This window comes from Panicum virgatum, chromosome 8K (genome assembly GCF_016808335.1).
Source record: "Panicum virgatum strain AP13 chromosome 8K, P.virgatum_v5, whole genome shotgun sequence".
NCBI lineage: Eukaryota > Viridiplantae > Streptophyta > Magnoliopsida > Poales > Poaceae > Panicum > Panicum virgatum.
In genome coordinates, this window is record NC_053143.1 from 10223476 (window position 1) to 10284423 (window position 60948).

Below are 60948 nucleotides of genomic sequence, written 5' to 3' on the forward strand. Positions count from 1 at the left end.
ATATAGCTTGAAATCATGATGAGCGGCATAGGCTATCAATATCCTTATTGACTCAAGCCTAGCCACCGGAGCATATGTTTCTCCAAAATCCAAGCCTTCAATTTGAGTGTAACCTTGAGCAACCAATCTAGCCTTGTTTCTTGTGACAACTCCATGTTCATCTTGCTTGTTCCGGAAAACCCATTTAGTTCCAATCACATTTTGCTTGGGTCTTGGCACTAATTCCCAAACTTCATTTCTTGTGAAGTTGTTCAACTCTTCTTGCATTGCCATCACCCAATCCGGATCACCAAGCGCTTCATCTACCTTAAGAGGTTCCAAAGAGAAAACAAATGAGTAATGTTCACAAAAAGTTGCTAAACGAGAACGAGTAGTTACCCCTCTTCGAATACCCCCAAGGATATTGTCAACGGGATGATCCTATTGTATACTTTGATGAACTCTTAGATGAGACACTTGGTGTTGAGGTTGAATAGGTTCACCATTATCATCATTTTGAATTTGAGGTACTTCTTCTTGAGTTTCTTCACCTTGTGCTCCCCCTTGATCCATGTCATGATCATGATTGTCACCATGAGCATGACCTTGATCTTGAGGGACTTGAAAATTTGGTGGCTCAACTCTAGGTGATGATGATGGATCTTCATTTCTTGCTTCAACCGTAGCATGACTTCCTTCTTCTCTTGGCTTCACTTCACCTAAGCCCATTCTCATGATTGATATGCTTGGAGGTTCTTCATCATCTACAAGGTTCATATCAACTTGCTCTACTTGAGAGCCATTGGATTCATCAAACTTCACATCTACCGTGGTCTCAACAACACTAGTGGTTTTGTTGAAAACACGATAGGCGTGCTCATAAGTACCATAACCAAGTAGAAAGCATTCATCAACCTTTGGTGCAAACTTTGAGCTTTTGGTTTTCTTGTTAAGTATGTAACATTTGCAACCAAAAACTCTTTACAACCAAAAACTCTAAAGTAGTGCACCTTGGGCTTGTTACCGGTGATTATCTCGTAGGGTGTCTTTCCCAAATACTTGTGGATGTAGAGACGGTTGATGGCATGACACGCCGTGCTGATTGCTTCGGCCCAAAAACTATCCGGAGTCTTGTACTCATCAAGCATGGTTCTTGCAACTTCAATCAACGTTCTATTCTTTCTCTCCACTATACCATTTTGTTGAGGGGTATAAGGAGCGGAGAATTCATGCTTGATCCCTTCTTCATCAAAAAATTAATTAACATTGGTGTTTCGGAATTCCGAGCCATTGTCACTTCTAATATTCTTGATCTTCAACTCAAATTCATTTTGAGCTCTTCTAATGAATTTCTTGAGAATTCCTTGAACTTCACTCTTGTCATTCAAAAAGAATACCCAAGTGAAATGAGAAAAATCATCAACAATTACAAGACCATATTTGTTACCGCCAATGCTTATGTAAGTGATTGGTCCGAACAAATTCATGTGTAGAAGCTTCAATGGTCTTGATGAAGTCAAAATGTTCTTGGCGGGTTGTGCAGCACCAACTTGTTTCCCCGCTTGACATACACTACACAACCTGTCTTTCTCAAAAACAACATTGGTTAGTCCTAGGATGTGCCCGTCCTTTTGAAGTTTGGACAAGTTCCTCATGCCAATATGGGCAAGTCGGCGATGCCAAAGCCAACCCAAGTCGAATTTTGCCACTAAACAAGTCTTGGGCTCAATCTTCTCCTTAGAGAAATCAACAATATAGACTTTGCCCTTTAAAAGACCCGTAAAAATAATAGAGGAATCCTCCCTTCTAGCAACGGTCACACCCTCATTAGTAAAGAGACAATTGTAGCCCATCAAACAAAGTTGTGATACGGACAACAAATTGTACCCCAATTTTTCAACCCAATAAACATCATTAATTGAATTATTATGAGTGAGAACGATTTTACCCAAACCAATTACTTCTCCTTTGCTATTGTCTCCAAAGACAATAGTTTCTTTGGGTATGTCATCCGTTTCCAATGAAGTGAACAAGTCCTTCTCCCCGGTCATATGATTTGAACATCCACTATCAATCAACCATGTGCTTCCACCGAAGGAGTATGCCTACAAAATAGATTTAGGCTCAAGTTTTAGGTGCCCAAATTTGTTTGGGTCCTTAGAGGTTAGAATAAGCCATCTTGGGCACCCACACACTCCTCAACTTCCTAGTGTGAGCACCAATGTACTTGACCACCATCTTCCTAGTTTGAATCACAATCGTGTAGTCGACGGTGTAGTTGCGTGATATGGGAAATGGCACCTTCTTGTTGCTTGTGTTGACCTTTGTTGTGGCCTCAACCTTTTTCTCACCTTGGTAAACATTTATCTTTGAGTCATTGTGAGCCATGATCATCAAATCCTCAAGATTGGCTCTTTTCTTCCAAAGTGTGATGGCTTGGCCATTCACAATCTTAGTACCATTTACCTTATTTCCTCTTGTAAGGCCAAGTCCATCACCAATGCTTGGAAACCTTCTAGCCGTATCATAAGCCGGGTGTGACTTAAAGTCACTCTTTGACTTAAAATTTCCCTTACGAAGTAGCATGTTCAACTTGTGGATTTGATCATCCTTGCTCTTGATTGCTTCTTCTAACTTTGAAAGGTTAGTAACACAAGCATTTATATCATGATTACAATATTTTGAGCACCCTTTGCTAGTGGAGACATTAGAGTCAAGATTAGCCTTGGAACTAGATTTGGTGCTCTCCCAAAGAGTGCTATAGCTCACTTCAAGATCTTTGTTTATATCTTCAAGGCGTGAATGCCTCTCTTGAAGTTCACTATGAACATTCTTTAGGCTAACTAGTGAGTCCTTTGCTAAGGTATGATCCTTTGACATCCTCACATTTGAATCATTGGCAAGAGACAAGTCCGTTGTCAACTTCTCAACCTTATCTTTTTCCTTAGCTAAAGATTCATCTAGAGAAAGTTTTCTTTCCTTCTCAAAGACAAGCAAGTCTTCTTTCTCTCTAAGAATCTCTTTCTTTTTCTCTAATTTCTTCAAAATCTTTTTAATTTGTTTATAACCTTCTTTGCCAAACTTCTTTATCATGTTTTCTTTGTGTTGGGCCTCCTCTTTATCTAAGTTATCTTCTACTTCACTAGATATGGAGATAGGAGAGGATAGAGGGTTTGAATAGTTTGATACCTTATTCCCCTTAGCCATGAGGCACATGGGGTGATCATCTTCGTCATCGGAGAGGTTGTTGAAGAGCCTTGGTGTTGATGAAGTAGTCAACAAGGCAAGTGATGCCGTGCCCTCATTGTCGGAGTTGTCACTTGACTCCCATCCTTCACCAACATGAGCCTTGTCATTCTTCTTCTTGTACTCCTTGCTCTTCTCCTTGTACCTCTTCTCCTTGTCATAGCTCTTGTCCTTGCCCTTGTCCTTATACTTCTTGTCTTTATCTTCATTGTTGTTGTTTTGAGGACAATCCGCTATGAAGTGATCTTTTTCACCACACTTGTAGCATCTTCTTTGTGAGGTTCCTTTCTTGACGTTTCTCTTCTTCATGAACCTCTTGCAGTTCTTCACCATCAAGGCTAGTTTCTCATCGGTGCTTTCTCCATCACTTGACTCAACTTTCTTCTTTTGCTTTGTTTGCTTCTCATTTGTTTCTACCGTCTTGCTTGGTTTGGTCTTGAGAGAAATAGTCTTGACTTCTTCTTTAGCAATTGACTTGGCAACATCTAGGGCATTCATCTCATGAAATTGCAATGTGTTCAACAAGTTGATTGGTTTCATCTTCTTATATGAATCTTTGCCTCTAATGAAGGTTGCCAACATAGGATTCTTGGATGCATAAGCTCTAAGCATCTTTTTTGTGACCTTGAAATCATCCCAATCCTTACTACCAAGAGCCTTGATATCGGTGACAAGAATGGTGAGCCTATCATGCATTTGTTGAATGGTTTCATCCTTCTTCATGACAAATGCTTCCAACTCTCCTTGGAAAAGATCTATCTTTCCCTCCTTGACTTCCTCATTTCCTTCATGTGACATCTTGAGGGTGTCCCAAATCTCCTTTGCACTAGCAATTCCTCTAACTTTGTTGTACTCCATTGTGCAAAGAGAGCTTCTAATGACTCTCACGGCTTGAGCATTGCGAAACATGTCATGTTTATGTTCCGGAGTAGCCACTTCATCTTCTCCAAGTTGAGGCACACCCACACACACAACCGTCCAAAGATGTGGGTTAAGTCCATATAGATGTACTTGCATATCTTCGCTCCAATGGGCATAGTTGGTTCCATCAAATGGAGGAGGTTTGCCCATTGGAACGGTACAGAAAGAAATGTTGGTAGAGTTAGAGGATTGTGAAGTCTCATATGCATGAGACACCGAGTTATATCCTTGTTGAATCTTCTTTTCTTTCTCCAATCTTATCTTCTCTTCGAAAAGCATTTGAGCCTTCTTCTCAAGTCTTCGTTCATTTTCTTCTTTATCTTTTCTTTTCACTTGACCATCCTCTCTTCTTCTTCTTCCATTTCTCCTTGTACATCACTCACTTCAAAGTCACTATCATTGACTTCGAAGGTAGAGGAGGTGCCACTTGCACTTTCATCCTTACCACTGGCCATAGTGCTTTTCCCTTAGCGGTTAAGCCTTAATCAAGAGATTAGGCTCTGATACTAATTGAAAGGATCGACACTAGGCCTAGAGGGGGGGGGGTGAATAGGCATGTTTAAAAATTTCCTGAAAAAACTTGGCAGGAAAATGTCATGTCCGGATAATCCTACGTAGGGTCGGATGATCCGGCAGGCGAAAGGAATCTTGTACGAGATTTGAAATCTACTTAGCTTTTGACGATTCTCTTTGAATAGAAAGTTGACAAATGAAGTAAATAAGCCTGCAAACAAGTTCTACACAAGAGATATGCTACTAAAAAGTAGATCAGGTCAAAACGAGCTCAAGAACAATATGAAGAACAAAAGTAAAGGAGGCACAAGATTTATCCCAAAGTTCACTCCATGAAGGAGCTACGTCTCCGTTGAGGGGCTCACAAAGAGCAGGATTGCCCTATAACCCTTTTTCCTTGCCCAATCAACAACGTAGGAGGATTGAGTCGCTTACTATTGTTCTCACTAAAAGAGGGGGAAATACAAACTCCCGGAGGCTCAACCACAAAAAAATGGGAGCTCACCGGCACCTCTAACTGTCTAGGAGCAAAGCACCAAGAGTAAAGAACGCGAATCGATGAATCAAGGTTGCTTCAAGTGCTTCTCGAAATGAACAAGTGAAAGCTCACGAAATGCTCACACACCAACTCCCAAATCCACTTCCTCTCAATCCCTAGGTGAATCCTTGCTAGAATCAAGCTTTTGGATGGAGGAGAGTGGAGGAATGAATGCTTTTGGAGCTGGGTTGGTCGGGAGAGAAGAGAGGAGTAAATGAGGGGGGTGAAGGGGTATTTATAGCCCCACCCCCGCAGGTGACCGTTATGTGTGTTTTCTGTGAGTTCTGGATCATCCGGGATACTCTCGGATCATCCGAATCGGTAATAGAATAGGCTCAAACACACTCGAAAACTCCCAGGTCCGGATCATCCGGCATAGAGTCGGATCATCCGGAGTCACTCAAAATTCTTTTATTTTTAGGTAGAAGAAATGTCCAGAAAGTTCCAGGTCCGGATCATCCGGGGTAGGGCCGGATCATCCTGACTTGTACAGAGTGGTTCGGGCTCACAAAATCAGAAGGGGTCGGATCATCCGGCCGAGTCCAGAGAGAAACCGGCTGGGTGGCCGGATCATCCGGCCAAGGGCTGGATCATCCGACCCAATGCTGAGTTTTGTGCACAAGTGATTTGTGAGTGCAAAGAGTGTCTCTCATGCGTGTAATTCATCTCAATAAAGCACTTTAACGACCTAGATCAATCAAACGCATCCCCCTTGATAGTACGGTGGTCCTATACTCAATTTCAAACCAAAAATTAGAATTAAAACTCCGATAGAATCCACCATATATTGAATTTGAATTGGAGGCCTTCCATTCATCTTCTTCTTGATTATTTTTGTTTATTCCTGCACACATCTTATTAAAAACATCATATCCCAAATTGTGATTGTCAAGAATCACCAAAATCAAATTAGGGGCCTAGATGCACTTTCAGTGCCGCATCTGCTGCACAAGAATGAGCCGCATGTGTGTAGCGAAAATGGCCTCTCATGCCATATTTCAATATAATGTTTTGGCGATTGATGACACACACAACACTTGGACTAATATATGTGTTAAGATGATCATTCTCAGGCTTTTAGGTTCAAGTGATGACAAAGAGAAGATAGGCGTAGCTAGGCCCGATGATGAGCAAATTGTACTCATCGGTGCAATGTGCCCAGAAGCTGAGGCTAGGGTTTTGCGTCGGTTGAACCGACGATGCCTGAAGACAAGTGTCGGTGCAGTTGTCCAGAGACTCCGTTTTTGGGGGTTTCTGAGCTTACATACACTGGTTAAACTGACGATGCTTTTGAGAGCGTTGGTCAATTGATCAAGTAGCAGTTGGAACAGTAATGGTCAGTGGCCAACGGTCGGCTGGGAAAATGCACTCACCGGTTAAACCAGCGATGGCAATTTTCCTGAGCGTCGGATTAACCGGTGCTAGGGAAATCTGTCAGCTTTTCTCAACGGCTAGTTTTGGAGGGATGGGCTATATATATCCCACCCCACGCCTCATTTGGAGTGTGCTGGAGTTGCTGAAGATATAGAGAAGTCTACTACACTTGAAGATCACCTCCAACCACCTTAGAGCTTCATTGTACATCATATAGGCTTAAGCACACTTGTGAGAGTGCTTAGTGCTTGATTAGGCTTAGTTCTTGAGAGAACTAGCTTGAGTGAAAGCCTTGTTGCGGCAAGCATCTTGTAAACCGTCGTGTGACCCTCCGACTTGGTGTGGAGAGGCAATGACAATTTGTGCGGGGAAGGAGACCCCTCTTGGTGAGAAGCTCCAATAGTGAAGACAGTGCTGTTGGTGACGCTTCGAGAGAGACGGTGGCGGTGACCTTGTCTTGGTGACTTGGCGTCACTTAGCCTTTGCTTGCCGGAAGCCTTGGTGGCGAACGCAAGATGGTGATCAAGCGAAGAGACTCGGCATCACACTTGTTCTTGTTGGACAAGTGGCCGTGGATATAGGGAGGGACTTGGTGTCCTAACCGAACCACGTTAAATCGTGTGTCTTGGTGTCTTCACGAGAGTTTGCATATTATCTCCCTTAAATCTTTACTTACCATATTATGTTTCCACATTTATTCTATCTTGTGTGCCTTTACTTTCCTAGTTAGTTTGATTAGGATTGGCTATAGGTTGCAAGTCTTTTATGGTAAGTAGAGAGTAGCATAAATAAACCTTAGTCATGACTAGCATGTGTAGGACGTGTTAGATTTATCTTATGCAAGTAGATTGAGCCCTAGGTTAGAAAGCGAATTAGCGACCCTATTCACCCCCTCCCCCTCTAGGGTCGGACACCCCGGTGATCCTTACAACGTGAGGAGGTTCTCGCAACTGCACTGCCGGTTTCCATCTGCACTACACCGACGCGCTACAGAAGTTCCGCACCCGCGCGTCTAGTGGTAATCCCGTGATCTATAACAGCAGTAGTTCCTGGATATGGATAGAAAATTTTATTTTTCGCTGCCTGTTTCCCTACAGTGCTGATGACTAATTGGAAAGACCCAATGTTAGTATCTAGAACTGCAGTGTACGTGCCCCTGTATATATAGGTGTCTTGATAATTTGCCGGCTCAGTCTTTAAATATGTTCATAAAGATAGAGTTTGCACTTGCATGTTTATAGAATATGGGTGGGTGTGCATGCGTTGTGAATATTTGAGTTGTACTATATAATTTAAGAAAATTGCGAATGATAAATACCCTATGGCCAAACCTAGATATGCTATCATTTATTAAGAGGCCTGCAGAGGTATTTAACATATCTTTAATACCGAAGGATATCCATTTTAGCTTCATGGAAGACCAAAAACTTTGTTCAACCATAAATATATTTTGGATACTAGTTTTACAAACTATATTCTATTGATCTCAATTTTTTATGAGCAAATCTCAAAATTTTGATGCATGCAGCAGCTGTGGTTACGTTGATGTGTGTCAGAAAGAAAAATGGCCTATTGGGCTTTGCTTTCTCTTGCTGGGCCATGTTGTAAAGTTTCTGGCTTGCTGCGATGGTGTGATTCGTTTTTGACAGGGAGATAGATGGGTCGATGTGGGCTGGTTTCACTCACGCACGGGCCATTGTGGGTTGTTCGAGCCTGATGCCTGATGCAACACTGGCTCGAAATATTTCATATTAACCTGCCGTTAATATGGAGGGGATGATTATTTTTGCCCAGAAATCAGTGGCTGATCCTCTACATGAGCCATATTTGCCTGGTTATTCAAAATCAATTAGAGCCACACCACAACTAACTAAAATGAGGAGCAATGATTCCATGAAACTAGAAATTGGTATCTTAGATGAAAATAGAGATTTGAAAATATATATGCAAGAATACAACTATTGCCACAATGAATACAAGTTAACCATTTATGCAAACTCATGCTTGAATACACCCATTTTATCTTTGTTCAAATGCTTCACCTTATATCACTGTGATTTTATATCATCTCCATGATAACAAAACTATTCCTACAGCATTGGTTTTCAGCCCATGCACAGCGCATCTTACCTTACTATTAATAATTAGAAACTCTATTTTGTATGTTAAAATTCACAAGACGTGCTAAGGAAAATGTTACAAAAATCCACTGTGATTTTATATCATCTCCATGATAACAAAACTCTATTACCACCCATTTTTTCTTGGAAATTGGCCATTTTGATCTTGCTTTTATGTTCAACAACCTCCCCCCATCTTGTGAGTGGTAATAGAAAGTCGAAATGTACCATGGAACAGAAGGAAAAGGTTCTTTTACATTGTATAGCTTTTACTGAGCGTGGAACTCCCCCTATTGCTGTACACCGAGATAGTGTCTGTTGTGAGACGGTAAGAGCGGTTCCGAATAGGGAAATGCGCTGCATCGTGGAGCTGCTTACAGATGAAGAGAAGAAGAAGAAGTACGACGTGCATAGGATCTTGGCCCTTAAACTGATATGCGGACAACGTTCTCCTCCCGCTCCTAAGCAGAATAAGGTAAAAACCATTGATTTCTGTTCTATTTCCAGTACATAAATAAATATACATATATGTGTATAAGCTAAAAAGATTAATCTGATTTCCTTCCAGATCATCGTGTGAAGAGACGGTTGTCATCTTTAATGGAGCGAGATACATATGCTAGTTAATAAAATCGATCGAAGTGGCAACTTTTTGTGATATGTATCCATCATTTAATTAAAGAATAAAAGGGTTTGGTCAAGGTCTCAAGCACAATTCATCTTTAGTATATGCATCGTTGTTTGAAAGCTGCAACAATAAAATCTATAATAAATTACTCATTTTTATAAAATATAAAAAATATACATTTTAAATTTGAATATATTGATAATTTCTTCATATAATATTATACTATTGCTCTTATAACGTGTGTGATGGACTAGTTTCAATTTGATCAATTTATACACATACTAGGCAGATTGGCGTGCCATGCATGCCTGTAGCAAAGGATGTTAACCCGAAGTAATAGTCAAAACGTGCTGGCTTCTTCTACTATGCTGAAAACAACATGGCATCAATGAATATATTAAAATAAAAAACAAAATGAATATAAATTCAAATAGATCACAATCAATTTTGAACTCCAACAAAATTTTCTTCATCGTATTGATCTTTCATGCATTGTGCAATATTTTTTGCTTTAGGAATTTGCCAAATTAAAAAACAAAATGCAACCTAAAGTCAAATTGGTCACAACTATTCTATTCAAAAATTGTTCTAGATTTTTTTAGAAATTCACTAATTTTTACACAATTTGTGTATTTAGTTAATCGATGTAACTAACAGGTTGATGTGCTATGATACAATGGTTCATGGTTTTGATAAAAATAAATGACAAAATTGGTAGTAGATAATTTGATTATATTTTACAATTTTGTAGTTATTTGATTGAACAAAGTCGAAAAGTAGTAAGGATGACTTTATCTATTGAACAAATCAGATACATTATCCTCCCTCCCGCAACACCACATGGGAACATCTGAACTGTAACATGAGCCCACATGAACAGTGGAGTGGCAGGATCCTTGAGACACCTCCGAGTCTTTAAGTTTTAGTATATGTAGTATATTTTTGGGGTATTGCAAAAGTAATATGTTCACTAGGTGTATTGTGAAGTATTCTTTCCCTATAATTATGATTTATGAGGATCACTTGACATGAATTAACATTTCGATGAAGTTGCAGGTTACTGAGGAGAAAAATACAGAGGACAGGCATCACCCATGTCGGTGGTTGTGAAGAAATGACAATATAAAAAAACGATGTATAATTTCCATGATGGAAGATTGGCGCCACCTCACTACAACCACGTTAGATTTTATAGTATTTTTACAATGCTTCCTGGATTCAGACATTATATTGATACTGTCAAAAACGATTATTTAGACTTATTAGTGTTTGATCCATCAGCCCAAGAAATTTTTTACACCTCTTTCATTTATAGTCACAGACCATACAGTTGCAGTAACTATCAAACCACTTGCCGGTGCAGTAGGCATCAGCGATATGCTTTGTTTGAATACTGAAGGTGGCAGCTCTCGTTACCAGTGGCGGAGCTAGAAATGAACGGTAGGGGGGCTATTTTTCCCTGACTAAGAACCGAGGAGGAAGAAGCCTGCCCTTGGTAGGTGGCGTTAGTGATGGGACGAACCACAAATTTATTGGGATTGGTGGATTGCGACAACCGGAGTCCGATTCATCTCACGGCCGCGCTGCGGAGGCGGGCGAGCAGCAGATGATGGAGACCGCAGACTAGGGGGAGGGGGCGGTAGGGGGCTGATGAGGCGATGAGGCGTAAGCGACGATGCGGTCGTCACTCCGATGTTGCGTGCTATCTGCAACTTCTTGCGTGGCTGCCAGCCTGTATAATTTGATGCACACAAGATGGACCTTCAATGTTTCAATTTTGCATATACCTATGTAATTTCATTTGGACAAGGGGGGGCCATAGCCCTCTTTTGCCGACATGTAGCTCCGCCACTGCTCGTTACAACTCAAGCATTTGCAGTCAGGCATCTTAATGCGGTGATATTCGCAATGCTCTGTAAAAGAACATACAAATTTATCAGGAAATTTAAAAAACTGTTAGAAATTATTTTCTATGATTTCCGATGCAATCTAACCCCACTGACGTGAAAAATGAGAACCTACCACACGAAGATCTTCGGCAGGGAATAAAGTAATCAAATTGGAGTTCACAAATGTTACGAGATTTTGCATTCCTTGCAAAAGAGAAGCAAATGAAAGGCTTGAAGTAGAAGTCAGAAACAAACAAGCACGATTTATATCTAATATGTAGGAGATTCACCCTTTTTCTGTTTTAAAAAGAGAAGAGAGGGAGGGAGACAGAATGTACCTGCATGAGTACAACTTCCAAGAAACAGAGTGTAGGGCTTCTGTCCATCTCTTTTCTTGTGTTCCTGTTAGTTTAGCCTCATGTGTTGATTGAGATCACAGATTTATCATGCAGGACACTGGATGGATGCAGTGTCTCCGTGTCGGTCTGTCTATCTATCTATCTATCTATCTATCTATCTATCTATCTATCTAAAGCTGATTGACTCTTTCTATCTATGTATATATCTATCTATCTAGCTTGAGTTTATTGGCATAAGTAGATATACCTACCTATATCTTTAAACCAAGATTAGATTGTCATGGGATGAGAGATAGTTGAGACTTGAGAAAATTTCTTATGATAATCAAGACATCCTAAAATTGCATACAAAAAAGTTTAGGTTTTATTCGGAATATTTAATATTAATATTTAATCTTGAAAGACATGTGCTTGGGACGTGGGAGCTCGGATGCAATCTGAAGACTTTCTAGCCTCAGGCCATTCCAAGTACTGTTAGTGTTCTCCAGTTTATGGTGTGCAATTTCGCTCACTTATCCACTGCTCTTGCTGCTCCAGTTATGCAAGAGCTCCAAGTCGTCTCAGGGCGTCAACTCCAGAAACGTGTCGTATTTCTTCAAGGCATTGTCCCATCTTGTCTGTTTTTTCTCTCTGCGCGGATAGTACATGAAAGATCACAATGGAAGATTACAAAGGACGAAGATGAAACACAAGGCAGATTACAATTTGTTATTTGTAATAGATTAATTATTTTGTACTGGAACTTGGTTAAAGGAGCTCGCCATCGCAACCTCCTTTCAACTGGCTGTAAACTCTTTGGAAAAATAGACAACTGTAAGTTTAAATTCCGAACTAGATTTATCATGACGAGAATTAAACCTAGCATGCATGACTCTAACATACTAGACAGTACGTATATCATAAACATGATCTCAGAAAACATGATTATGAAACAGATCTGATCACAAAATACGTACTGTGCGGGAGCCGCCGGGAAGACGAAAGTTGCAGACGAGACGAAGACGGTCCTTCGAACGGAGCGCAGCAACCGGCGTTGCAGACGACGGTACGCCGCAGCTCCTGACTTGGACGGAGGACGAGCCGTGGCGAAGAAGATGAGCAGTCACGCTTAGCGCTTCCCAAAAACCTTATTCGCCCTCTCCCGGTGCAGGATCACAAGAGCGAGCGGTTCCGGAGATCTGCTCTCCCGTTCGCCGGTGCACGCCGGCGCTCGGGATGGAGAAGACTACGGTGGCGGCGCAGCAACGAGAGGAGGCAAAACCCTAACTCATATTAGATCTTCTTATGAAGTCCCAAACCTTGGGGACTCCACGTATAACGATCTATGGTGCACTTTTTCCATGAGGGAGGTGGTCCGTATTTAAAGGGAGAAAAACCCCCTACACCCTCGTCCATTAGCAATACGGGACTAATAGATGATGTACCTCCTCTTAGCGCTAATGTGCCTTTGAGATTTATTAGGATTATTTATATGGGCCAAGCCCATAAATCTAACAATCCCCCACCAGATCTCAAATACCCATTTATAGATTTTGCCTGTTTCTTACTATTGTTTGATATACCAGTGTTTTAGTGAGGATAGTTAAGTTGAACTCTCACCTAGAGCTCCAAGCTACACTTATCCACAACTTGAACAATAGACTACGCCTTGAATTGCAAGTTTGGTGCGAACAAATTTCACTCAAAGTCATAACCAGTACATGGCTACCAGTAGCCTTCTCCGCGGGTGGAGCATATACGTCGTACTCCCTGGTCTCTTCATGAGTTTACTAGAGATCACCCAAATCTCACAGACTGCGACGTTAGACAGTCAGACTCATATAGGTGTTTTCTTTCAAGAATGCTCTGTAGGACAGCACCTTTGCTCATTAGAGCCAACAGAAACACATTAAGGCAAATAGCCAACCTGCCTTACAGCAACTGAGAGTATTGCATCTTTTCTTAGAGAGGGTTTAACCATTACTCTCATCAGTTCACCATCAGCTTGTTCTCCCAAGTCCTAATTCACGGGATCTCTGATCACATAGGTTGGGTTACCACTGTGGCAACTCATACGGGTCTCATACCCATCTCCCTTGATGCACTATCTATCATATTCCGTGATAATCCTTTTGTAAATGGATCTGCCAGGTTTTTGTCTGTTTGAATATAAGTCACATTTATCACTCCGGAGTTTCTCAACTTCCTGACAGACTTCAGTCGTCTTTTCACTACAAGAAAAACCCCCTATAGGTACGCTTTATTTCTAGATTAGGTACACTTTGTTTCATGTCTAATGGAGTGTAGACACGCTTTACTAAAACGTGTCTGTAGCGTCTCCACACGGACCGTGTCAAGAACTGTAGATACATTTTTATTAAGCGTATCTAGAAGACATGATATGCTTTTTAGATACGATAAATTGCATGTCTAAGCTTGTAGAAACATTTTGTATTTTGTTGCTTGCAACTTAATTAATAAGTTTCATTTTTTTTAATTTGTTCTTTATTATTTCTAATATAGTTTGACTGCGATGTCAGTACGGACATTATTTTGCTGTTTCTATTTATATGTGCAGCCATTTTTTCACTTCAAGTACCACAGAGTACACAGCAGAGAAACCCCACAGGAACCAATACTCATTTCATATTAGAGCATATACAGTCAACAATCATCTAACAAACTGAAAATGTTACATATCACCCCTATTTTTTATAAAATCAAAATCTATTTAAAAAGCTTCATGCTTGCAGCTAATTTGTATTTCACTCGTCCATGTTTGCTTCAGTTTTCAGATTTTTTTCATGGTCTCCCAGGATCCTGCATATTAAACAAACAAATTATTTGTGTATAAGATATAGGATATGTGTGGTGACCCAAATTTACATGATGAAATTAGAATACTTCAATTAACCTGTAAATGAGGTTATATCAAGCATCATTCAGTAGAAGTCATCATGGCTTCCACTGAAGATTAAACTATAGTCAATTTAATAGAACGGACTCTTTGATTCAAGATCAAATTGTACTAAAAGGTCAAATATAAACAGTATCATTTGAAGGATGCAAGATGTTTATTAAGCAATAGCATTGGAATGATGCAAGATGTCTATTCTCTGAAGACAACAGTACAGTGGTCATATTAGGTGGTAACTAATGCTATCGGGATCATATATTAATACTGACATGAAAGGCTGCACCATGAGACTTACCAAGCTATAATGAGAGCATCCACGCATACCTAACATGACGATTGCAAATACCATTGGTAGTATAAACTATACTTGTAAGGAAAAAGCATATATATGAGTTCTTTTTTTTTATCAAAAAAAAATGTTATCTCACGTATATTATGAAATTGAACACTTGCATGTGGAACAGATTACCTGCCATTAGTTTAGAGCTTGAAATTATCCTTAGGACATATTTTGGAACTTTGACGCCATAAAAGATTAGAGATTTGATTGTCAAAACTCAGTTCTGAAGAAAAACAAAAGTGAATCAGGGTCATGCAGGGAAGTACTTACCTCAACTTCATCTTATGCCAATTATGAAACGAGCAGCATCAAGGGGGTTCAGATTCTGCATCACAACCAGGAAGAACTTAATTTGAAGATACAAAAAAAAACTCAAGAAACAAATGATATAAAAATTTGAACTCACAAAATTGTAATGGGACTAGTGTTATTTAATCATAACCAAGACGTCAGATTAAAGCAATTCAATTAGGAAACTATGAGTAAGAGAGAACCAATACGTACTCGATGAAATGTCCAAGTGACGCAGGGAGAAACTTCTTGTCTTTCATACACATGTAATTCGAAAATTAGATGTCTAGCATCGCAGCACTGCATGTGTTACAGTGGGGAAGTGTTCCTAACCTGTTGGAGTTGGATCACAGCTGCATGAGGTGGCGGCGAGCCATGCGGAGACCGCGGCACAGATGGGCGCAATGAAGGTGTCATCCTCATGAGACGCTCCCAGGTCGAGGGCCTGCAGGTCGAGGATACTTCACCACTTCAGAAGCCTTTCACGGCATCACCATGTGTCGAGTGTGGCGTTGAAGCCGAAGAGGAGCGAGTGGAAGCGCTGGATCCAACATTACTGGCTCCTCCAGCGGGATTGATTTGGGTGCGCCAGGGCACCTAAGATGCGCAGTGCTAGATGCAGATAAGGAGGATCATGAATTGCAGCGAGCAGCAGCACCAGGGAAGATAGCATCACGGAAGCAGATGGGAGTTGCGGCGCAGGGAGCCGGGGAGGAGCGACGGCAAGAGGCGGCGCTGGGGAGCGGCAGCGTGGGACTTTAGATTTGGGGCGACGGCGGTTGGGTTTGGGGTCAGAGTAGTGGAGGGGGGAGATGTGCCTGCGACTGATTTTTTCCCCATTCCCTCCAAGCGCTGAAACACATGACCTTGGCGCTTTTTTTAATCGTAGCAAATTTCGTATCTAGGTGCTATAACGTGCTGAGCTTGACACACTTTTTTTAATCGTAGCAAATTTCGTATCAAGGTGCTATAGCGTGCTTAGCTTGACACGTTAAAGAAAGCGCTAAAACAAAAACGTATGTGTAGGGCTGTTTTCTGTAGTGTTTAACATGTTTTGATGACTTTGTATTATTTTTAGCACTGTTCACTTTGACTATCACCGTTTGATTGTCACAGTTCATAAGGATGGCCGGCACTGGTTTCTCAACCACAGGCAAGTCCATCAAGAGCTCACGCAGCCACTCTGCCTCAACAGTGGCTGTGTCCAAAGCAGTAAGTTCTGCTTCCATGGTTGACCGCGTCAAAATGATCTGTTTGCAAGACCTCCATGATATCGCACCACCTCCAAGGGTAAACACATACCCACTCGTGGCATATAGCTCATCAGCGTCAGATATCCAGTTTGAATCACTATATCCCTCAAGCACAGCAGGGTGCCCAGAATAGTGAATCTCATAACTCATAGTAACTGTTAGATAGCGCATAACCCTTTCAAGTGCATGCCAATGATCAGTACCCGGGTTTGACATGAACCTGCTCAATTTGCTCACAGCAAAAGATATGTCGGGTCTCGTTGCGCTAGCTAAGTACATGAGTGAACCAATAATCTGCGAATATCTCAGTTGATCTTTGGCAATTTTCCTGTTCTTTCTCAACATCACACTAGGGTCATAAGGTGTTGGAGAAGGCTTGCTGTCGATATAGTCAAAACGGCTAAAGACCTTTTCTACATAATGGGATTGTGAAAGAGTAATCCCATTCTCAACCTTAATAGGCTTGATGTTAAGGATAACATCAGCTTCTCCTAGATCCTTCATATCAAAGCTCTTTGAAAGAAAGGACTTGACCTCATTGATCACATAAATGTTTGTGCCAAAGATCAGTATGTCGTCTACATACAAGCATAATATCACTCCTTCACCCTCACCATAGCGATAGTACACACATCTATCAGCCTCATTAATGACAAAGCCCGCAGAAGTTAAAGTTATGTCGAACTTCTCATGCCATTGCTTAGGTGCTTGTTTCAACCCATACAAAGACTTCAAAAGCTTACACACCTTGTTTTCTTGACCTTTCATTACAAATCCATCAGGCTGATCCATGTAGATCTCCTCATCCAACTCTCCATTTAGGAAAGCTGTCTTAACATCCATCTGATGAATGATAAAACCATATGAGGCAGCCAAGAAAATTAATGCTCGAATAGTGGTCAATCTAGCGACAGGTGAATAAGTATTAAAGAAGTCTTCGCCTTCCTTTTGTGTGTACCCTTTAGCAACAAACCGAGCCTTGTACTTGTCAATAGTACCGTCAGACTTAAACTTCTTCTTGAATATCCACTTACATCCTACTGGCTTGCAACCATAGGGTCGTTCAGTGAGCTCCCATGTCCCATTAGAAAGAATTGAGTCCATCTCACTTTGGACTGATTCTTTCCAATCATCTGCATCTGAAGATGCATATGCCTCTGCAATGGACGTGGGAGTATTGTCCACAAGGTACACAGTGAAATCGTTACAATCTTTTGTCTCTTGCTCCTTCTAGGAGCTTCACAGTCATCCTTCTCTAGGACATGCTCATGTTCATCGGATTGTTCAGAAGACTCGATAGGTGCTACAAGTTGAGGAGTTATCTCTATCGAAAATCTAGAATTGCTATGCATATCTTTCATAGGAAAAATATTCTCAAAAAATGTTGCATCACGAGATTCCATAATAGGATCAACATGCACATCTGGTATCTCAGATTTAACCACTAAGAATCTATAAGCAATGTTTCTCTGAGCATATCCCAGAAAGACACAATCCACTGTCTTAGGTCCCAACTTGCGCTTCTTTAGAATAGTCACATTAACTTTCGCTAAGCACCCCCACGTGCGCAAATAAGAAAGTGATGGTTTTCTCCCATTCCACATCTCATATGGAGTTTGATCTTGATTCTTGTTTGGAACATTATTCAAGACATGACACGAAGTCAATACAGCCTCCCCCCACCATGCCTTAGAAAGACCAGCTGTGTCTAACATGGAGTTAACCAAGTCAGTCACCGTGCGGTTTTTCCTCTCGGCAATCCCGTTTGATTCGGGAGAATAGGGAGGCGTCCTCTCATGAATAATTCCATGCTCCTCACAGAATTCATCAAATATTTTGGGAAAATACTCACCACCACGATCTGACCTTAGACGCTTGATCTTTCTCTCTAGTTGATTCTCAACTTCAGCTTTATAGATTTTAAAGTAGTCTAACGCTTCGTCCTTAGTTCGCAACAAATAAACATATCAAAATCTAGTCGCATCGTCAATTAACGTCATGAAGTATCTTTTCCCACCTTTTGTCAACACACCATTCATCTCAAATAAATCAGAATGTATGAGTTATAGAGGTTCCAAGTGTCTCTCCTCAGCAGCCTTGTGAGGCTTCCGAGGTTGCTTTGATTGCACACAACTATGACACTTAGAACCTTTAGCAATGGTGAATTTTGGAATTAAACACATGCTGGAAAGCCGAGACATCAAACCAAAATTAACATGACACAAACGTGAATGCCAAACACTCGCATCATCGCTAACGTTGCCACAAATATGGTTCACCGACTTATTACAAAATTCAGCAAGAGAAAAGCAGAACAAGCCTCCGCAACCATACCTTTTACCAACGAATTGTCCATGTTTTGACACGACAAATTTATTGGACTCTAACACTACCTTAAACCCGTCCTTGCATAGGACTGACCCGCTGACCAGATTTTTGTTGATAGTGGGCACATGCTGCACGTTCCTCAGTTGCACGATCTTCCCCGAAGTAAACTTCAGATCTACCGTGCCAACACCATGAACAGAAGCATGTGAGCCGTTCCCCATCAGCACGGAGAAGTCCCGGACGGTCTGGTAAGAAGAAAACATAGAGATGTCAGCACACACATGAACATTAGCACCCGTATCAAGCCACCAACTCGTGGATTGAAAAACTGAAAGAACTATAGGTAAATTACCGTACCCATCTCTAGTGTTGCTTATGGTCACCATGTTGCGGCCTTATATATAATACATACATACTCATAAATAGAAATTTAATACATACACACACATATATATTTACATAGGTATATTCGTTCTTAATTACATATATACACGTATATTATCATATTTGCTGCAATTGTCAATATTAGATAGTCCATCATAGTAGAATTCGCCTTTTGGATCGAGGACTTGCTCAACAATAAATCCGGGCAATTGTTCTTGAATCACCATAATCTTTTCCTCCGGTATGAGTTTATCGCGCATCTCCTCGACCTATGGAAAAAGGGGATAATTAATTTCGACTAATTAAAATACGAGTTCAAATATTAACAAGTTTTTTACTTACTTCCTCCTCCCAATCTGTCCAGCCCTTTGGAGGACCTACCAGACCATGGATGTTCTCGCATACATAGTATGCGCATAATACAGTGCCTTATTTCTGCCTCATACACTTTAAGAGAGAAGAAATTATCAGGTATTTACATGAATATATAATAAAACTAATGAATCGTGCAATCGTGCCTTTTGGATCAGGGAGTTTTGCGGAGATGCCGGCCTTGGAAAGGCATGCTGAGATGCCGGTCTTGGTGTTTGATCATCCAACTTTAGGACAATGTAGCGCTTATCCCATAGAATGTAGTCATGAATGGCTTCTGCTAGTGTCCTCTCCCCATCGCCTCCAGGAATATCAAGCTCGAGCGTCTCCCAACCCTGGCACACCTGCTCCATGCCAACTCTTGTGTATCCTGGCGGAATTTGGTGTCCGTAGTACACATCGCCTGGTTGGGTTGGCATGGCGGTACCGTACGCAACAGTGAACATTAAGTTCTTAACGGTAGTCTGCAGGTCACAAGGTGTCCGCTGGGTGATCTCATCCACCGGAAATCGCTGCGGGGCCATCGCTTCAACTGCGGCCTGGATCCCCGTTGGCTCGGCGATGGCGACGTCTGTGGAAGCGCAGCTGCTTTTCCGATGAGACAGATGATCGGCTGCGACATTAGGCTCTGGAGGCACCATTTGCGCTTGCTGTTACTGGCTCATTGCTATGGCCACTTGGCGTTGAACCTCTTCCTCCAGTCTTTGATCGTGTGACATGACCGTTCCTCTAGCCTTCGCAAGTGCTCCTGCTCATCATTCTTTCTTCTTTGCCGGCTTCTATATGATTCAATGTAATCCTTGAACCCATACTTCCACGGAACCACACCTTTGCCTCTTGTGCAGCCCGGATGCTCTGGATTCCCAAGGGCGTAAGTCAGCTCATCCCTCTCTCTATCCGGCTGGAATGTTCCCTCGGCCGGCTGCTTGTATGGCCTCCTGTAGTCTCTGGGCTGCTCGCTGGATGTTTGGCCCATAGATGCAGTCACCAGTCAATGAGTCCAAGCTTCCCTCCTGACCATAAAACCAGGTCCTTGACCTTTCAGGCCAGTTCATGGTTGCAGGTTGGATGCCTCTGTCAAGCAGATCCTGCTCCATCTTCTCCCAATTGGGTATTGCAAGCTTGTAGCCTCCTTGGCCTAGAGTGTGATGGTACACTTTCTTCGAGGCGTTGTCTTTGGCCTTCTGCACCTTCTGAAGCCCAAGCTCTGAAGACTTGCATTCCACAAATGCATCCCAGTGACCCCTGAGCTTTTCGAGCTCGCCGGTAAATACGAGTGTGGTCCCGGTCTTGATATATTTCTTCGTCAAAATTTTCTTGAATGATTGCAGCTGTTCGGCCATCTTACTTAGGGTCCAGCGCTTGCATATCTCTTCGGATTCAGTTGGAACCGTGAAGTTTTTCTTAGGCTCCCGCCAGCACCATTCTTTTTCTCTTTCGGGTACCGCATCTCGTTCCTCGTTTGGATTGGAAGCTTTCCAGAGCCTGAAGCTGATCGGGATGTGGTCCCTGACAATACATCTGGATTGTCTTATGAATTTTTTGGCAGCAGCTTCTGGAGTGATCGGTTCGCCATCTGGACCAACTTCCGTTATAAGGAACCGCCCTTCCAGTTTTTTTGTCGTGCCTCGCTTCGTCTTTTTCTGCTGCGACGATGATGCAGACGGCTATAAAAAACATTCATAGTATTCATATAGATTCAGATGAAAATATGATTTTTACTACAAATAAGTATAGTTGTGATATGTACATTAGCACTTTGTTCACCAGCAGCGTCATCCTGAATAGATGGTGGCTCAATTCCACCACCGGACATATTCAAATATATGTCGGTATTGCTGCCATCATTAGCTTGTTCAGGGACATCTCCTTGACCTTCGCCAATCATATTCAACAGGAACTGTTCGTCTTCCGCGTCTGTGTGTCGCGGGTCCATCGTAACTAAAATATGAATACAAATAAAACCCTTAAAAAAATTCTCTAAAAAATGTACATATTTGCGAGGATTGGATCAAAATTCGTTTACATGGACGAGGTCGAGAAGGGGACTACGTTTGGATCGGACTATGTTTACATGGACGTTTAGATGGCAAATACTCTAACCATTTCCAAGCGGTAACGAGAAGGGGACTACGTTCGGTAACGGTTTGAATATTGAACGAGTGAGCGACCGAGTGAGTGAGTGTGTGCGTATGTGAGTGAGTGAGTGAGCGAGCGTCGGTGAGAAGGAGAGAGCATCGGTGAATATAAAGAAGTAATATAAATGACACCTTTGAATTAAGAATAAAGAATACATGTAATTAAAGTCTTTGAATGACATAATTAAATAATAAATACATGATAAATAAAAGTCTATGAATGACATATGTAAATAATGAATACAAGATAATTAAAGTCTTTGAATGACATAATTAAATAATAAATATATTATACACTCTCTAATTCTCTAATACATTATACAGTCTCTATTTAAATAATTAAAAGCATTTCCTTCTCTATTTCTCTCTAAATTCTCCATAATTCTCACTATATCTAATAACTAAATTCTAGATAATATCAAATAATGGAAACCTTATACCTTAATTAAATTCAATAAAAATATCTCTATAATTAAATTGTAGTTAATATTTACTAATAGAAACAAATAATATATATAATTCTATAGTAAAAGAAAAAAAAAGAAATGGCCGGCGGCCGGCCCATACCACGTCGGGGACAAGGACGACGGCGTGGCGTCGGCGTCGAGGCGTGCCGGCGGGTGGAGTCGAGGCGTCGGCGTCGGCGTGGAGGCGTAGCCGGCGGCGCACAGGGGCGGGGGAGGCGGCGTCGAGGCACACGACAGCCGGCGCGACGGAGGCAGCGCCGAAGCGGGCCAGGGGAGGCACGCACAGGGTGGAGGACACGGCGGCAAACCTCACCGGCGACTCCAAAGGGGCAGAACAGCGGTGTGGAGGCGGCCCGATGGCACTCGGGCGGCGGATCGAGCTCGGGCGCGCGGCGCTCGTGGGGGACGATGGGGGACGTCGACGGCGCTCGGGGACGGCGGAGCTCGGCACCGACGGCGCGATGGGGCGGCGGAGCTCGGGCGGTGGAGGTCGGCGGCGGCGGCGAGCAGGAGGCGCGGTGGGAGCAGGGGACGGCGGCGGCACGACGCAGATCAAGAAAACCACCAAGTGTTGGGGAAGGGGGAGGAAGAAGGGAGATATAGGGGTGGTGCCAAGTTTCTTCAATCCATTTTGACAATCTGGGTACAACAACTTACGGTGGTCCTCTAACAACTTCTGGAGCTTCAACCTCTTCGTTTCACTCTCACAGTCTGCCTGCACATTGTGCAATGCCTGCCCCAGATCGTCGTTGGGATCATTTTCTGCTACATCTACTTCGGGCTCTTCCATGGGAATATCGTCCTCGAATGCACCGATTCCAGCATTCCCGGGAAAGTGGTCGTCAAAATCTTCTTCATTGTCTTCCATGGTAACCCCCTGTTCTCCGTGCTTCGTCCAACAAAAATACTTCTCCATGAAACCATTTCCGAAAATGTGGCTGTGTAGGATTCTTGAAGATGAGTAATCCTTGTTATTGTTGCAATGAACACACGGGCAGCACATAAAACCATTCTGCTTGTTTGCCTCAGCCACAGACGAAAAATAATGCAGGCCATCAATGAATTCTTTCGAACGTCGGTCAGCATTGTACATCTATTGCCGGTCCATCTGCATTTTAAATAAATCGATTTGAATTCTTTACACGTATTGAATAAATAAAATATATCAAACCTAAATTAAACTAAATGTAACATAACATGAATAATTAAAAGATATGCAATATTCATCATACATCTTGATTAATTAAAAGGAGTACTTAATCCATTACAGAACTTAACAAAGGAGTACTATACATGAAACTTAAAAATTCGGTCAACAACACATAGGTTTTCAACCGTCCTTGCATTGGAACGCAGAATGCTCTAACAGATTTCTTGCTGGTGCAGAAGAAGATGGCGGAGCTGAAACCTCCGAGTTTGGTGGTGACGAACCGTAACGCCGTAATAAATCCTAAGATCAAACGGAAGTTCCTCGCCCCTTGCCATGCATTCTCTATATTCTTTTTCCAAATAATGGAGCGCTGCCCAATGAAAAGCACTAGGTTTTTTGGACCGACGACCTACTCGAGTTGTGCCCTTCTCTCCAGAAGGACAACGATCACCCCCACCGGCGCCACTCCCTCCAGCTGCTGAAGCCATATTTTACTGAAAAATACCTTTATTTTCCACAAAATTATAAATTCTTACCATTACAATGCAAAAATTATTTACTATTACAATTACAATGATCAGATTAATAACTCTTACAAATAACAATGAAATCATATAAAAAGACGAAATGTATCATTAATCCTCAAGAAATATCTATAACTTCTAATTACTTTGACACCCTTCACTCTTTTCAATATCCAGAAACCCTCTAGAAGAAAAATAAACCTTTATTTCTGAAAATGTATATGTCAGTAACCTCAACCCTGCGGTGATGACACTGCTTTTCGGGGGGACACGGTGCGGTACAAGGATGTCACCAATCGGCCAGTCGCAGCACGAACATTTACGATTAATAGGCACAGCACTTGGCACAGGCAGCGTGCTCGTTGATATGCTCTCAGTACAACAACAGCCATGCTGATTGCGTCAAATGCTGTCTTCTTATCAATCGGAAGTGCTGGTGATACGACCAACCGATTCGCGACGTCCTTATAGCGCATCGTGTATCCCCGAAAAGTAGTGCCATCACCGTTGGATGGAGATTAACGACATATACTTGTTTCGAAAAAAAGATTTTTTTAGCTTCTAGATGGTTTCAATGTGAGCCTGAATAAATACATCACTAGAGTGTCAAAATAATCCATTCAAAATACAAAAAAAATCTAATATACTCATTTCATTAATTCATTCATGAATACAAAAATCAATTATCCACAATATGGTCATATATACAAGTATATCATATGAAGTGTCTACACTGAATCTAAAAATTTCTACTATCCATATACTCATCTAAATCTAAAAGAAAATCACACCTACATATGCAATCTAACTAAATGTTCAAGAAATGAGCTAGCTATACATTTTCTCTATTTCTAAAGCATGAAATGAGCTATACAAGCCAAGGAAGAAGAGAAAAACAAGCCCCAAACCTTTAGCACCGATGGATGGACGGGGAATCAAAGATCTTCACAAATGTGGTGAAAAAATGAGCAAGAACTCCTCTCTCCCGAGCCAAGAACAGCAAGAAACAAGTGAGCTGAATGGCTCGGGCGGGGGGAGAGGAAAGGGGATAAGGGGGCCAAGGCCTTTTGTCCCGGTTGGTGGCTCCAACTGGGACAAAAGGCTGCGCGGGCTTTTTGTCCCGGTTGGAGCCACCAACCGGGGTAAAAGGCCACCCTTTTGTCCCGGTTGGTGCCTCCAACTGGGACAAAAGGCCCCTGTCCCCCCGCTGGCCCGGCTAGCTGTTGGATCCGGGACAAAAGCCACATATTGTCCCGGGCCCAAAGGCTGCCGGGACAAATAGCCTGGAACAAAGGCCTATTCTGTAGTAGTGTGTCTCCTCTTCCTGAGTTTGGGTATGGATCAATGCTCTGATTGTTCTAAAAAAAATACTTGCTCTGATCTAAAACAGCATGTGGTTCTTTAAATCTTTAAGACACATCCGCAACACCACTTGGGACCAACTGAACTGTAAAATAGCCCCACATGAACAGTAGCAGGATCATTGAGACACCTCCGAATCTTTAAGCTTTAGTATATGTAGTATACTTTCGGGGTACTGCAAAAGTATTTATGTTCACTAGGTGTATTGTGAAGTATTCTTTCCCCATATTTATGATTTATGAGGATCACTTGGCATGAATTAACATTTCGATGAAGTTGCAGGTTGCTGAGGAGAAAAATGCAGAGGACAGGCAGCACCAATGTCGGTGGTTGTGGAGAAATGACAATATAAAAACTAAATATGGTAAATACTAATGGGTTATAATTTCCATTATGGACGATTGGCGCCACCTCACTACAACCATGTTACATTTCATTCATTTCCGTATGCTTCCAGGACTGAGACATTGGTACCGTCAAAAACGATATTATTCAGACTTATTATGTATGTGTTTGATCTATCAGCCCATGAAATTTTTTACACCTCTTTCATTTGTAGTCACAGACCATTCAGTTGCAGTAACTATCAAACCACTTGCCAGTGCAGTAGGGGAAATCTATTTATCGCATATGCGATTTTATGTCGACCCATCGCAAACGCGCGCGGTGCCCGCCCCTGCCCCTGTTCATCTTCTACCTCGAGCCAGGGGACGGGGCGCGGCAGCCAGCGAGCTAGGGGAGGGGCCGGGAAGGGGTGGTAGGTGGGCGGAGCGGCCGCCGGCGAGGTCGCCGGCGGCCGGGGTGGTGGAGGGCGGCGGCTGCCTTATGATCCCGGGTTGCTGGGGGTGGGGAGGCTCCATGGCCGCCGGCCATAGAGGAGGGGGTCGGGGGCAGCGGCGACCAGGCGGTGGCAGCGGTTCGACCGGCGGAGGGCGTGGTGGCGCGGGAGCGCTGTGGGCCGGGCAGGGCCAGACAACCGGTGGGCGGTGCGGGCGGCAGGGGCGAGGAGAAGGCGGCGGCGGAGGCGCCGGGGGCGGCGCCGGAGCCCGGGAGGCGGGGTAGCAAGCGTGGGGCGGAGCACGGCCGCCCTTCTACAATGGGATGGATTCCCATCGCAGATGCGAGGAATAGACATCCCTGTGCAGTAGGCATCAGTGATATGCTTGTTTGAATACTGAAGGTGGCAGCTCTCATTACAACTCGAGCGTTTGGTCAGGCATCTTAATGCGGTGATACTCGCGGTGCTCTGTAAAAGACCATATAACTTTATCAAACCCACTGACGTGAAAAATGAAATACAGACTACGAGTATATCAAACTGCAGACTAGATAGAGTAACAAAATCGGAGTTCACAAATGTTGCGAGATTTTGTATTCCTTGCAAAAGAAAAGCAAATGAAAGGCTTGAAGTAGAAGTATGAAACAAACAAGCAGGTTTTATATCTGATATGTAGGAGATTAGCCTTTTTTCTGTTTTAGAATGAGAAGAGAGGGAGGGAGAGAGAACGTACCTCACTACTATAAAAAATAATTTACCGCGACTTTTTTTAAACACCTCCGGGGCGGGTAGAAATTTCAACCGCCTCGGTTAATAGTAGACATTAACCGAGGCGGTCATTTTTTATTAATGGCCGCGATGGCGGTGGCGCGCGCGCACTTCTACAAAATTCTATTTTGCGAGGTACTTGAAAATCGGCTCGGAGGCGGGCACAATTTTTAAACGCCTCGGTTAATGCCCAGCATTAACCGAGGCGGTTATTTTATATTAACAGAAGCGGTTACAAAAAATCACCTCGCAAAATCGATTAACCGAGGTGGACGCTGCTAATATGACCGCCTCGGTTAATAGACATTAACCGAGGCGGTCATCCTTATTTAACAGCCTCGGTTAATGGCTAACTGAGGCGGCCAGTATAACTCAACTGTCTCGGTAAAAAAAGACCAGCCCACTAGCCCAAATGGCCCAGTTGCAAGCACAAGTATATATATAGCACTTAGGGTTTGGAGTCCACATTTCTCACTCTCTCTCCCTCTCCTTCTCCACAGCCGCCGCCCCCCTCTCCCTGTTACCCTCACTCTCTCAGATCTCCCTCTCACGCACCATGGCGGGGGCGCGCGCGGGGCCCCCGGAGGGGGAGGCCTGCAGCGGCGGCGCGGAGTGGGGGCGCGCGCGGGGCCCCCGGCGAAGGAGGCCTGCAGCGGTGGCGGCAGCGCGGAGTGGGGGCACACGCGGGGCCCCCGGCGGGGGAGGCTTGCAGCGGGGTACGGCGGCGGATCCGCGGCCGGCATGGCCGGATCTGGGGCCGGCGGGCCGGATCCGGCGAACGGCAGGCGCGGCTGTGGCGGACGGCAGACGCGGCGGCGGGGTCGTGATGGGCTTGGCGGGCCCAGATGGGCTTGGCGGGCTTTGTTTTTTTAAAAAAAATTCACTCGATTAACCGAGGCGGGCAGGAAACTGCCTTGGTTAATGCCCTATTAACCGTGACTGTACCTCCGAGGCGGTTGCAAAAACCGCCTCGGTTAATGCATTTTGCCTGCCTCGAAAAAGATTTTTTGTAGTAGTGGCGTGCGGCGTCCCTCGCGGCGTGCGGTGGCGGAGGCATGCGGGGGCGGACACGTGCGAGCGGGGACGGCGGCAAGAGGCCGGCAAGCATCCCGGCCTCACCCGTACCTCCTCCCCCATGACGCGGGCACAGCGGACCGGCGGCGCGGAGGCCCGGCCTCGATCCTCCTCCCCCACAGCGTTCTCCACTCTCTCCACCACCTCCAGCTCCAGATCCGGCCACTGGGCTCGCGGATCTGGCGACGCAGCTCACGGGTCTGGTGGATCTGGCCACGCAGATCGCTGATCCGGCGAGCTTGACGGCGGAAGACGCGCCCCGGTGGCGGCCGCCCGTGGATGGGCTTGGCGGGCCCATCCACGGGCTTTCTATTTTTTTTTGATTTTCTATTCGATTAACCGAGGCGGGCAGGCAACCGCCTCAAAAAATAGGTCATTTACCGTGACCTTGCATTGGTTCCGAGGCGGTTGCGAAAAATACCTCGGTTAATAGTTTTTGTCCGCCTCGGTTAATAGTTATTGTAGTAGTGCCTGCATGAGTACAAATTCCAAGCAGGGCAAAGCACTGCAAGAAAACAGAGTGTAGCACTCCCGTCCATCTCTTTTCTTGTGTTCCTGTTAGTTTAGCCCGACGTGTTGATTGAGGTCAAAGGATTTATCATGCAGGACACTGGATGCAGTATCTCCGTGTCGGTCTGTCTGACTGTGTCTATCTATCTATCAATCTATATAAAGGTGATCGACTCTTTCTATCTATATATCTAATGCTATCATAGATGGCTTGGATTTAAGGAAGCTTGAGATGTCGAATCGTAAATTTACATGGGCTAATGCTTTAGATACCCCAACGTACGAAAGGCTCGATAGGGTTTTAGTAAGTCCAGATTGGGAACTAAAGTTCCCACTTGCTACAGTTATCGCTTTAAATAGGGAAATCTCGGACCACACCCCCTTACTTCTAGATACAGGGGAGGAGAACCAAGCAAGTAGCCACTCATGATTCAAATTTGAATTGAGCTGGCTGCTAACGGAGGATTTTTTTTTTTGACATAGTAGCGGAAGTTTGGAAAAAGGAGAACAGAGGTGCCACACCTATGCAGAGATGGCAGAACAAAATTAGAAGGCTGAGACAATTCCTAAGGGGTTGGTCCAAAAATATAAATGGTGAATAAAAAAAAAGAAAAAGACGCTCTTCTCAAGAAGGCAGATGAGCTAGAAAAAAAGGCTGAAAGTAGGCTGCTCACACAAAGGGAGATTGATTTAAAGCAAACTGTGAAAGATAGATTGGCACACCTTCTAAGAGAAGAGGAGGTCAAATGGTTCCAAAGAGCAAAAACAACTAAATTGCTAATGGGAGATAGAAATACCGAGTATTTCCATGCAGTAGCAAATGGTAAAAGAAGAAAGACTAGAATCTATCGTTTGGAGCAGAATGAAGGAGTAATTGAAGGAGAGGACGATCGTAAAAGATATATAACAAATTATTATAAAGGCCTCTTTGGACCATCCAAGAAAAATAATTTTTCGATGGATGAGTCGAGGACAGGGGATATTCCTCAGGTAACAGACCAGGAAAATGAATGTTTAACGGCAGATTTTACTGAAAAGGAAGTAAGGGGGGCTATATTTCAAATGAAACATAATAAAGCACTGGAACTAGATGGCTTTCCAGCAGAATTCAATCAGGTTTTTTGGAGTCTCATCAAACATGACCTAATGGCCATGTTTAAAGATTTCCACAAGGGTAATCTACCAATCTTTAGCCTGAACTTTGGGATTATATCGTTAATCCTAAAAATGAAAGAAGCAAAGATGATTCAACAATACAGGCCGATTTGCATGTTAAACATCAGTTTCAAAATTTTCACCAAGGTGTTGGCCAACAGGTTGAATATTGTGGTAGATAAAATTATCAAACCGACTCAAACAGCATTCATGACTGGAAGGTATATTATGGAGGGAGTAGTCATTCTTCATGAAACTATACATGAACTCAAAAGGGAAAAACAAAATGGGATAATTTTGAAGCTAGACTTCAAGAAAGCATATGATAAAGTAAATTGGGAGTTTCTACAGCAAGCCTTAAGAATGAAGGTTTTTCTCAAAAATGGTGCAAGTGGATTGAGAACATTGTCACAGGAGGAAGTGTGGGGGTCCAGATAAACGATGAGATAGGACATTTCTTTCAAACAAAAAAAAGTTTGAGACAAGGAGATCCTCTGCCCCTATCCTCTTTAACATTGTGGGAGATATGCTCTCGATTTTAATAACACGAGCAACAGAGAGAGAGAGAGAGAGAGAGAGAGAGAGAGAGAGAGAGAGAGAGAGAGAGAGCAATTTAGGGGGCCAGTACCCCATCTTGTGGAGGGAGGTTTCTCCATCCTACAATATGCGGATGATACGATTCTCTTTATGGAAAATGGTTTGGCACAGGCAAGAAACTTGAAATTAGTACTAAGTGCTTTCGAAAAGTTGTCGGCCCTTAAAATCAATTTCCATAAGAGTGAACTATTTTGTTTTGGAGAGGCAAAAGAAAATGCTCAAGAATTTGTACAAATATTTGGATGCAAAGAAGGAGCTTTTCCTTTCACATATCTCGGGATCCCAATGAACATGCATAAAATTTCTAATAAGGATTGATGCTTAGTTGAAGAAAGATTCCAGAAGAAATTAAGTAGCTGGAAGGGTAAACTCCTCTATAGGGGGAAGCAAGGCTAGTTTTGTTAGATTCGGTATTATCTAGTGTACCAATGTTCATGATGTCTTTCTTCAGAATATCTAAAGGAGTTCTTAAGAAGTTGGATTATTATAGGTCCCGATTCTTTTGGCAATGTGATGAACATAAGAAGTATAGACTAATGAAATGGAGTATTTTGAATAAACCAAAGAGTGTTGGTGGTATGGGAATAATTAACTTGGAGATGCAAAATTTTTGCCTATTGAGCAAATGGTTGTTCAAACTTGTAAACGAGGATGGAATATGGCAAAGGTTAATAAGGAAAAAATACTTAGGAGATAAAACCTTGTCATAAGTATCTAAGAAGGCTGGAGATTCTCATTTTTGGTCGGGCCTCATGGAGGTGAAAGATCTCTTCCTATCATTAGGAGTTTTCAATGTTCATAGTGGAGACCAAACTAAATTTTGGGTAGATCTATGGTTAGGAAACAAAACCTTAAAAGATGAGTATCCGGCGCTGTACAGAATCACTATAAGAAAAAATGTTACGGTGGCCAATGTGCTTAATTCTAGGCCTCTCAATGTTTCTTTTAGAAGAGCTTTGTCAGGTAACAAATTAACCCAATGGCTGCAACTGGTAAGCAAAGTGGCGGATGTGGCTTTAACTAATGAGAAAGATGCTTTTGTCTGGTTGCCAAATAGGAATGGCTTGTTCACAGTAAAATCCATGTACTCAAATCTGATGACTAATGAAACAACCCTGGCATTTTGTAGATCCTGGAAAATAAAAGTCCCACTAAAAATCAAAACCTTTCTTTGGTTTTTAAAGAAAGGGGCTACACTAACAAAGGATAATCTGATCAAAAGAAATTGGAAAGGCAGTGCTAAGTGCTGTTTCTGTAATTACAATGAAACCATACAACACTTATTTTTCGAGTGCCATATAGCAAAATTCATTTGGTTCACAGTTTTTATTGCTTTCAACATAAAGCCTCCTGCCAGTTTTACACATTTACTGGGTGCTTGGATCAAAGGATTTCATCATACTGTTAGAAACCAAGTGTTGGTTGGAGTTACCGCTCTTTGCTGGGCGTTATGGTTGAGTAGGAATGAAATAATTTTCGAAAGGAAGGTGCCTAATTCTTATTTGCAGGTGATCTTCAGGGGGACGTACTGGACAAGAAACTGGGCAAGGCTGTCTAAAGAGGAAGAGAAAACTTCTTTGAATGAGTGCTGTCAAAGATTAGAAGCCTGCGTTATGGAAATCTTCAGCAAAGCAGGATGGAACTTCAGGAATAGGATTCAGCACTAGTCTTAGTTGATTCACTTTTGAGTGTGGCTGTTAGCTTTGTTTCTTAATGATGTTGGTGTCCGTTGGTCAGGATTGTTTCTGAACTTTCTGGTGTTGCCGGAGAAGGCGCCTGGAGCCTAAGGACTTAGCTCCTGAACATTGTAATTGTGGCTTTAACCATTCACTTGTGAATGCGGGAGGCCGGATAATGATCCTTCTTCTAAAAAAAAGAGTATTTTAGCCAACTCCGGATAGGGTTAGTTTAGAATTGATTGTAATCCCGGGATAACCTTCCTTATTTCTAGAAGAGGCTACTTACCCTCCAAGTCATGTACTCCTATATATTCGCCATAGAGGCTCAATGCAATACACCCCATGCTTTACACACAATTTTATACATGCTATCACGAGTCTAGGTTCTAACCCTAGGTCTCCGGCTTCCGCTGCCCTCGCGCCACCCCCGGGAGGTCGATCTCCGCAGGCAGGGGCAGCGCCCTCGTAGGATACGTGGCCGATCCTCTGATCCATCGCACCGTCGTGGTCAACAAGCAGCAGAGGGGCCAACCTCAACCCGCCGCCGCCGGGCTCCATGGCTGCACCGTCCATCGTCCTCATCGGGAACCTTGTCGCCATGGGGTCACCGCTAGGCTTGCTATGCCTCTGTGTCGTCGTTGCCTCCGGCATCGCATCTGGATTTGCTGCCCCTTCCGCGCAACAGGCCAGGCACCTTCTCCTACCAGCGCCGTCGCACCGCTGCCATGAGTGTGAGTACGTGGTTGCGGAGGAAGACCGTGGGGTCACCAGGCCACCGCGCTGTTGGGGCTATCGGGCCACTGCACCTCCAATCGACACCATCACCGGGCTGCAGTGCCATTGGGCTTCGCCCCTTCCCCGCTCCCACCACCTACCGGCGCTGCTGCACTGCTGCCTCGAGCGCGAGTGAGTGGCTACGAAGGAAGTACCCAGAGGTTCGTCTTGCTGCTGTCATTTTCTTTTTCGTTCCGATCAGAGATCGGATTGCGTCGCCCTATCGTTCATCGCCACATCATTGTCGACACTCCCGAGTATGAGGTTGTCGCTGCGTCTTCCCAGGCTATAGCGCCGACGCTCGTGATCAAGCCACCATTGCTGGTGTCACCGCATTTTCAGGTGGTGGCGCCACCCATGCTGCTATCGTCAAGCTGGCCCTCGATCCAAGTCCGTGCCTATTGCTCCAAGCTCACGGACACCGCCGCCGATGTTGCTGAAGGAAGACGATTCACACTCTTTAGCTGTACTGTCTACGATCGCCATCCGCGGCTCATCGTCCTGCTGAACTCATCGGCAAGAAGCTACTAATTTCGTGCACTCGTACGCCTTCGTTGATGCTTCGGACCCACGCCCTCCTCCACGGCTTTGATCACGTCCACCTCGACCTCGACTACTTCAGCACTAATGATCTATTATATGCATGAGCTACTACAGTCGAAGCTTCCGCACCGGCATTCCAAGTAGGGGGATGTCTCCATTGTTCTCCAGTCTCTCCGTTCGTGTTGCTACCGCTACGACTGCGGGGACATGTTAGAGTATATTAGGCAACTCCGGATATGGTTAGATTAAGATTGATTGTAATCCCATGATAACCTTTCTTATCTCTAGGAGAGTCTACTTACCCTCCAAGCCATGTACTCATGTATATTCGCTCTAGAGGCTCAATGCAATACACCCCACGCATTACACACAATCTTACGCTATCTATCTATCTAGCTTGAGTTTATTAGCATAAGTAGTGATATGTCTACCTATATCTTTAAACCAAGTTTAGGTTGTCATGGGATGAGAGATAGTTGAGACTTGAGAAAAATTTCTTATGATTATCAAGACACCCTAAAATTGCATACCAAAAAGTTTAGGTTTTATTCGGAGTCTAAAATCATAAAAAAAATATGGAATCTTCAAAGAGATGTACTTGGGATGTGGGAGCTCGGGTGCAATCAGGGCGAAGCTATGTATTAATTAGGGGGTGCATTTGCACCCCCTAAAAAGTGAAAAATAGTAATTATGTAAATTTTCACCATATTTGCATCCCCCATGACACAATCCTATGCACCCACAAGGCAAATGCACTCCCTCCAATTTACTCTAACTTCGCCACTAGGTGCAATCTGAAGATTTTCTAGCATCAGGCCATTCCCATGTATGCTTCTCCAGTTTATGGTATGCAATTTCGCTCACTTATCCAGTGCTCTTGCTGCTCCAATTATCCAAGAGCTCCAAGTCGTCTCCAGTAGTCTACTGGGCGTCACCTCCGATCAAGAAACGTGTCGTATTATTTCTTCAAAGCATCGTTCCATCTTGTCTGCTCTCTCTCTCTCTCTCTGCGCGGATAGTACATGAAAGATCACAACTTTAGAGGAACTACACGGTAGCTGCGATTGTTTTTCTAATTTTCTTGCGGGAAGTTGTGTAAACAGTGATGATGTTTCCTTTACTTTTCTGATCCATGAATCTATGATGATAGGTGTGCAATAGTGATTGATGGTGTTCAGGGTCCACCACCACGGGCTAGAAAATGATTTGATTGTGCTTTAAGAGTGTACTTTTTTATTTTTCCTTACACTATCTGCAATTTGTGGCAATCGGATTTCTGAATTTCCATATAACTAGAGATGAATTGCTCTATTACATCATTTTTCATTGTTTCCATATCGACATATAAAGCGCCTTGGGGGCCGTTTGATTCTCAGTAAAAAGGATGATGTTAAAGCGCTCTGTCCTTGCGTTCAGAGCCAGATGACTGTGAAGAAACAGACCCGGGGTAAGCAACGACTAGAAGCAACAATGGTCTCCCTTCCATCAGGATAAACATGTAGTACACAAGTGCCAGGTAATTTTCTTCAAAAAAACAAGTGCCAGGTAATAAGTCCTAATATAATTTGATTGAAGCACTAAATCATTGTTCCAATTCAACTAAAGCTTCGTTCAGCAGGCGGCACTGCAGAAATAGGGATGGGAGAATAGGACATCTTTTGGTCTGCATATCAAAGGGGAACTCATACGACATCTAAAAAAAATTGGAGAGTACGTAGCAGCATCTAGTTTAGTTTGTGTCGTTCACGCTCTTGTAGTCTTGTCATAAACTGCCTCTGTTCTAAAGATGTTTAATACAAGCTAATTAGCTTTAAAATAAACTAACTAGCCTGTCCCAAACATAACATATATATTTGAGAACGGAGGTAGTAAGCACGTACTTACAACACATACAGAAGATTTCTGCGGAAGATAATTTACATGCAGTAGACTTGCCATGTCAGGCTCCCATCTTGGTGTCATTAGTACCATATTCTTTCTAACTAGAGGTCCAAATGCAACGGGCCAACTTCATTGTCATCGTAGAGCACTCGAGACGCACCCAAACAAAAAAGAATTGATTGCTGGATCGCGAGGGCTGTTGCATTATTTGGAGCTGGCCCTGCGTTTTCAGCGACAACAGAGGACAGCACTCACCCACTCCGTCCATGACAGGGCTGCAGGGGCATCAACTCTTGGTACTACCACCACATGGGGTCGACCCTCGCTCGAGCATAGTATTCCCATACAGTCAGTGCGTAGTCAACTACGTATACAAATTATATTGATATTTCCTTCCCTTTCTCTTTCAATTCTGACCATAGCGGCATCCAATGATAGGTGTCCACACCACCACCGGCTACAAAACTGGTGTGAGGTCTAGTGTCCCAAGGGTTATAACGCAACAACCAAACATCATGATCCTGTCATGGAGTAATTCTCCCCTTATACTCTCTTGACTTGATTCTGTTGTGCATTGGATCTGAGAATTTTCGTACCATTTTTTAAATCTAAATGCTTTATTTTTTTTGTTTTTTTTCTTGAAGTGCAGATGAGTTGTTCTGTTACATCATTCTTCCATTACTACCATCTCGACAAACACTCTGTTTCCATTATCCTTTCTTCATTATTAAAAGGGATACTGCGCTGCACTATTCAATTAAAAGCAAAATAAATAAGGTTTGAGCCCATCCTACTTGAATTTGACGTCCCCGATAAACTTCAGTGAAATTCTTGCAAAACGTCTAGCCCCTGAGGTCTTTATTTACTTGTGTGGCAGCACTGTGAATTCTTGTTTTGCAACGAAGTCTCGCCGTGGCTTCGTTTTCCTTTGTGGACCGTTTTTTGTCACTAAAAGGGACACAAGCAACGTGCTCTGTCTTGCGTTCAGAGCTAGATGACAGTGAAGACCAAGACCCGGGAACCCGACGCCCAGAAGCAATAATTGTCTCCCTACCATCTAGCTAAGCAACTCCATCCACCTCTCTTTCAAAAAAAAAAACACCATCCACCTCAGATCCACAAGCTCTGCATTCGGAACCCAAAATCTCTCAACCTCAACCAGTGCCTCCTCATCCAGCGTTTGGGGATCGGATCATTGCACTGGCACGGAGTTGGAACTAATCAAGGTACTTGCTCTGATCTGAGTGTTGATTCTTCATTACATCTCTTTCGTGCGTTCTCTCCTAGTTTCTTCAGCAATGCTAACTGAGTGTTGATCTCACTTCTCACAGCCATCAGCAGCACAAGTGTCACTCTGTAGTTGCTGGTGCTCTTGTCTTCTTTCTTTTGAGAGGTTCGTACTCGGCATGCTAAGCATAATCTTCCATTCGATTTTTTACCTGATGTACATGATCCTTATGGATCGTAACCAAGCCATGCACACAGACAAGCTTCTCATGTAACTGGCAAGTATAAGAGTTGAGCATCTCGGAGCTACTGAAAGCACCAACAGCCACTCTGTCATCTAGCTAAGCTGCAGCTCCTACCTTATGTGTGCAGATCTGCTGGATCTTGAGCCCCAAAAAACCTTTTTGCGATTCCAACCATTGCTGCGTTTCAATATTTGGAGATGGAGTAGGCAAAAGCAGCTGGTCATCCAGGTACGTGTACACTTGCTCTGATCTAAAACACAGTTGACCCGATCCGTTCCAGCACAAGTGTTTCACCTTGGCCCCTGCTTTGTTTCTTCATTAACCAACTAGAGTCTTGTTCTCAGTCTCCCCCGTGAGCGCCAGCGCCGCACACGCTCAAGGACTTCACCGGGTATTGGGTAGTAAGCACAAGTGACGTTGCTGCTCCTCTTTAGGGAAGGTAATTGCTATGCCAATTAACTTTCTTCATCAGTTATTTGATTCACCAGTAGATGCCACATTAGCATTGACGACATTGAATTAATATATGCTTGTAAGACTCAATTTATTAATTTGCACGTTTCCTAATTTCTTTCACAGAGGCTCAAAACCAGAACCTTTGAAGTATGAGTGGAATAGAGGTAGCTTTAGCGTCTGGAGTGTTGAAGACTGCTGGTGGCAAGCTAGCTTCACTGGTAGCCAGTGAGTTTGCTTCCATAACAGGTGTGGAGAAAGACCTCCGTGAGCTCCAGGGCAAACATGAGCACATAAGTAGGTGGTTGGCTGCAGTTCGTGACGGAGCCATAGGGACTAGCACACCACTTCCACAGGTGAACGAATTGAGAAATGTTGCCTATGATATTGAAGATTTACTCTTTGAAGTCGACATTGAAGCTGAGAAACACAAGATACACAGCGACGGTGACAAGCAACCAATAGCGGACTGCTTCTGTGCAAAACCAAAATCACTTCTGTTCAGATGCAAGGTGTCCAGTAAGATCAAGGCAATCAGGGTGAAATATGAGAAGATTGTAAAGCAGGCAAGTGATGCTAATATTATAAGGAACAATTTAGGACTGGATCATCCTGTTCGAAGTAGCAACACCAGGACAGCTGGAGAGCCCTCCATGCTATCTAATGTTGAAGACTCAAAAATACCCAGAAGAGATCAGGAGAAGGATGAAATCATAAGTGAGATTTTACAACCTAATGAAGGGGAGGATGGCAGAACGGTAGTATCTATCGTTGGATTAGGTGGGTCGGGCAAAACTACTTTGGCCAAACACATCTGCAATGACAACAAGATAAAGGAGCACTTCAGAGACATGATATTCTGGGTGTATGTATCTCCAGAATTTGATGTCACCAAGCTTATCAGCAAGCTGTTTGAAGCAATCGTTGGGGAAAGGTCTGATCTTCATGTTCAACAGAATATGCCTCGTGAAATCTCAAACAAGTTAGGTGGTAAGAAGTTTCTTCTTGTCCTGGATGACGCATGGCATCAGGACAAACATGACTGGGAACAATTCATGGTGCACCTCAAAAGTGGCGCACCTGGAAGCAAGATTTTGCTTACTACTCGTGATCTGAAGGTTGCAGAAATTGTGAAATCATGGCATATATATGAGCTGGGATTGTTATTGGAGGCTGAGAGCTGGAGCTTGTTTCTAAAGAGCTCTGGGTGCGTAGAGGAGGATTTGGGCTCTGAGTATGTAGAAGTTGGAAAAGAGATCCTGAACAGATGTAGTGGGGTGCCTCTAGCAATCAGAACACTTGGAGGTATCCTCTCTGAGAATAAGGAAATAAGTATCTGGAGAGCCATAGGAAGGAGCGACTTATGGACATATGAGAGTATAGAAGGCAGAGTGTTCTCTTCCTTGAAATTGAGCTTCATTCACTTGCCAGATGAACTAAAGCAATGCTTCTTTCTTTGCTCTATATTCCCAAAGGGCTCAAAAATCTACAAAGATCGCTTGATTTCCCAATGGGTAGCACATGGATTCATCAATTTGAGGAATGGATTGCAGCCAGAAGATATCGAAAGTGGCTACTTTGATTCTCTTGTAAAAGTTGGCTTTCTTCAGGATCCTTCAAAGGACAGCGAGACTGAACAGCTAGTATGCAAGATGCACGATTTGATTCATGATCTCACTCGACACATACTGCAGGACGAAATGGTGACCAGTGTATCAAGTATTATGACAGCAAACCGCACTCAGAGGTGCAGATACTTATCGATGACTTCATGGCCAGAGAAGGTTGACAGGAATTCATTTCACAAGGTCCATGCTCTCTTTATCTCTGGAGGTAATCCAATATTTGATAAACCAGTTAAGAAGAGCTCCTGTGTCTGCAGTGTTGTTCTGGACTTCACAGAAAGCACTCCATTTCCTCAATTCACACTGAAATTTGAATATCTCGGATATCTTGAAATCCGTAACTTTAGTTGCACGAAATTTCCAGAAGCCATCTCAAGTTGTTGGAACTTGCAGTCACTTCGTTTAATCGGGTGCAGAGGTCTTGTTGCATTACCAGAATCTATTGGCAAGCTTAAGAAGCTCCGAACTCTAGAGTTGAATTGTGCTTATGATCTTGAGAGTTTACCTCAGTCAATTGGTGATTGCCGAGACCTTCAATCCTTGAATATATATTTTTGTTGGCAATTAAGAGAGGTACCAAGCACCTTGTGTGAAATTAGTAACCTAAGAGTCCTTCATATATATAATTGTTTATCTCTAAAACAGTTGCCGTCAGAATGCAACTTGCGTACTCTGGACCTTCTTGGAACCGAAGTTAGCATGCTACCTCCATGGATTACTACGATTGGTACTCTAGAGTGTATAAACCTTCAACGTTGCCGCAAGCTGCTGGAGTTGCCTAAAGGCATAGGTAACTTGAAAAGACTCACAGTTTTGAACATAGAGGGTTGCAACAAACTGCGTTGCATGCCGTCAGGTATTGGACAGTTGACTAGTTTAAGACAGCTGGGCTTATTTTTTGTCGGGTGTGGTAGAGATGATGCGAGAATCTCTGAGCTTGAAAATCTTGATAAGCTAAGTGGTGAATTGAAAATTAGAAACCTTAAGTATTTGAAGGATCCATGTGATGCTAAGAAGGCTTGCTTGAAACAGAAGAATGGCATAAAGACTCTGGTTTTGGACTGGTCTTTGGATGAAGAAGAAAAAGAGTTAGCCTCAGATGTGGAACAAGAGCAGGGTGTGCTGAGTGCTCTTGAACCACCATCGCATATTGAGAGCTTGAAAATCAAAGGTTACCAAGGTCTCTGTTTGCCACGGTGGTTGATGGAGCAGAATGGTTCTTCTTATTGTGAAGGCACAACGTTAAAGCAAACTGGTCCTTGCCAGTATCTGTCTTTAACAAATCTGACACTATCACATTTTCCCAACTTGAAGCATATGCGAGGACTTGGGAAGTTTCCTTCACTTAAGGACCTCAAACTATTGGAAATGGCTAGTTTAGAGGAGCTGTGGACTACAACAAGAGGTTTTGAAATTCAGGAGGAATTAAGTGCACAATACTGCTTCCCTGCCGTATCCAACCTATCCATACGGGACTGCCCGAAATTGAGTACAATGAAGCCATACTTCCCACCATCGCTGGAGAAGCTGTGTTTAAGTGGAAACAACTTGCAGCTGTTATCCCCAGGCAACTTCTCTCATCTGCTTCCTACACCTGCCAATGAATCCTCATCACCCAGCACCCTGCACTCGGCAGCCCCTCTTTTCAAGCAACTCCAAATGCTTCGAATGATGGGATCATCACCTGGCTGGGAATTGCTTCAGCACCACACTTATTTGGAGACCTTACTGATTTTCGACTGCGATGACCTGACACAAGTACCTGAGAGCATTCGAAGCCTCACCTCCCTCCGGCAGCTGCAAATCATCGATTGCCCCGCCCTTGGCGCGCTGCCTGACGTGATTCATCACCTCACCTCCCTTGAATATCTTGACTTGGTACATTGTGGTGCGCTGGCCGAGTTGCCAGAGTGCATCGGGCAACTATCTGCGCTTCGGCGGATTTACATCATGGGTTGCCCTGCCCTTCAGTGCCTGCCCCAATCCATACAACGCTTAACTGCTCTCCAGAGATTGATCATTGCCCGGTGCCCTGCTTTGGCGAGTCGTTACAAGCAAGGAGTGGGGCCGGAATGGCACCTTATCTCTCACATCCCTTTCGTGCGGATATCTTGACCAGAGGATTAGGAGGCTGACGGCCCAGCGCCTTTGCCGCCCAAGACATGCGCGCGAACGCGGCACCACCAAACCCCGTGGTACGTTGTAACAGCAATATTTTCGAGCTTGTGTCATTACCGCTGAGATAATGATGGTTCTACAATGTGCTCTCCAGGTTTGGACATTTACGGCTGCCCTGCTTTGGCGAGGCGTTACAAGCGAGGAGTGGGGCCAGACCGGCACCTTGTCTCTCGCATCCCTCATGACTCATGAGACGATATATCATATATACATTAACTGGATTAGGACTCCTAATGGCCCAGCGCCTTGCCTTCCAGGACGCGGCAGCATCAAGCACCTTGGTACGTTGTTTAAACAGTTACTTTTGGTACTTCATTTTGCAAAAAAAAAAAATTCGTGCCTGTGCTGGTCATTACCCTGGAGATAATAATGGTTCTATGATTTGCCTTTCCACACATCTTTGTGCCACTGTTCCGTTCCAAATTTCTAGAGCGTGGTAATTACACATGCTTTGTCCTCACAGTGATACACTTCAGCATTAATAACAATTCGATCAAAATTCGACCAAGCTGTAGTGTAGTAAGGAATGCTTGTGTATTTCGATATCTACTGCTAAACGAAACCATTAATATCTGCGACTCCTGGCTAATTACCCTTTCTTGTGCTTCTGCAGGATCGGATTGGATTGGATTTCAAGGACTAGAAGGATTCGACTGCTGGTTGGTCCCCTTTGTCTAGATTACCCAGAAGTGTTCTAACGAACAAGCTTACCACTGGATGCTCCTGAGAGGAAGCACATTAAATTTTGCTCGTACTCCTGCTCCTGCGCTTCCTGTATGCAGATATTAAGCTCCCTTAAAGTTTGTTTACAATGTTGGTGATTCATTAAACACACTCGCTTTGGAACACATTCAGGCCCTCTGCTTCATCATCCTTGCATTCAGACGACAATAAGGTGGAACATGAAGCCTTCATGTCGGTGCTTGCATGAGTCCAGTTTCGTGTGGCAGTGCTGATTCGCAAGAGAAAATACCTCCTAATGTGGTCCTAATTTTCTGGGCATATGCTGATGGTGTCTCGATATAAGCTGTTTCCCTGCCTTAAAGAACACTCTGTTTCTGGGCACCGATGGACTCTGTCCTCAGTAAGTGGACGCACACGCTAATATTTGTGTCTGTCTTACTAATTCTATAATACAGGTGGTTAACGACTTGACGTTCTCCTTGCTGTAGTCTCAGCCAATCCAATGGCGGCGTTCTGTTCGCGGTCGGCGGCCGCTGGCCGGTGCCAAGAGCGACGACGATGAGTGAGTAGCTGCCAAGAGCGAGGGTCATGTATATATGATCAGAAGTTCACGCCCATCCCGTCGCATTCCAGTTTGCAAATTAGCAGCCGCGATTGGCTCGGTTTCAAACGTTTGGGGCCATGTTTTGGGTCCTTGTATGATGCCAATGGATTGAATTTTTCGTTGGCAGGAGAGTTCCATGGTGTCTTGTTTGTCAAATCTGTTGATTACAGCCTCCGAGAGTCGTTCCTACTAAGCTGGAGAAAAGGATGCAATTGCATTTTGGGGTGTAAACTGTTTAAGCTTAGTATAGATGATGGGGAACCCACTGAACTGTGGCTACCCAGAGCACAAGCCATGTCTCTCTGCCATCCAGCTAAGATGCACCCCCTACATTGTGCAACTCTGCATCCTGATTCCTGAACACCCAAAAGTGCTCTGTTTACCCCCCCCCCCCCCCCCCCCCCCCCCCCCCCGGCAAACTGGCTACTAGCTCCAGTTTGAAGATACAGTACTTCCTATGATCCAATATATAAAGTTTTTTCAGACGAGTAGGGTCACGAGATAGAACCCGCTCCCCTCCCGCTCGCGTCGCCCACCAGGGCGGACCGCCGCGCCCCCGCCCCTCAGGCCCTCCTCCCTCCCTCCCTCCACCTCGCCGCCGCCGGAGAGAACCCGCGCGGAAGTCCGCCAATGCTCAAGGACGGCGGCGGCAGGGATTCCTCCCACGACACTCCCCTGCTCCCCCCTCCCCCTCCCAAGCCTGCACCCCCGGTGTCCTTCGCCGCCGCAGGCAACTGGGGCCGGATCCGGCCTTCTCCTTGCCTTTTCCGGGCCTTGCGAGGCCGGATTTGCCGCCGGGTTCGGCTGGTGGTGCGCCATCGCCGCCGTCACTGGCCTCGGGGCGTCGCGCCCCTAGTGGCCCAGGTGCCGCCGCCCTTGGATTCTCGCCGACTGGTGCTCCGCCGCTAGCCGCCGGGGCCGGATCCGGTCACCCCCTCGCCGGATCCAGGGTCTGGAGGTCAGTTCCGGCCGGCTCTGCTCCTGTGGCTCGGTGGCCGTGGTGGGCGCTCGCCGCCGCGGGGGCTGTGGTGGTCGCGGCCGTGTGCGCTCGTCACCGCGTGCGGCCGATTGCTGGTTGGTCCCCTTTCCCTTTGTCTGCATTATCCAGAAGTTTTTTCCTTTTGTTCGTGGGGATGTTGTTCGTTTGTTGTACTGCCATATAATATATATTGGGCATCCTATGTCCGTTCCATTTAAAGGATGGAGGAGCTTCGAACTTGTAATAGAATTTGCTCTGGACAATAGACCTGTAGCTAGACTGAGACGTATTTTACCGAACAATAAGGTGTATGCAGACACTACGCTCCTTAACGTTTGTTTACAACTAGGCATATAACTCGCGTATTTGCGCGGTTAGTATTAAAAATTTAAAAATTTACACGTCGTTGTATTCTTATTTAAAGATTATACTATTTTTTACCATACATCATCTCGTATCCTTATTTAAATGTTATACTATTTTTTTATCATACATCATCCTGTTTATTATTGTAAATTATATCTTATTGTTAATTAAAACAATTCAACTATGATCTACCTATAATAATTTGATTTGTTGAACTTTAATAATATTATACAATTAATTATTCTTATTTTTATTTTATTTTAATTGATTGTTGTTAGCTTTAGTTTTTATTAATAGTATATATTTATAACTGATACATAGCTAAATGATATGTTATATTTAATTTTTTATAATGGCATTAGTGGGTGATTTTTAACTAGGCACCGGGGTATTTTGGGCTAATTTTTATCGTAATGGCAGTGGTGGGTAATTTTTATTTTTCTATTTTTCTCCGATTAACGTGAGAATTTCTAAACCTTGAGAGTGAACGTGGAGGCTGAAAGTGATGGGGTGCTCTAGGCTAAGAGGGGGGAGGGGGTGAATTAGGCACTTTAAAAAATCTTAATCTTTGGCTCCAACTAGTTTGCACAAAACTTAAACTAAAGCAAGTTATCTAGATGTGCAACTACGGTTCACCTTAGTGTGAAACCCTCATCCCAAAAGAGTTTTGCAACCTATAGCCAATACTAACAAGATACTACACTAAGAAAGTAAAGGCACACAAGTTGCAATATGAAATGCGGAAGTTTAACGAGGAGGGATGAGAGGAAGCAAACTCTTGACATGAGGATTTATCCCGTGGTTCGGATTGGCACAAAGGCGCACCTACATCCACGTTGTTGAAGCACTCACGAAGAGTATCGCTTCCCGGCAATCAAGTCTCTTCCGTGAACACAATCACGGTCACCTTGATCCCGATATCCACTAAGGGAGATTGCCCACGAAGGAGGGGTCTTCGTCCCCCGCACAATGTTGTCGACGCCGCTCCACACCAAGCCGGAGGATCGTTGACGTGCCGGCGAGCCACCAATGCTCCAAGGAGGGCCGGCGCACCAAGATACAATGTTGGTTCACTCTAGAACCACAGCACAAGGATCTCAACCTTGCTTGATCACTCACTCAAGAGCTAACCTAGCACTAACTCTCACAAAATTTGTGCTAAGGACTAAGGATTTGATCTCTTATGTTCTAGGATGGCTTGGAGGTGTTCTTGGATGTGTGTGTGATGTCTTGGGACTCCAGCAGCTTCAAATGGCCGGGGGAACACATATATATAGTCCTCCAACTTGAACTAGTCGTTTAGAGCCATTGGCCAGTTTTCTGCGTAGGCATCGGAACTTCCGGTCCTAAAGGCATCGGTTCTTCCGGTCACTCACAGACTGAAACTAGCCGTTGGCTTCACTGACACAGCTGCAGCGACTCCAGGGACCATCGGTTAAACCGATGCTTAGGCGTCGGTTCTTTCGGTGACACTTGATCTTCACGTAGCCGTTGCACTCTTCCTTTCTTGCTGATGTCATTGCACCGACGCTATGCTCCGATGCACCGTCGGTTCAACCGGTGTTGAAGACTTGGCTTCTGCACGCTTGACATTGTCTCTGGACAATAGTACGTTGAATGCACCGATGCCTCTGAGTGACCCGCCGGTTCAACCGGTGCTACTGAGTTTTCCTCACTTGGCTCAGTAAGCACGTCCAATTTCACCAATGCCAGGGGCGTCGGTTCTTCCGATAACCATCGGATGCACCGATGGTCATCCATCGGTTAAACCGGTGCCTCTGTCTTCTGCCAAACTCGTCCAATGCATCTCTGGATTTTCACTATGCTTTGCCATCTCTACGGTGGATTGGACATTGCGTCTCGACGATGGATTGGACATTGCGTCTCGACGATAAATTAGACGTGTTGACTCATATCCATGGGACCTAAAGATCCTATAAGCGTGATCTCACAAACTTATTAGTCATATTGATTATGTTGTCACTCAATCACCAAAATCACAAACAATGGCCTAAATGAGGCCATATTTCTTATATAGGCTCTGTTTGTTGGCCAAATAATAAGATAATAGATGCTAGTGATTCATAAAACTCACTCGCTTTTGAACACATCCAGACACTCTGCTTCAGCATCCTTGCATTCAGACGACAATAAGGTGGGACATGAAGGCCTCAGGTCACACAAGGAGAGAAGAGCATGAAGAGTCGGTGCTTGCATGTGTCCAGTTTCGTGGGACAGTGCTGATTCGCAAGAGAAAATACCTCCTAATTTTCTAGGGCTAGGCATACGCGGATAGTGTCTCGACATATGCTGTTTCGCTGCCTCAAAGAAGACTCTGTTTCTGGGCACCGATGGACTCTGTTCTCGATCAGTACGTGGATGCACATGCTAATATGGTTGTCTATCTTACTAATTCTATAATTCAGGTGGTTAACAACTTAACGTTCTCCTTGCTGTCTCAGGCGATCCAATGGTGGCGTGTCAGCCGAGCTGACCTGCATGCTCACCCGCAGCTGATAACTGTGCCTCCAGAAGTCCATGCCTGTCCGTCGCCACCCAGTTTACAAATTGGCAGCCGCGATAGGCTCGGTTTCAAACGTTTGGGGACATGTTTTGGGTCCTTGTGATGCCAATGGATTGAATTTTCGTTGGCAAGGGAGTTCCATGATGGTGCCTTTTTTTTTCTCACTTTGTTGATTACAGCCTCCAATAGTTGTTGCTACTAAGCTGGAGAAAATATTTGCAAATGCAATTGTGGTCTAAACTGTTTAAGCAAGTAAGATGATGGGGAACCACTGAACTTTGGCTACCAAAAGAACATGCGGGGTCTCTGCCATCCAGCTAAGTTGCACCCCCTACCTTGTGCAACTCTGCAACTTGAACACCCCAAATGCTCTCTGTTTTTTTCCCCAGCAAACTGGCAACTAGCTCCATTTTGAAGATAATGGATCGACATAAGCCACCATCGCAGATACAGTACTTCCTATGATCCACATAACTGGAACTTCTTTATTTCTGCCAACATACCTATATATTAGTGTGTTGCAATTTGCTCCTCCCGTATGCAGAAAGTTAGCACAAGTCCTCTCCAATGACTAGGGTTGGTAAAGGGCCCTAGATTTTGGTTTAGAAAATCTAAGAATTGGGCCCTAAAAAGATCGAGCTCTAATCTTATATAATTTTGAGCTAAAAAATTTAAAGATCTTGTTAGGCTGCGAAGAGACTACTAGGGCCATGATCCATTACCACCTCTGTCAATGACAGACATGTTTTATTTTGTTAACACGATAGAACTCGGCCTGATGCAATCCCATTTATTAGTAGTAGTACAAGTGACAACAGGCTCACTACCATTCCTCGCATTTCTCTCAGAGTTGCAGTTTTTTTTTTGACTTCGAGCCGTTGCATAGCAATAAGCCCACTTCCGGCCCACGACCACTACTCGAGCAGCCTCATCCTCACCGCCACCTCTCGGCAACCTGCCACCACCATCTCTCGGCTCTGGGAAACAACCGTTTCCTGTGTATCTCAAGAGCCTGGCTTGGAGTGGCCTTTTGCATCTGACAAGCCAGGCCTACTGCTGAGTACAGTAGAGCAATCATCAAGTCTTTACATTTTGGAGCTTGGCTGCGCTAGATGCGGGCAACCAGTCGGACCCTGAGTGAATAGGGGCATGCGACGGGTCGGACGTTCTATTCCTAGTATTTTTTAATCTATTTATCTGATTCCATTTCTAGCTGTTGGGCCATCATATTACCTAATGGACGGGATGCCCCTTTGCAGTGGGTGCCTGCCTAGTCCAGATCTCGTTTCGATTAAAGTGTAAAAGCCTGCACGCCAACAATAATCAGGGGAACTATATATGCTACTACTCTCTTGTCCCAAAGTGCAAGACGGAGGTAATCATATTCTTCAACGCCTGTTCTTTACCAAAAGATAGTCTACTTAACTCTTACTAGCTAGTGGAATATATTGTTTGTTTCGCAGTCGTTGAACTGTTGGGCCAGCTCAACGACTTGCCCGTCGCATGCAACGCACTAGCTCAGTTAGCTCGGCCCGATGCGTTTGGATGGGTTGGGGCGACAACTTTCTGCCTCCTTTGCATTGCCGCACATTTCTCTAACTGCAACTTGCAGGTCCCCGCTTCATCAGGCCAAGTTTTCAATTGTCTATGCCAGGGAACTCTCACCAATTCACCATGCCTTCCGTCTTTTCCCCTCCAGAATCGACTTGACCGGATCCTATCAATAGCCTGCATGCCAACAAATAATCAAGAGAGATAAATAATATTACTCACCTGACACAAAGTATTACGTGCATGAATTTCTAGGAGCAGCACATGCAGTGGCTCCACAATTTATAAAAATAATGCAAATAACCTCCTAATAAATTTTCATATAAATTATCCAATTATACATTCTTAAAAGTTAATGTAACCCCTTTATCTGAATCTAAACTATATAATTATAACAAAATATTAAAAATGCACCAATATATCATTTATGTTATTGTTTATATAAAATACTCCCCATGATATGTGTCACCATGTATTCATATATGATGGAAGAGACAAGAATACCAATTCACAAACAAATAGTTCAATTAAATATATATCAAACATATATGGTGTGATGCAAAATGAAATCTATTACAACTAGATAATAATAAATATATATTTATAGTAAGTATTAGAATATTTAATAGAAGAAAGAGGGCGTGGGATAGAAAATTATAATTATTAGCTGTAAGTTTTACTTTTATATTAGTTGTAATTAGCTAGTGCGGGAGCATGGCACTGCTAAAAAAACTCACACTAGTACCGGGCGGGAACCCCCGGTTAGTACCGGTTTCCCGCCCGGTACCGCTCCTCCGCGGGTAACTTTGTTTACCTTGCATGTACCAATTGAAAGTGACTTGCAACCAATTAAAAGTCTTTAAACAAAGAGCACTTGGTACACCAAGGTTAGGCAGATGTATGAGCACGTAGCTTATGAACTTAGATATGAGCATTTAAGTTCAATAGAGCATGGCTCAATATGCATGAAAGCACAATTTATCTAATCACTCTTATAGAGTTGTTTGTTCATATTAATCGTGAATAATATTCTCTTAGAGTGTTACCTCCATGTGAGACTACAAAAGATAACATTGGAAACATGTTAGTCTCAAAATCACAAGACATAGAGTGAGCCCCCCCTAAATATGTGCATTTAGTGTTTGAATCACCAAGCAAATGTATGCACATAGATTTTGACACAATTGGGAGGTTTACCCTATAGCTTGTGTTCATGGTACACAGATGAAATACATGCCTCATGAAGTTCATGTACCATGAAGGGTGATTTTGTGTAGCTTTTTACACACTTATCAAACCATGTAGGTTGCTCATGGGTTAGAATCATGACACAAGCAACCCACCATATATAACACTAGGAGATGCAAAGTATGCAAATATCCTAGCAAAAGCAATGGAGATACATGATGCTTGAATTTAAATCTAGCTACCATTACCTTATGGGGGACTTGGACAACAAATGTCCAAGTTGTGAGCTTAGCTTGTTTTGGCTTGAACCTTCACTTCAACTTGTAAGCTAAGCCTCCAAATCCCCCGAAGCCAATCTTGGGTTTCAAGTCTCCTTTGGAACCCACACCATTTGAGGCCCCTTCATATTGGTGATGATGTCCTTGGGCACCCAAATGGAGTGGTTCCAACTCCTTTCCTTCTTTCCAACCTTGTGAGCAACCACCTTGCCATTGGTCTTCTTTTTTATTACATAGGAGGTGCTATTGCTTTTGTTCCTCCCTTTTGGGCTTGGTGTAGATGAGAGAACTCTTGATTGTGAGCCTCTTTTTGTTCTTCTCATCCGGAAGCTTCTTCCTTGGTTGAGGACTGTTGACGCTCCTTAGCGCCCCCGATTTGTATACCGCAAGCGCACGGTTCGTGTAGCTTTTCCCTCAGAGTATTCCCCCAAGGTTTATCAATCCACGGAACCAAAGATACAAGAAACAATCTACTAACATAGAGATTTCTTTGTGTTGAGGTAGTGTAAAACGAATCTAATCTATTAAAACGACAAACACCGAACGTAGCAAGAGAAAGTTAGAGATAACCAATCTAGATCACCTAGATCATGCATATGTTGTAGTTCCAGCTAGATGAAGTGAAGTAAGGTAGATGTGAATCTCAATGAAAAGCTTCTTTAAACCCAAAATCTCCAATCCGATCCCTCGATACTCCGCCTACTCAGTGGGAACGGCCTGTCACGACGCACCCCCTTTGAACGAAATACCCTGAAGCAAGTCGAACCCCCTTTGGTAGTTCCGCCATGAATCTCTAGCCTCCATGACTACAAGATCATGTTAAGAGATCTATCTCGATAATAGATCTAAGATGAAGCGAACCCAAAGAAAAGAACGAAATCGAAAGAGAGAACATGGTCGCTAAAAATTCGGAATCACAAATAACTTCACCATGAATGATTGTACATCACAAGATCACAACCGGGGCCCTATCTTGATCTTGATGATCCTAGCTCCAGAACTCCGACGTGGTCTTCCTTGCAAGGTTCCCATGTCGGCTAGGGAAGCCCCTAGACAACTAGCACGACCCTCGGCTCTCTGAGAGGTGTCCCTCTATCTTCTCTGCTCTTTGGTGTCGTCTCCCCAATTGATCTCTGCGTGAACCTTGGGGTGGGGTCTTTAAATAGCCACAGGAAACCCTAGTTCGAAGGGGAAGCCGAAACACCCTAAAAAGGGCCTGGGCCGGCCAGCTCAATGGGCCTAGGACGGCCGGCCTAGCCCATTCCCTCGCCGCCTCGCGTCCTCCTTTCTCCCCAAGTCTTCTGGAGTCTTCTGCAGTTTATGCCTTTCACGATTGCACCCCGTGGGACGTCGCTATCTTCGAGATTTATTCGAGGGAAAGGATAGGACGGAGAATCCTTCCTTAAATCTCTCTTTGCTTTGCTTAGCCCTGAATTATCTCGATCTTATCTTGTGGGCTTTGTCCTTTGGGCTTCATTGCAGGGTGGATGTGCATGAACGGGCTTCTAATCGTCATGGCCTTAGGTCCTTTGTTCGGGCTTTGGCCTTCGTCTTTCTTCGTGTCATCGCGTGATCGTGTGCCTTGTCATTTCATGCTCCAAAATTTGTCAAAAACCTGCAAAAACGAAGTACCTCCAAAATATTTGTGCAAATCCGAAAACGACCAATAATTGGGCAGAGGTTAGGATGGTTAGTGATTTTGATATTAAATTCATGCCATTATCAAAGTTAAACAGGGGATAAAATGGATACTTAAGGAGCACCAACATTCCCCCCTTGCTTAAACCTTGCTCGTCCTCGAGTAAGTCTTTGATAAAAATCAGCGCTGCCTTTCAGTGTCCAATCCCTGCACTTGATCATACACGAGAAAACACAATGCTCACAAAATATTTTGCAGTTAATAGTTCAAGTTGTAACCAGCTTTTTCAATGTGGAAGGTAGATACAACTTAAATGCTTCCCCACAATTATTAAGCACATGTTATCAAAATTAAACAAGTCTCAGAATTAAGAATGTAAGTTCCATAAGTAATGCTAAACCAAGATCAATAATTTAAACCTCATTGCAATTTGCTCATGGAAACTCTCAGCTCATCTTGTCTCTCAAACTTGCTAGAACTTTCTCCTTTCTTTCTCTCATATGTATGTGTGAGGCTTTGTCTGGAGCTCTGGAAAGGTTAGTCCTAACAAAAGATGTTATAATCAAGATATTATCAAAACAAGAAATACTTCTCATGGGTTTACCGAGACTCGTCAAAAAGACCATTGGAAAATAGTTTCTTTGTGGAGAGGGAGAGAATGGAACACACACTTTAGATGGTGGACATGTGCAAATGGCAATGGTTGATCCCAAGGCACAACTGAAGTCCTTGTTATCGGATTGCATATGGTTGGAATAATTGAGTATAGAATAATCTTCAAAGTACTTGGAGTTTAATGAAACTAAAGGAACCGAGGAGCTTTTCATCATCATTTTTTCTTTCCTCTTTTTTTTTCTTTCTTTTCTTTCTTTCTTTTTGCTCCTCAGAACCGTTGGCAACACAATGCACTTACTTCACCTCCCCCCATGCTTGAACGTTTGCTTGTCCTCAAGCAATGAAGTGATTATAATCCGATGGAGTGAGTGCACAAAACTCTTATCAATTCTCTGGACTCAACTTTGGAATTCAATGGGGCATCTCCTCGTAAAAGATTGAAGCTAACAAAGGAGGAAAAAGGGCAGGCCGGCCGGCCTAGGGGTGTTGGGCCGGCTGGCCTACTGCCTGTAGGCCTCCACTTCTTCTGATTTTTCTGCTGCGAACTCTTTGATGCTTTCCAAGCTTATGTTTTACTGAATTTTTCTCTTGATTCCACTATTTTGCCGCCGAAATAATAATATATACTCAATATATAGGTTGTGGTCAAGGAGGTGTTTCACAAAAAGATGTTTTTGGTTAAGGGTGGATATCCAGCGAATTTTGCGATGTTCCCGGTGTGGAAACTCACAATGCATGGATAGAATGGCTAGCAAAAGAGAGGTACACAAAAATACGGAATGGTCAGCTTCTTAGTCTCGTACCAAAGAAGATAAATCTTGAATTGATTCACTTGAAAATAAACCTTGCTCTATGGTTTGTCATGATATAACATTTAGGATTTTTAAAAGGGTAAAGCAATTGCAAAAGGTATTATTGACAAGGTTAGCTCAAAATTAAATCCAAATTAAATTTTCCTTGACAAGCTTAAGTAAGAGAGCAAGAATAAAAAGATATGGGTCTTAATTTATCATAACCTCCACAATTGAACTAGCCGGCATTTATTTAATTTTTCAGATCATGTTAGAGAGAGCATTAGTTCAATCATGCATAAACCAATCACAAGAAAGTAGACAAAGCGGCAACGATCATCATATTTTAACATGGCACAAACTTTCTATCATCATCGCTAACCATAGCATTAAAGCGTGGGTGATGCATTTATTTATCATGGTGATGAAAATAAAAGAAAGCAAATTGCACACATGCTGAAAATAAATAAAACAGAAAATTGCTACGCACACACAAGCTTGCACACATGCTGAAAATAAATGAAAAGAAATAGAAAAATCCAAACCACACGTGCGAGCATTTTATTCATGGTCTTGTCGTCGATCACTCTTCTTGATTGCCTCTTGCGTTGTATCCTTGGTCATAATATTGTTGAAATGCTCCTCCATCAAATTGTTCCGGTGGCGCTAGGCCTAGAAGTCCCATTTGATATGCAATTCCCGCGGTTCTATCTTCTAGTTGGCTTGTGTGCCTCCGGATGGCGTCTATGTCTTCCATGTTTCTCCTTGCATAGGCACCCTTGATTCTCATTCCTTGTTCCGGTTGAGGGAGGTCAAAAAATTGTGCTCCAAATGACGGGTCGGGCATCTCTCCTTGGTATGACGGGGGTGGGTAGCCATAGTTGCTAAATGGTGGGGGCGCCGGGTACACCGATGGAGGTGCCGCCACACCATGCCCCCATGCTTGATCTTGGTTTCCTTCCCATTGACTCGTCCATCCTTGCGGGTGTCCGTGTCCACTTGATGCACCTTGAAATTCATTCCTCCAATAAGCAGAACTTGGTGGTGGAAGCTTCACTTCTAAATTTTCTTGTTGTGCCGACGCCGATGTTCCTTCAATCAACCTTCCTCTTTTTGATTTCTTCACCTTTGCTCCAATATTTTCAACTCGCCAATCGGTTCTTCCTCTTGCAAATAATTTGAGCCTTTGATCGGGGAGGGAAATATCCATCTTGGAAATAGTGAATCCCTTCTTTTCATCTCCTCCGATATAATGTCCTTGCCTCAAATGTTCAATTCCTATATCTCTTCCCGGGACATAATATTTTTGGATCACCGCTAACCTCGGATTCATGGCTCGGGCTATTAGTGTGAGATAACACCCCGAACCAACTTCTCCCATGCTGGATGATGCTTCACAAATCCACCTTTCAACCATGATGTAGGTGGGATCAATCACTTGCTTCTTCACCAATGCTGCATACATCCAATTTAATTATTGGTCGGTGACCTTTGATTCTCTCATCCTCCCGAGAATTCTTTTGCTCAACCAAGAGTGGAATATTTGGGGGATCACATTACTTATATTCTTCCTTTGGCGGTTGACATCTTTTGCTATCTTTGTCCAAAACTCATCGAGCTCTCCATCTTCAACTTGCACCATTTCATATGCATTACTTTTGAACCTGAGCAAACTCCCTATTTGTCCATAGGTGATGACTTTTTCTTCATTCTTGAGCCGAAATTTCAGACATGACACTTCTTCATCATCCACCACTTTCGTTGTTTTTTCTAGTGTCATGAACATCTCCAAAGCCACTTCTTCTTGCATGTCTACCGTAACACCGTCGGAAAATAACTTCCAACCGATGTTCTCCAAGAGCTGGTAAATATCATGATGGAATCCCAACTTCTCCAATGCTTCATCATCAAAATCATAATTTACCCGCAGCCTTCCCTTCATGAACTTGAGCCTTTCTTCTTCTTCCTTCGACAAGATAATAAACCCATATTCTGAATTCTTGGGCTTGTATGGCGGTGGTGCGGATGACCTTGTCGAACGCCGTGGAGGAGGTGGCATCCCTTCGGTGAATCTCATGGAGGAGCTTCTTGGGTCTCTCATCCCACCAAGGAGCAACATGTCGCTCCTCGGTGCGGGGTTATCCTCCTCCATGCTCCGTGGAGACTCGGAGACCGAGTGCCTCCGCGAAGAACTTGGCGATGCATCGGATGTTGATGAACGCGTCCTTCTCCTCCCGGCGATGAACTTCATGAGGCCACTCATGGTGACTCCTTGCTGCACACACTCAAAAACAAACACCCCGGGGGTTTCTTGCCGGTGGGAGAACAATATATCGAAGAGTGGAGCAAACTAGGATTTGTGGTGAATTTTTTGAGATTTTTGGAGTTGAATTTGGTGGATGAATTTTTTCAGGGCTCTAACTTGTGTTTCTGGGTGAAGAACTTGAAGAACATAAGCAAGGAACTGAGTGAGGAGTGTACCTATCAAAGGAGTGCACCAGACGACTTAAAAAGACTCCAGGCCGGCCGGCCTAGGGGTTTCCTGGCTCTCCTCCACTTCAATTTTCTCTGGTGGCTTCCTGGTGCAATTATTTGTTTCTGTCCAGTACATCTTTTGTGCTTTGCACCGTCCAAATCCCGTGAACCACTCATTCCTTGTCTTTGATGTCCACTTGCAACATTATTTCTCCACTTTGTGTCATTCATCTTGTCCCATGCTTCATCATTAATCACATGGTGCCATCTTTGCTGAAAATCTCATGTTCTTCCCATGCATGGCTGCTCCCTCCTTTGAATTATTTGCATGTGGTGGTAGGTAGAGAGCACAATTCCTTCCCATGAACTCACTTTGATCAATAGGTGTTAATCAAGCACATAAACCCTCTCTAATTCATGCTTAGATGTTGAATCCTCCTCTAACTTTGAAATTTCAGAATTAACTCAAAGCATGCAATGAGCTTGAATGAATAATCAGAGGGGAATCAAAACATCTTTACATTTGTAAGTCGAAAAATATTTTCCGACTACATTAATTTTGGTTGCATTGGAACCGTTCACTTTCATGAATTGATAGCGAACAATCTCGAATTCAACCGTGGGTCTTGGGTTTAGGTTCTAATTTTTGTCAAAATGAGAGAGAGATTTTTGAAAATAAATAAAGCTAGGGAAATTCTAGTCCTATGATAATAAAACTGAAAATTCTCTCTATGTTTGAGCGAACCTACGCATCAGGGATTTAGATAATATAAACAAAGCGCGGCTCTACTCGTGTCTTTTTATCTCAACTTGGTCCGGCCGTCATGGAGAGGACGGTCGCCAAAAATAGGTACGTAATTTTGGATGTGGCTTTCTCAAGAAGAGGGAAATAAATCTTAGGATGGCTCATGTCATTGGTTTAAAATAAGAAACAACATCGAAATGACTGAGCGAATAAAAATCCAAATCGAATTGTTTGACCGAACGACCAATTATTCAAAAGTTTGTCATGTTCTTGCATAGCAAAATTCTCGACTCACTTACCCAAATCTCTCGCGGGTTGTCCTCCCGGCAGCTTATTCTTGACTCGACGAATGGGTTGAACTCTTGTCAGCTTTATTCTTGACTCGATGAATGGGTTGCCTCCCGCAAAGCGCTTCGTTTATAGTCTATAGCTAGACTTTCTTCTTCTTCATTTCGGACCAACGCTCGGTGATGGTGCTGCAGTCTTGGGTACCCACTTCCGCACAACCCTTTGTGCAGGTTTGTCTTCTAGGTTAGTCATCTTTTTGGTCTTCACAGGCGGGCTTTTAGCTTTTATATTGACGGGTGCAGCAATCTTCTTTGTCGCGATGGATGCGACGACTTCTATCTCCCTCTTCGCTTCCTTCTCGTTCGGCTCCTCTTCTTTGACACGGCGGTGAGGCGGAACATATTTGACATTGATCATGTTGCATACCTCGAAGCGTGGACGAAACTTGAACTCGCTTGTGGTGCCATTGATGTCGAACTTGATCTCCCCCTTGCCAACGTCGATGTTCGCCCTTGCGGTCTTGAGGAAAGGCCTACCAAGGATGAGAGGTGCTTTGCTTCCTTCTCCCATATCGAGAATCACAAAGTCAACGGGAACTGAGTGTTCTCCAATCTTCACGAGTACGTCTTCGGCGATTCCCAAAGGATAGCAAACGGAATTGTCCGCTAACTCTAGGCACATGGCGGTGGGTTCCGGCTCCGGTAAGCTTAGCTTCTCGAACACGTTCTTTGGTATGACGCTCACACTTGCGCCGAGATCACAAAGTGCTCTTTCGAACATAAGAGATCCAATGGAACACGGGATGGTAGAACATTCGGGGTCCCTCTTCTTCTCAGGAGCTTCATTAGCGATTGCCGCGCTACACTCCTCGGTTAGCTTGATGGTACTTGGCGGTATCTCGCGCTTATTTCCCACGATTTCTTTGAAGTAGCGAGAATATGTTGGAACTTGTAGAGCGTCCAAGAGCGGCATATTGATGCTCAACCTGCATACCATGTCAACAAATTTGTTGAATTGCTCATCTTCATGTTTACCTTTGCGGTATCGTGGTCTTGGCGGTAGAATCTTGGTGTCTATATTATCTAGCTCAAACTCTGGCTCCTCGGTGACTATCTCTGGCGTAGGAGTAGCCGCCTTCTCCTTGATGATGGTCTCCACTTCAACTCTTGGTTAAGGCTTCCTTGCTCCCGCCGCATGTTCGGGTTCTTCGGTCTCCTTTCCCGAGCGAGTTTGAATTGCCTTTGCCGTCTTCGGACTTTGAGGTTGCCCGGGCAATTTCCCTTCGTTGCTAGATAAGCGTCCGGCGAGCTGGGCTGCTTGCGTCTCTAGCATCTTCATCGTGTTGTGTATTTGAAGGTTAGAGCTTCCGACCTCCGTCACCTTGCCATCAATGTTCTCCAAGATCTTGTCCATAGCCTTGAACTTGGTGACGGTGTCCTTGTTGATATTGCCTTGCTCCTCCATGAACTCCTTCAATTGTATACGAAGAGGCACCGAGTTTTGAATGGAAGAGCTTGTATTAAATTGAGGTCTACCTTGCCCATAGCGGAAGTTGGGTTGCGGGATCCATTCTCCCTTCTTCATGTAGTCGAGCATCTTGGCTTCCTCCGGACAATTCTTTTGGACATGGCCGTACTCTCCACATTCTTCACATGTAGACCTTGCTTCGGCCGCCTTCAAATCAATAGCTTGGGATTCTCTCTTTTCTACTTCCATCTTCTCCAACCTTCTCATGAGCGAGTCGATCTTCCCTTCTAACACTTCTTCACGTTCCACTTGCAATACACTCTTCGCGGCGCCCACGGCTTGGAGTAGTTGTAGGCGCCCCGATGATGCCCATGCATCATTGTCCGCCACCTTCTTGAATAGCTTGAAAACTTTAGTCGGCGTGAGCTCAATGATCGAACCTCCGGGTGATGCATCAATAATTCCCCTTGATGCAGTAGTAAGGCCTTGATAGAACTTATGGACCACATCATCCCTTGAAAACTTGTGATGAGGTACGGCGCGGATGTAGTCGTTGAAGCGCTCATAGGCTTCCGCAATAGTCTCCGTCGGGGCATGCGCGAATGTAGCAATCTTGTTGCGTAAAACTTGGGTCTTGCCCGGCGAGTAGAACTCCTTCATGAACTCCTTCATCAAAGTCTCCCATTGCAGCACTCTCCCTAGTAGAGAGAACGGAAAGAGCCTCGCTCTTATTTGATTTTGAGTCATCCCTTGCATGTAGAAGGTGCGGCATAGTTGGAGGAATGCTTGAAGATGTAGATTAGCGTCTTCTTTTCCAGTGAAGGGCGAGCTTTGCACCATCGTTATGATTGAAGTCTTGATCTCGAACGGAACTCCGATGTTGTTGAGGTTTTGGATCGGCAAGTCCCGAACGTCCGGAGTACATAGCTCTCCGATCGTACGCTCCTACTCCGGTAGCGCCATCCCTTGGTGAAGTGGCGCCTCCTTTGGACTTGTTGGTGGAGTCGTTTGAGGTGAAGATGATGAACCGGCGACTTCTTCTTTTGGATCTACTAGTTCCAACTTCCTTCGTGCTTCGCGTCTCCTCTGCCTGTAAATTTTTTCTGGATCATCCACAAAATTTTCGGGTTTGTTGGAGAGGCTCCCGTCCATCTCCTGTTAGGGGTTAGTGAAAAGAAAAATATATACGAAGATCTAAAAGATGAATATGCAAGATCTTAAACATAAAAGAAAAAATAAAACAAAATAAAGCAAACTCTAGATTAGATTGATTTTCGTGGAATAGATCCGTTTTCATTTTTTTATAGTTAGCACAAAAAATAAGAGATCTAAAAAGGTCAAAAAGAAAAATAAAGATTTATGAATGCAAGTAAGATTGGATCTTAAATCGATGGTTCCCCGGCAACGGCGCCAGAAAAGCTTGTTGACGCTCCTTAGCGCCCCCGATTTGTATACCGCAAGCGCACGATTCGTGTAGTTTTTCCCTCAGAGTATTCTCTCAAGGTTTATCAATCCACGGAACCAAAGATACAAGAAACAATCTACTAACATAGAGATTTCTTTGTGTTGAGGTGGTGTAAAATGAATCTAATCTACTAAAAACGACAAACACCAAAGGTAACAAGAGAAAGTTAGAGATAACCAATCTAGATCACCTAGATCATGCATATGTTGTAGTTCCAGCTAGATGAAGTGAAGTAAGGTAGATGTGAATCTCAATGAAAATCCTCTTTAAAATCAAAATCTCCAATCCGATCCCTCGATACTCCGCCTACTCAGTGGGAACGGCCTGTCACGACGCACCCCCTTTGAACGAAATACCCTAAAGCAAGTCGAACCCCCTTTGGTAGTTCTGCCATGAACCTCTAGCCTCCATGACTACAAGATCATGCTAAGAGATCTATCTCGATAATAGATCTAAGATGAACGAAATCGAAAGAGAGAACATGGTCGCTAAAAATTCGGAATTGCAAATAACTTCACCATGAATGATTGTACATCACAAGATCACAACCGGGGCCCTACCTTGATCTTGATGATCCTAGCTCCAGAACTCCGACGTCGTCTTCCTTGCAAGGTTCCCACGTCGGCTAGGGAAGCCCCTAGACAACTAGCACGACCCTCGGCTCTCCGAGAGGTGTCCCTCTATCTTCTCTATTCCTTGGCGTCGTCTCCCCAATTGATCTCTCCGTGAACCTTGGGGAGGGGTCTTTAAATAGCCTCAGGAAACCCTAGTTCGAAGGGGAAGCCGAAACACCCTGAAAAGGGCCTGGGCCAGCCGGCTGGCCTAGCCCATTCCCTCGCCGCCTCGCGTCCTCCTTTCTCCCCAAGTCTTCTGGAGTCTTCTGCAGTTTATGCCTTTCACGATTGCACCCCGTGGGACGTCGCTATCTTCGAGATTTATTCGAGGGAAAGGATAGGACGGAGAATCCTTCCTTAAATCTCTCTTTGCTTTGCTTAGCCCGGAATTATCTCGATCTTATCTTGTGGGCTTTGTCCTTTGGGCTTCATTGGAGGGTGGATGTGCATGAACGGGCTTCTAATCGTCATGGCCTTTGGTCCTTTGTTCGGGCTTTGGCCTTCGTCTTTCTTCGTGTCATCGCGTGATCGTGGGCCTCGTCATTTCATGCTCCAAAATTGGTCAAAAACTTGTAAAAACGAAGTACCTCCAAAATATTTGTGCAAATGCGAAAACAACCAATAATTGGGCTGAGGTTAGGATGGTTAGTGATTTTGATATTAAATTCATGCCATTATCAAAGTTAAACAGGGGATAAAATGGATACTTAATGAGCGCCAACAAGGACACTTGTTGGACTTGTAGCCTTCTTTGTGGCACTTTGAGCAAATCACGGTGGACTCCTTCTCAAGCTTCTTCACCATGTCTTCACGGTTATCTTGAGAAGATTGGACATTGCTCTCTATGCCTTTGTCCTTTAATCTATACAAGTCCTTCATGAGCCTTTCCACTTCTTGCTTGAGCTCATCATTCTCCTTGGCAATGAGATCATCACATGATTCTACGATGACAATCTCATAGCATTTCTCATTGCAAGGGTTAGAGCAAGATTCATCAATTAAATCAATGCATGAAGTTGAAGCATCTAGCCTAGAGATTGGAATTGCACAATGGATAGTTTGCTCCATTTTCAAAGAGTCATTAGCATCATTAATGCTCTTAAATTTTAATTTGAGCTCTTCATGCTCCTTACTAAGCAATTTGAATTTGCACAACAAATTTTCATAATTTGTAGCAAGAGAAGCATTTAGATCATTGAGTGCATTAAGGTTTTTAATTTCTTTAGCTTGTCTTTTCATGACTCTTTGTTGCTCATGGATTAGATCAAGAAGATCTTCAAAAGAAGGAGTATCGGAGTCATCATCACTTACATTGCTAACCATACCTTCGGCCATGTTGCACGTGTTGAATGATGATGAAACTTCCTTGTTGGTGCGGGTGATGTTGCTCTTGATAGACTCATCACTTGAGCTTGCGCTTGGCTCTTCATCACCACCCACCCATTCTTGAAGAAAAACACAAGGTTCATCCTTGGACTTTTTCTTCTTCTTTTCCTTCTTCTTCTTCTTGTGCTTTCTCTCAACCTTTTGGGGACAATTAGAAGGTGAAATATTTAACCCTTCCCCGTAGAATTGTGAAGACATTTCTAAGGGATTCATCCCTTCCCCAAAGAGCTAACTCACTAGGCGGCGAAGCCTACTGATCTAATGAGCTAGTAAATACAAATTTGCCAATGGAATTGGCTTTCTTTGTGAGAGAAGTGAGTCCCGGCTCTGATACCAATTCAAAGCGATTGGGTGCTCTAGCCTAAGAGGGGGAGGGGGTGAATTAGGCACTATTAAAACCTTAACCTATGACTCCAACTAGTTTACACAAAACTTAAACTAATACAAGCTATCTAGATGTGCAACTATGGTTCACCTTAGTGTGTAACCCTCACCCCAAAAGAGTTTTGCAACCTATAGCCAATCCTAGCAAAATACTACACTAAGAAAGTAAAGGCACACAAGTTGCAATATGAAATGCGGAAGCTTAAAGAGAGGGATGAGAGGAAGCAAACTCTTGACACGAGGATATATCACGTGGTTCGGTTTGCCACAAAGGCGCCCCTACGTCCATATTGTTGAAGCACTCACGAAGAGTATCGCTTCCCGGTAATCAAGTCTCTTCCGTGAA

General features: G+C 43.7%; 1 protein-coding gene and 1 long non-coding RNA gene across 13 annotated transcripts; one reads left to right on the forward strand and one right to left on the reverse strand.

The window, feature by feature from the left end:
- Positions 1 to 14170: 14170 nt before the first annotated feature.
- Positions 14171 to 15929, reverse strand: LOC120643886. 2 transcript variants are annotated; one of them, XR_005663236.1, is made up of 3 exons: positions 15428 to 15926; positions 15308 to 15347; positions 14171 to 15128 (listed from the first exon to the last, which is right to left on the reverse strand). It is a non-coding gene; the product is annotated as an uncharacterized LOC120643886 (long non-coding RNA). The 2 variants fall into 2 exon arrangements; XR_005663235.1 differs by having other exon boundaries at positions 15308 to 15929.
- A 19761-nt stretch (positions 15930 to 35690) lies between these two features.
- LOC120643888 (disease resistance protein RGA2-like) lies at positions 35691 to 46012 on the forward strand. 11 transcript variants are annotated; one of them, XM_039920384.1, is made up of 9 exons: positions 35691 to 36057; positions 36163 to 36224; positions 36431 to 36531; positions 36648 to 36742; positions 36883 to 40576; positions 40654 to 40840; positions 41173 to 41218; positions 45308 to 45563; positions 45655 to 46012. In XM_039920384.1, exon 5 carries the CDS (start codon positions 36909 to 36911, stop codon positions 40494 to 40496), a length of 3588 nt encoding a protein of 1195 aa, XP_039776318.1. In that variant the 5' UTR covers positions 35691 to 36057; positions 36163 to 36224; positions 36431 to 36531; positions 36648 to 36742; positions 36883 to 36908; the 3' UTR covers positions 40497 to 40576; positions 40654 to 40840; positions 41173 to 41218; positions 45308 to 45563; positions 45655 to 46012. The 11 variants fall into 11 exon arrangements, with proteins under 11 accessions (XP_039776318.1, XP_039776316.1, XP_039776317.1 ...); XM_039920382.1 differs by lacking the exons at positions 45308 to 45563; positions 45655 to 46012 and adding exons at positions 41415 to 41643; positions 41732 to 42135 and having other exon boundaries at positions 41173 to 41333; XM_039920383.1 differs by lacking the exons at positions 45308 to 45563; positions 45655 to 46012 and adding exons at positions 41415 to 41643; positions 41732 to 42135.
- The last annotated feature ends 14936 nt before the right edge of the window (positions 46013 to 60948 follow it).

Coding starts and splice junctions, on each gene's coding strand:
- LOC120643888 (XM_039920384.1), top strand. CDS start 36,909: ATGAGTGGAATAGAGGTAGCTTTAGCGTCTGGAGTGTTGAAGACTGCT.